Below are 72,089 nucleotides of genomic sequence, written 5' to 3' on the forward strand. Positions count from 1 at the left end.
TCCTGTACTCTGTATAGCTTACAGGACACAGACAGCCCAGATATCTACTGAGATGACAAATATTTGAAAGTGTCAACATCTTCTGGCGCTCTCTCAGAAGGACTGTGTGGTAGGAAAAAAAAACTTAGAACTTCAGGACCTCCAAATATAGAGGCTCTATTGTCACTTGTTCCACTGCATTTATATAACTCTGTTTTTATCTTTCTCACACAGTGCAGACTTGGCTCTGGTAATGGAGAAAAAAAGAAAACTGCTCGAAATGTGGTGACTCCAAGAAAAATTCAACAGAGAAGCAGACAACCCCGACTTCCTCATCCTTGTTTGAACGTTTGCTGAAGTCTGCCAGTGTCCGATGCGCTGAAGCCCTGATTGAGTGTCCAGGTACAGCACTAATGGCCAAATTTATATTTATAGTTTAGTGAGTTGACTTTCGATGCTTGCATTTCATATGTTCAGTGTTTCCCCTGGTATTTTTGTATTTATTTTTTGACAGTAGCAGTGCTGTTACATGTGCGTCCACGAGTCTAGAAGGTATATGTATTTATGCACGTCGGCAGGGTAGTAGCTTAAAACTGAAGTTGCACTGCGACAGTATTTGAGCTAAATGACATCTTGACATGCTCTGACTACATAAGCGTTTGTTTCGGCATTCCTGTCACACAACTTTGTGATTGTGTACTTTGTTATTTCAGTGGAATGACAAGAATTGTTTGTCATGTTTTTGTGTGTGTGTGTGTGTGTGTGTGTGTGTGTGTTTTTTTTTGTTTTTTTCAGAATATTCACTTTCTGGCTGCATTCTTAGTGTCCCCTGTCCAATGACAATAAAGAACTCTTCATTTATTCTCCCCTTGGTGCAAATATTTCTGCTTTCAAGACATTTCACAGGATTCGACGTGCTGCTGCTGCAACATACCACAACCTCAGCCATTTCATTTATTGCTATTTATTGTTATTATATTGTTTTTAAAGCTCCTCTTGTAATAATAAAATTCATCATCACTTCACTTGTGAACTCATTTCTAAAATAAAAAGAGTCTCCGGCTCCATCTAGTGGACATATTGAGAGTTGCAATGTAAAGTTATGTGTAGGAAAATCTTAAACGTTGAATTATTATTGTAATCTGAGTCAGTTATTTAACCATGAAGGGGCTTTATTGGATTTTGCATATTTCAATTCAAAATGCAAAACACCTGACATTTGAAGTATTTCATCTAATTATTATGGCAAGATTAGATGCAGTTTATTTTCTTAAAGTTTTTCAAGTCCTTCTGTTATATTTGTATTCATTTATTTATAATAGCATTTATCCCACCAAAACTTCCTACAAAAATGTAGGAGTGATATTGATATGAAACTGATTTCAGCTGTTCAACTGAAATCACGCTATCTAAACAGTTTTTAAATCGCAAAGGGTTGTTTACAAATTAAACGTTATTATTGTTGCCCAAAGCTAATATGCTGCTAGCCTACGTGCTGCTTGTATGTGCAGAAAAAAAAATCATTCTAGTGAAATGCATTCATTAACACGTGTCCTTACAGTCGTCTTCATGCAAACCTTAACGCCGTGCATGTGATTTTTCTAACACTTAAAAGTAACATGCAAATGACTGTTTTTGTTTTAAGTGCTACATTTGTATTTCTCTCCTTTTCTTTTCATCTCTTCTGATCACATGAAAGAAGACGGTATTCTGAATTCAATAACACCAAACTTGGCAAAATTGGATTGACTGTTCTAAAGATTTATCTGTGAAACAAACCATCCCATCAGATATGATATGCAAATGAGGACGGATATGAGATTGGAATTCATTTTTACCCTTTATAGGCTCTGCCCTTGGCCATTTTGATGAACCCCACTCCTCAGGGTAAAACCCCCTCATCTCTGGACCTTCCATTGGCTATCTCCTCTCATACAAAATGGAGTAAATAACAAAGCTTGAAAAAAACCTACCTGTGTAAGAACAGATGGATTCCCTGAGGCAACCAAGAGCCTAGAGTGAAGAACTGAGCTACTGACTTTTACTTCCTGCCTTGGTCTTTGGGGTCAAGAGAGCAATGAAAAAAGATATGGGAGAGAGAAGTATCTAGGTTTTGGGAATACTCTTCGAATAGATGGTGAGAAGAATTTTTGAGGAAGTGGAATGGAGAATTGTGGGTAATAGGTAGTCACCATTGATGTGTATGTTAGAGCCAAAACATGTTTGAGAAATGGATAATTATTTTTAGTCAGAAGTTTTTGTAGTCTCCAATTGTTCTGGTGGCAGCTGTGGCGGCTGTTTGCTTTTGCAAAGACTTTTAGGGGTTATCTGTGGTAGAAACTTGAAGGTTTGCATCTATCAGTCATAGCCATTGAGATGAGATTCTTCCCAGGCAGTCTGGGAATACCTTGTGGTGCTAATGAACAGGTTTAGTTTGAATTGGGTGAGTAAACTACCACCCTGTGTCCACTAGGACGAAGCATTTTCGGGAGGCAATTTTTTACATGATGTATAGTAAAGGTTTAAGGTGAGATGCATAGCTTGTAAAAAGGACAGGCTTAAAGAAAGATGTGCTAAGGTATCTTTTGTAACTTAGGCAAAAGTCCATTAGTCCCCAGACACATGCATCGGCCAGTGCCTTTCTTCGAGTCCCCTAACTAAAACATGCAGTCTGGGGAGACTGTTATGGGGGGGCTGTTGTTTCCCTAAAAACCTAACCCTTCCTACCCTAACCCTAAACCTAAACCCTAGCCTAAACCTATTATGCAACACCTCGACAGACCTGGGACTTATGCAAGGATACTATTTGTGGACTTCAGTTTAGCCTTCAATACCATCATGCCTGATCTTCTCTCAACCAAACTGACCCAGCTCTCCGTGCCCACCCCAATCTGTCGATGGATCACCAGTTTTCTGACAGATAGGCAGCAGCTAGTGAGACTGGGGAAACTCGCATCCGGGACCCTCACTATTAGCACTGGTGCTCCTCAGGGATGTGTTCCCTCTCCACTGCTCTTCTCCCTGTACACGAATGACTGCACTGCAAAGGACCCCACTGTCAAGCTCCTGAAGTCTGCAGATGACACCACGGTCATTGGCCTCATCCACAATGGTGACAAGTCTGCATACAGATGGGAGGTTGATCAGCTGGCTGTCTGGTGCGGCCACAACAACCTTGAGCTGAACACACTCAAAAAGGTGGAGGTGATTTCAGGAGAAATCCCCTTGCACTCTCCCCTCACCATCCTGAACAGCACTGTGGCAGCAGTGAACTCATTCAGGTTCCTGGGCTCTACCATCTCTTAGGACCTGAAGTGAGACACCCACAGACTCCATTGTGAAGAAGGCTCAGCAGAGGTTGTACTTTGCCAGCTAAGGAAGTTCAACCTGCCACAGGAGCTGCTGACACAGTTCTACTCGGCTGTCATTGAGTCTGTCCTATGCACATCTATAACTGTCTGGTTTGGTTCAGCCACCAAATCAGACAGAAAGAAACTACAATGGATGGTCAGGACTGCTAAGAGGATTATTGGTGCCCCCCTGCCCACCCTCCAAAACCTGTATGTCTCCAGAGTGAGGAAATGTGCAGGTAGAATCACTCTGAACCCCACACACCCTGCCAACTCCGTCTTTGAACTGTTGCCCTCTGGCTGGTGCTACAGAGCACTGAGCTCTGTATCCAGGCACAAGAACAGTTTTTACCCTCAGGCCATTTTTCACATGAACAATTAAACTGCCTCAGGACTCCCCCATAGTGCAATAATGTAAATACATATCTCTTTGTGGCAAACAAGCCTCTTGTTCTTCAGAAAAGGAGGCGGGAACCGGATTAACAATCACAAGACTTTAATTCAACATAAACACTGACGTACACACAGCTTTGTGCATCTCTCTCTTGAACTGGCATCTCTGGCTCCTCTTTATCCCTCTCCCGGCTGATTGGGATAATTCAGCGCAGGGCAACCATCCTTACGGCCCGGCCATGCCTTCCTCCTCGTCACACTCATACATATGTAAATTCACATTTTTAATTCAATAACTGTACACACCCCTACCCTGCACATACATTACCACTTGAACGTACATACGCCATTCTGTTATGTCCTATTTGTATTTCTATTTATACTCTTACCTTGTTTTTTATTCTGTGTCTCACAGTAATGTTCTGTGTGCACTTGTTTCTCCTATCACCAAAAAAGTTCCTTGTGTACGCGAGAACACTTGGCAATAAAGCTCATTCTGATTCTGATCTGTACCAGTCAAAAGCGAAACTGCCCGAGTGAGACCCAGCGTGTGCTCGATTACAAGTATGCTGGGCAGGTCTCAGAGACTGAATGGCAGCCAGAGAAAATAATAGTTTTGAGATTTTAAACTTCTGCAAATTACACTTCTACATTCAGTATGTATTATATCTGTATGTATAGTGTCTAATAATGCATTGACAATATACACTTAAGTTTTGCCAATAAAGTTTAATATGAATTGAATATGCCCATTTTTATCCTATTATTATAAAAAGTTCACTGTAAAATGGCAAGATTTTTTTCAAATTGTTCACTGATTTTATGGCATGTATACATGTATCAAAGATTAATATCTGTTAAATATGTCAAATTAACTATCCACAAAAAAAACCTAAACATTTATGCCACACGTCCTGTACGTGAGCTCCTATTACAGGATAGCATAGAGCAGATCACACACACTATTAAAGGGATAGTTCACCCAAATGAAAATTCTCTATTTACCCACTATCATGATATCCCAGGTGTGTATGACTTTCTTTCTTCACCAGAATACATTTAAAGAAAAATAGAAAAATATTTCAGCCCAGTAGGTCCTCAAAATGCAAGTGGATGGTGATACAACTTTTGAAGCTCAAAGTCACTGTCAGCATAAACATCACTCATACGACTCCAGCAGTTAAATGAATGTCTTCTAAAGTTATACTATCACTTATGGTGCTGAAAAAGAGTACTTTTTAACTATAACGCTTCCGGTAAGCTTCACGAAAAGGTGGAGATCACGTGGTCTCAAGTGACGTATTCGCATCGCCATGTTATGGGCTAGAGGTCAACCAATATATCAGACTTATCGATTAATCGGGCCGATAGTTGCGTTTTTTTAACTATCGGCTATCTGAAAAAATCAACTCATAGTTTCTGATAGTTATTTTTGGTTTCATTTCTCCGTGGCCGGCGCTGGAGGGTTCTACAATCTGAGCTCCTTGATTCAACAATATAATGGCGCCCTCTAGAGGTTAAATAAAAAACAATCACTGAGTCAACGTGGAGTTGACTAGACTATGTATAGAGAAGGACGCTTTAAACTCGGGTTTAAAATATCAACAGAGAAAAACCAAGGCATGCATACATTACATGTTAAGACAACCAAAGTTGGTTTGATAATTTGTTTATAGCTAATCGCTGCACTTGAGAATTGCATTGTCAAGGTGGAGAGGATGCTTACATTAGCTGTTCAAATGGTTAGAACAATGTTACAAAGTCAAGGATAGAAACTGCTTACCTTTCCACTTAATACATTTTGATAAAATCACTTATGAATTCGTGCAGATCCAATGAGATATTTTTTCCGGGGTTGAGGGGTGTCCAATTTATTCCAGTCAGACGATAAACATGAGCACTCCGAAGAGGTTTTGTTTCTAAGTGAATTTATAAGTAATTATCAGTTGTAAATCAATCATTATTGCCAAACTTATATGAATATGAGTTTTAGTTTTTGCTCAGCTGTTCACTTCAGAAGATCAAGCGCATGCACAGTACCTTGCGTGAATGCACGAGCACAGGCACAGGATTTAGTTTTCCATTTTATAGGTTTTTGACTATAAAGTTTCCCAACTTAAGGGCAGGGCTGGCATCACATGAGACCAGGGCAGAGCTGGCAGCACAGGAGACCAGGGCAGAGCTGGGGACCAAGGGGCTCCAGCAGGGTAGACCAAGGGGGTGCAGGTGGTACCAACCAATGGGGGAGTGTGAGGGAAACCATGGGGGTTCGGCGGCCAGAGGGGCGGCTCCAGGAAGGGAGCGGGGTTCGGAGGCCAGAAGGGGGGCTTCAGGAAGAGAACGGGGTCCGGCAGCCAGGCAGAAGGGTCCAGGTAGGGGGCTGGAACAGGACAGAGTCAAACATGAGCTCGCCCGGCTCCTGGCGGTCAGCTGCAGGCTCGGCCACCTCCTGGCAGTCAACAGCCTCCTGGTAGTCAGCTGCGGGCTTGGAAGCCGCCTCCTGGCAGTCAGCAGTGGACGAAGCTGGCGCCTCTTGGCGGTCAGCAGTGGAGGAGGCGGGCGCCTCACAGTCTGCAGCAGAGAAGGCGAGCACCTCCTGGGGTCCGGCAATGGCCAGGGCGGGCACTTCCAGAGGGGCTGCAGCGAAGGCGGACAACTTCCTACACCCTCTCCTCCACCTTGACGTCTTGGTAGGGACAGCAGTGAAGTCGGGCCCAGCCAAATCCGATGCCTGAGGTTAAACTGTGCCTGGCAGAGCCAACAGCGTGGTGGTGCAGTAGTCCTCGAAGGAGGGTAGAGTGAGAGGGTCCTCCTGAGAACCGACGATGAAGTCTATAATTTCATCGGCAAGCACGATCTCATAGGTTCATTGAGACCGGCCCTGAAAATATCCTTCAGGCAGGCATCATTGTAACACATATCTGAGGCTATTTTCACAAACTCCCCCACATACTCATCACCAAGCTCCACAGCCCATTACAGAAGTTGAGCTGTGGAGAACAATCCTCCGAGTTGTAGCTTTTCGCTAACAAAATCCTCATGCCTGCTGGGTCCAAAACTGGCCGTATTGTAATGTCATTCTAAAATTACCTTTAAAAAGACAAGACTTGAGTAAATTTTATGTCTATCCCGTTTTCTCCTTTCTTGTACATCATTTATTGATTAAATATGACAATAAAATAATATAACAAATATTGTCAGTAGTGATGAAGCATACAGTCGCTATCTGGCTTTGTAAGGCAGTGTTTTATGTTACTGCTGAACAACAAACACATTTGACCTGTAATATTTTAATTAATATTTTAATTAATAAAGGCTTTGAAGATGGTACCAGTGTGAGAAATGTATTAAAGTGTCACCATGGAAAGTAATACTTTCTAAAGTTCAGCACTATTTTACATTGAGTGGAAAGTTTTCATTCATATTATAAATTGTAAAAACTATCATCCGATTCATCGGATATTGGTTTGTTTTCCCACCATAGTTATCGGTTTCGGCAAATCTCACTATCGTTCAACCTCTATTACGGATGTAATCTCACATTCTCCTCTCATCCTGGATAAGCACAGAAACACACCATTGTGAGTAAAGAAATGGATAAATACAGATCTAAACCAAAACTAACAAAGCTTCTGTACAGCGTTCCTCCTGCTCAGTTGTAAACAGTGCTGCTCTTCCGTCAATGCAATTATGTCACACACGCACGAGTTTCCGGCAAGTGACTGAGTTCTGCTGTTACTGACCGCAATGTAAATAACTTGAAGGACAATAAGACCAGAATTTAGTGATATGGACTTATAAACTATTACACAACCACAGGATGTACAGCAAAATAATATGCCGATGTCGGATACATTTCTAACATCTGCATTTATAGTAAAAAAAGTACCTGTAACTATTCACTTGTTTCACTTGTGTGTTTTGAAGAGACAATAAAAAAATCTGGTTCTTACTTTACCAAAAGCATGACAATGCAGTTTTTTATGTCTCCTTGTAAACCTCCACTCCATATTTTTCTGCAAAATGTCTGATGTTGCCTTAATTTATTTCAAAAGGCAATCAGCACCTGATTTCTCATTCATACTGCCTGTACAACAGCGTTTGATTAAACAATGGCAAATGCGATAAACGGTAAAACTATTTGCACAACGTGTTTGTGAAAATAATTTTATTTTGTTATTAACAATTTTTATTGATTCCATGCAGCATATCACATAGACATAACAGAAAATGCAAAATCAAACCGCATAAAATCATAACTTTCCCCCCAAACATTAACCCCCCACAAAAAAAAGTCAACTGACAAAGACACAGACAATAAACAGCAGAAAATATTTAGAGACATAAAAAAATAAAACATTAGTCCCTCTCCAATGCCCCTCCCTGAGAGCCCTCCAAAAAGGCCGGATAGCTGCCCCACTTCCTGATGTAAATATCCAGGTTACCCAGCCTTCTATATACCATCTCCTCAAACGCCCTGCCCAATCCGACGCACCACTCACGAAATGAGGGCACACAAGACGACCTCCATCCCCTGAGGATTACCCGCCTGCCAATCATCACGCCGGTCAGGACCCAGCTCTCCATATACACTATATTGCCAAAAGTATTCGCTCATCTGCCTTTAGATGCATATGAACTTAAGTGACATCCCATTCTTAATCCATAGGGTTTAATATGATGTCGGCCCACCCTTTGCAGCTATAACAGCTTCAACTCTTCTGGGAAGGCTTTCCACAAGGTTTAGGAGTGTGTTTATGGGAATTTTTGACCATTCTTCCAGAAGCGCATTTGTGAGGTCAGACACTGATGTTGGACGAGAAGGCCTGGCTCGCAGTCTTCGCTCTAATTCATCCCAAAGGTGCTCTATCGGGTTGAGGTCAGGACTCTGTGCAGGCCAGTCAAGTTCTTCCACACCAAACTTGCTCATCCATGTCTTTATGGACCTTGCTTTGTGCACTGGTGCGCAGTCATGTTGGAACAGGAAGGGGCCATCCCCAAACTGTTCCCACAAAGTTGGGAGCATGGAATTGTCCAAAATCTCTTGGTATGCTGAAGCATTCAGAGTTCCTTTCACTGGAACTAAGGGGCCAAGCCCAGCTCCTGAAAAACAACCCCACACCATAATCCCCCCTCCACCAAACTTCACAGTTGGCACAATGCAGTCAGACAAGTACCGTTCTCCTGGCAACCGCCAAACCCAGACTCGTCCATCAGATTGCCAGATGGAGAAGCGTGATTCGTCACTCCAGAGAACGCGTCTCCACTGCTCTAGAGTCCAGTGGCGGCGTGCTTTACACCACTGCATCCGACGCTTTGCATTGCACTTGGTGATGTATGGCTTGGATGCAGCTGCTCGGCCATGGAAACCCATTCCATGAAGCTCTCTACGCACTGTTCTTGAGCTAATCTGAAGGCCACATGAACTTTGGAGGTCTGTAGCGATTGACTCTGCAGAAAGAGTGCGCAGAGGTCGCCAAATGCGCCTCAGCATCCGCTGACCCCGCTCTGTCATTTTACGTGGCCTACCACTTCGTGGCTGAGTTGCTGTCATTCCCAATCGCTTCCACTTTGTTATAATACCACTGACAGTTGACTGTGGAATATTTAGTAGCGAGGAAATGTCACAACTGGACTTGTTGCACAGGTGGCATCCTATCACAGTACCACGCTGGAATTCACTGAGCTCCTGAGAGCAGCCCATTCTTTCACAAATGTTTGTAGAAGCAGTCTGCATGCCTAGGTGCTTCATTTTATACACCTGTGGCCAGGGAAGTGATTGGAACACCTGAATTCAATTATTTGGATGGGTGAGCGAATACTTTTGGCAATATAGTGTATCTATCACCCACATTCAGGACCGCCCCATCACCCAAAACACACAGTCTGGGGCAAAACAAAAACCGAATGTCCACCACATCACACACGAAGCTCTGAACCTTCAACCAAAACTCTTGGATCTTAACACATCCCTAAAAAACATGTGTTGTGTCCCCGTCTTCTGATTGGCATTGCCAGCAGGTGGGTGTGTCTTTAAGACCAAGCCTATACAATCTAGAGGGGGTCCAATAGAAAAGATGTAAAATCTTAAATTGCATAAGGCACACCCTTGCATCTCTAGATGCAGCCTTGACGTTTTTTAGAATCCTAGCCCACACTCCCTCCTCCAACACCAAGTTTAAATCAAGTTTAAATGAGCACGTAAGTGTCTTTTAATGTCTCCAGAGCCCGAGGATTTTGAATTTTTTGACACTGTCTTCCTAGAACAGTTAAGAATCAGGGTGTATCGAATCTCACGGTTTATGACACAAATATTATTAAAACTAGCAAAGTGTGCAGAGCTCGCCGCTTACACGTCCGCTCCTCGCATGGTGTCACGTGACCTTCCTGTGAAAATAAATATTAATGATAATGATATGATGACCTATATTGCCAGCCTGCAGTATAAAGCAACATGATGTAGTATTTTTGTATCGCTAAAATAGCTGGAGGTGGCTTATTCTGGAAGAGGTCCACATTCAAGGTGAATAATGGTGGCGCCCTACTCACGCTGAAAAATAAGGTGGATACTATCATTTATCACAATAAACTGCAACAGAATTTTTTAATTGTAGAATTTGAACACTCATCAACTCATGCATTTATAACATTAATTCGTGGAAAGATGATGGTATCACGGTGAGAGAGAAAAGAGTTTAGGGCGGCAGAAAAAATTTCTGGAATCTGTTAAAGTTCGAGACTGTCTACCCCGTTTAAACTGAATAATTACGTCAGACGCACGCAAGACTCCCCAAGAATCCCTATGTGAATCCCTAAAAAAATTCACAGAATAATTTGATATTTTTATATTTTAATGAGTAAGGTGTTCGATTTTCGGCTTAATAGACTTTTTAGAATTGTAGAATATAATTGGTAGTCACTGTGGCTGAGATGCATAGTGTATAGTACAGTTTCAAATAAGTAGCTCATAAACAAACAACACATGTCATATCGAATTGATTTCTCTGTGGTTGCTATTATTTATCAGCATGACTTGCCTATTTAAAGATATTGAGGGAGGGCTGCCTGTTATGGGAACAGCATAATAAATAAACAAAGGTATTACTACACATAGCATTCATTTAATAACTTTAAAACTGTTTGATCGTGAGCTATCATGTAGTTTTAGATAAATACCAGCAAAACGATGTGCATATTAACTGCGTGCATATAAATTAGCCTCTAGCAGCAGTTTAGTTGAGATAAAAGACAATTTCATGTTAGTAATTTAGTTAGTAATACCAACAATCATATATCAAAGAATAATTATATTTTACAATTGCAGTGAAAATGAGGATCCACTCTTCCAGTGTCACTCAGTCATGGTCTGTAAGTTCCTTCAGAAAACAGAGCGTGGTGCACGCAGGCATGTTTAGAATTTTTTCGACGTAAAAAATCTGGTTTGGATTATTTATGAAAACTGGGACAGATATCACATTCTGTCACTGCAAACATTTGGAAAAAAATCTATTTTTCTAGTATACTACTTTTGAGAAACGTTTTTTGAAAACGTTTGGTTACACTAGTGCCGTGGAAATTACACACTGCACCTGTAATATAATTATATAAAGATTTCCTCTGAGGAAGCTCTTTTTTTTCTCTGGAGATTAGCAAAAAAAAGGCTTCACGCTGACAGAAAACAGTACAGTTTTATCCTGTTTGGTGCAGAAATTAAAAGCTAGGTTACATAAAAACTGCCTGAATTCAAAAGGAGACACGTGAGATATGTGGAACGGGTTTTCTAAGGAGAAAAATGTGAGATGCAGGCCCCCGTGTATGAGTAGCAGGATTCAGAAATTTCTGAGAGGAAACTACATCTGCGTTTATGATTGTGGAGAACTGAATAGAGGGAGGGCTGTGTGAACTTGCATAACCTGATATGTTGAATGCAAAGTACAAAGTGACAGATATATACTGTGAACTATAGTCAGGATAGCTGTGACAGCATGGAATGTAATTCTAAGCGAGTGAGAGTGTAATTGTTATTGAGTCCAAAAAGGAGCCCTATTTGCATTTTGAGGAACACAAGAAAGCTGCCAGAAACATTTAGAGAGAGCAGAAAAGAGGAGCAAAAATAAAGACATAAAGGCAAGAGAAAGGATTACGAAAACAGTTTTAAAGGAACAACACTTGGAAAATGGAAAACCTTGACTTGTCCTCAGTGAGTAATTAAATCTCTAAAGTATTTCAGTATAGATAAAGAATGACCTTTCGCATATTTCTAAATCAAAAGCTTTCATACTATTTGGGTGTAAAAGGTGGGTATGTGGATTGGTAGATTCATAGACATCAGCATAAATTTTGAAGGACAGTTGCGAGGACTTGATACACAACTGCAATGTTTAATGCATGCTATGGGAAGTAATGCATACTAAAGTATAAAGTATACTCCGGTTTTGATGAACACTACAGTAGCATCTTCGTACAGTCAAATGCTCAGCCTTTAAAAATACTGTCCATTTGACTGTGGACACATTCATAGGTGGTTGACGCATGCACACTATGACTGCTATGAGATACTGGACTATTTCTTTTCAGGTGTTTAGACCCATAAAAATGTCTTTATAGTCTTTCAGACTCGAGTTATGCAAATACAGGTATCTCTTGACTTACAAAAATGTGAACTTTGTCTCTTGTTGTTCACCAGCCCAGTGCGTGTATTGCCACTTTGGGTAACCATTAATTAGTGCAAAATAATCCCTGGAGGGTGCACAGGCTATGCGTACAGAGTTTGATAGGTTAGAAAAATCAGGCTGCACATGTACAGTGCTCAAGCACTCTGATGACAATTTACGTCACTCATCCTGTACTCATACACTAGCCTATGCGTCAAAACTGAAGTAAACTTTGGGCTTTACAGTAATAGAATATACTTCATTTTTGATTAATGGAAAAAAGTGATACTGCAACTTATTAAAGAAATACTCTTCCCATTCAACATTAAATGTATTACATTAAATGTTATATTTTATTCATAACAGTGAAGGATAAAAAAAAATCAATGGTGGTCAATAATGATTCTAAAATGATTATCCATTGAAGTGAAATATTTTGAAGTAATACCTCAACATTAAACTAATTTCCTTTTCTTGTCAACACTGTAGATGAAACTGGTTGATCGTCCTGAGACGTTTGATTTTGAGGGCATTTCTATGACCCACTACTTTACTGACAACTGGGAAAAGGTGAAGAACTTTCAGGCAAGACCAGATGACATTCTTATCGCCACTTACCCAAAAGCAGGTGAGGGTACTGCATAAAGTACCAGCATGTGGCATGATCACTTAACTGTTAACTCATTGACACAGTTACAGTTAACAATCAGTTACACACAGGACTTTGTATTTTTCCCCAATCTGAGCTTTAAAACATTTCTTTCAAAATTTAATACAAGGTCATTGACCTAACACCACTGTTGTCATAGTAATCACAGTTATACATTTACAATTAACTAAAATTACTTTGCTTAGTTTGACATTTCTCACATTCTAGTTCAAATTGTGATAACAGTAACTTATTTTGCTGAACTACCAAAATGGGACACCATACATGTCCATCCATCTGCATAACCGAGCTCTATAGACAAGAGAATCACGATTTCTGTCAAGATGGCATTCAATATCTCTTCAAATGTGTCTTTTAATTGTCACCTATTTCATGTTGTTCAAGTATTGTTTCAGATGGAGAATCTATAAACTCTTCTAATAAATTATAAAAAAATCATGCAGGTACCTCTGAAATGTAAACAATATAATGTTTCAGTAGTTCGCAGTTAATATAATCCTGTATTAAGGATAGTGTAGGCTCGCTGTCTGGGGCGAAGGGCTTGAGGCTCGAGACTTGATCCGAGCTCGAATAACAACCCCCCCCCCCCCCGACACACACATTTAGTCATGAATCAGACTAAACCAGTCACCGTGTTTGTTGTTGAGTACAGCCAGCCAACACAACGCAATAGAAAGGCACCCTGTTTTGGTTTTATTTCACGGTGCAGGCTTTTTTATGTCACCACATTCAATTCAGGCTGCAATCTCATAACTTGGGTAAAATATAATTTCTTTAGTGACGCTGGTAGTTCAGCGGTGGAGCAAAAGAAAATTGAAGCAGGAAAATAGATAGATGCTGTTTTCATAGCTAACACTGAGGTGTCTAAAATCACTCCGAGGCTTTTGACATGCTTTTGTACATTTCAGGAAAGAGAACCCAACTGGGCTTCTAGGAAGGAAGTAGTCAGGGAGGAACCTAAAATCAACACTTCAGTTTTACCCTCATTTATCATAAAATAAAATTGTTCACCATCCAACATTTAATATCTTCTATGCATTTCAAGAGAGTTTCAAAAGGACAGTTAGCATCTAACTTAGCTGGAAGGTAAAATTGTGATTCATCAGCATAACAGTGATAAGATATGTTTTACTTCTTAAAAATAGAACTCAGAGGCAGCATGTAGAGGAAAAACAGAAAGGGACCTAGAATGGACCCTTGAGGGACACCACACAATAGAGGGGCAGACGACGATAAAAACTTCCCTATGTTTAAAGAAAACATCCTATTTTTCAGATAGGAAGCACACCACTGCAGAGCCAATCCCTGGATGCTGACCATAGACTCCAGGCCATTGAGAAGGATGTTATGGTCAATAGTGTTGAACGCAGCACTATGATCTAGTAAGATTAAAACAGTGCATAAGCCTAAATCCAAGAAGAGTAAAATGTCACTGACCTTCAACAGGGCAGATTCGGGACTGTGTAGAGGCCTGAAGCCAGACTGAAACATATTTAAAATATTAAAAGTGTTCAGGTAGGAGTAAAGATGTGTGTAGACAACTTTCTCTAAAAGTTTGGACATAAAGGGCAATTATAACCCCAGAATGAAACCTGCTCTGGAGCAGGTTAGCAGAGTAGCAAAAGTTGCTATGGCGATGAACACCGGTAAAAATTAACCCACCTTCTTGAGACTGTTAAAACAGAGTTTGCTCAAACTTATCTGGGTAGCCACTGAAACCAGCTTCATGCAGCAGGCCTCTGGACTGCACCCGAATATCCTTACTTCCCGACTATAGTTGGTAGTCAACCAAAATGATGAAAACACACAAGCCACATGTGAAACTCATTCACAACATTGCCACCAGGAGATGCAAAAGGACACTTTTTCACCATAGTTTAGTGCCATGGTACTCAACAGGCGGCCAGGCCCACGTGATGTTGTCATCTCATAAAATTATTGAATGTTTATTCATTTTTAAGGTGTCCATTTTCTTGAGCATTTACAGAAATTCTCAGTACTGATAAACTGCTGAACCATTATAAAGGAAATGAAAAGGCAAACGGAAATAAATAACAAATTCAACTACAAATCCACACATATAAATCTTATTATAAGCAACTTTATATAACGTGAGTGCCGTGTCAGTCTGCGCATGCGCACGATGATAGAAAAAGTTTGTGTGCGCTCTCAGTAAATTTAAACATGCACACGCTAAGTCTCTCTTCCACACCTGCTTGTCACTGCCACAGTGTGAGTTAATGAGTGTTGGGTGATAAACTAACTCAACAGACATTGTGGCAGCGGTGGCGTGGTCAAGCATCTGTCCGGAGAGAGAAAAAGCGGTAGGAAGTCCCTCGCTGGCATACACCAGGCCCACCAACAAACCCTGCTTGAGCTCCGGCAAAACCAAGATCGACATTTTTTTTTTAAGATCCTACGGGCTCAAGCAGAGGACCAGCATGCAATCCGGAGCCTCCTCCACCAGGGGACTGCCCCAGCCACGATGCCGGACACCACTTCCCCCTTGCCCCCACCCACGCTGCAGAAGATGGGGGTGGCAGATGATCCAGAAGCATTCCTGGATTTGTTTGAGCGCACAGCTGAGATCTGGGCCTGGCCGCGCGGCCAATGGGCGGTCCAACTCATCCCAATGCTGTCCGGGGAAGCCCAGCTCACAGCTCAACAACTGCTGGCGGCGAGTCTCCTGGCCTATGAGGACATGAAAAAGAGAGCCTGGAAGAGAATTGCCAGCTCTTCCGGGGCATGACACTGAAGAAGACTGACTGCCCGTTTGCCTTCGCCCAATGGCTGAGTGGGTCCAGTGCCACCGCCCGGCGTCGCTGGAGGAAGCGGTCCGGCTCGCGGAGGACCACTTGGCGGCGTTCCAGAGGGTGGAAGAGCCCTCCTACTCTCTCTCCCCTCCCCATGTATTTTCCCCTGTCTCTTCCCCCCCCCCCTTCCTCTCACTCTACTCTTTCCCCAGGGCAAGTTCCTGCCCCGCACAGGCGAGGAGGACTACCAGCACCGAGGCCAATTCCCCGGACAAGGGGCTCCCCCAACTCCTACGATGCCCTGCCGCTCTCCCCCTCAGGTGGGGGTGCACACCGACGCAGGTGCAGGCGTAGCGCCTGGGCCAGCCTGCTGGAGTTGCGGATACCCGGGATGCTTCCAGGATCAGTGCCCTCTGATGGAGCTGGGGATGGTGGTCTGGGTCTCCGATATTCCGCAGGCTGCCCCCGACCGTACCGGAGTGTACCGGATACCGGTAAGTGTCAAGGGGTGTACTCACCAAGCATTGTTGGAAATAGGTTGTAATCAAACTACTATCCACCAACGCTTGGTTCAGCACAAGGCTTTGGGCACGGATAGAACGGTGAGGGTGAAGTGTGTGCACGGGGATATTCACAAGTATCCTGTGGTGACCCTTGTTATTAAATTACGGGGAAAAAAGCATAGAGTGGAGGCCGCGGTTAGTTCCCGCCTCACCCATCCACTGATTTTAGGGACTGATTGGCCTGATTTTAGAAATGTATTGAAGGGAATTTGCACGGATGGTTCCTGCACTAAAGTAAAGAGATGTGAAATGTGCGATGCTCTGGCAGCGGAGGCGGAACCGGGGCCATCCTCATCAGCTCCACATCAGAATGACGAGGGGGGGAGGCCACAGCCCCTCCTATCCTCAGGGTATTCCCTGAGGGGGATTTCCCTTTGGAGCAGTCACGGGACGAATCCCTCAAGCACACCTTTGACCAAGTGAGAGTAATCGATGGTCAACAACTCCAGCCAAACGTCACACTTTCATATCCCTATTTTGCAATTATAAATGAATGGTTGTATAGAGTGACTCAGGACACTCAAACAAAAGAAGAAACATTCCAACTCTTGATATCACGGAGCCGTCGGGAAATGGTGTTCCAGACAGCTCATTATAATCCCATGGTGGGTCACTTAGGAGAAAGAAAAACACTGAACCGTCTAATAGCCCGTGTTTATTGGCCGGGCATTGGCGGTTATGTCCACAGGTGGTGTGCGGCATGCCGCGAATGTCAGCTGGTTAACCCACCGGCCACCCCGAAAGTGTCATTGCGCCCCCTTCTGTTCATCGAGGTCCCCTTCTAGAGAATTGGAATGGACCTCATCGGGCCACTAGAGCGGTCAGCATATGGATATCTTTTTGTATTGGTCCTATTGGACTATGCAACGCGATATCCGGAAGCAGTGCCTCTTCGCAACATCTCAGCATGCAGTGTTGCGGAAGCACTCTTCAAAATAATCTCCCACGTGGGTATTCTGAAAGAAATCCTCACCGATCAAGGCACAACATTTATGTCAAGGACACTACGTGAGCTGTACGAATTATTGGGCATTAAATCGGTTCGCACCAGCTTGTACCATCCACAAACAGATGGCCTGGTGGAACGATTTAATAAAACCCTTAAAAACATGATTCGTAAGTTTGTGCACGAGGATGCTAGAAATTGGGATAAATGGCTCGACCCCCTGTTATTCGCAATACGAGAGGTCCCGCAAGCCTCCACTGGCTTTTCCCCATTTGAGCTGCTGTATGGGCAGCGCCCGCGCGGTGTGCTTGATGTCTTACGTGAAGCCTGGGAGGAGGAACCTCCAAATAGTAAGAACGAAATTCAATACCTTCTTGATCTTAGAGCGAAACTCCACACTTTGGGGCAACTAACACAGAAGAATTTGCTCCAAGCTCAAGAATGACAATGCTGACTGTATGACAGGGGAACTCAGCTAAGAGAATTTGCACCAGGAGATAAAGTGCTTGTACTGCTTCCCACATCGAGCTCTAAATTACTCGCCAAGTGTCAAGGACCCTTTGAGGTCACACGATGAGCGGGGGATCTCGATTATGAGGTTAAACGAACTGATAGAGGGGGCGCATGTCAAACATACCACCTCAACCTCCTGAAATTGTGGAGGGAGGCAGTCCCTGTGACGTTGGCTACGGTAGTTCTGGAGAGGGTGGAACTCGGGCCAGAGGTGAATTCAAAACATAATCATTTCACCCCAGTCACTTGTGGAGACCACCTCTCACCGAGTCAACTCGCAGAGGTTGCCAGGTTGCAACATTAGTTTGTGGATGTGTTCTCCCCTCTACCGGGTCGTACGAACCTCATTCAGCACCACATCAAGACCGAGCTGGGGGTACGTAGCCACCCCTACCGATTACCCGAGCACAAAAAGAAAATTGTTCAGGAAGAATTGGATGCAATGCTCGATATGGGAGTAATAGAAGAGTCCCACAGTGATTGGTCCAGCCCGGTTGTTCTAGTGCCAAAGAGCGATGGATCTGTACGGTTCTGTGTGGATTATAGAAAAGTCAATGCGGTGTCTAAATTTGATGTGTACCCAATGCCTCGCATTGATGAGCTGCTCGATCGGTTAGGCACTGCTCGATTTTTTTCGACACTGGATTTGACGAAGGGTTATTGGCAGATCCCCTTGACACCAATTTCCTGTGAAAAAACAGCTTTCTCCACACCGTTTGGATTACACCAATTTGTGACACTTACGTTCGGTTTGTTTGGGGCCCCGGCTACATTTCAGCGTCTCAAGGACCGAATCCTCAGACCGCATTCAGCTTACGCCACTGCCTATTTAGATGACATCATCATTTACAGCAATGATTGGCAGCGGCACATGCAGCAACTGAGGGCGGTTCTGAGGGCGCTGCGATGAGCAGGACTCATGGCAAACCCAAAGAAGTGCGTGATTGGACTGGTGCAGGTACGGTATCTGGGGTTCCACTTGGGCCACGGGCAGGTGTGTCCCCAAATTGATAAGACGGTGGAGATTGCGACCTGCCTGAGGCCCAAGACCAAAAAGGGGGTGAGACAGTTTCTGGGGCTGGCTGGCTATTATAGGAGATTCATACCTAATTATTCGGACGTCACCAGCCCGCTGACTGATCTCACTAAAAAGGGAGCTCTAGACCCGTTCCAGTAGATGAAGCAGTGTCAGCAGGTGTTCACACAAGTTAAAGCCACACTTTGCGGGGGGCCACTTTTACATTCACCCGACTTCCCTCTCCCTTTTCTTTTGCAGACGGACGCTTCCGACAGAGGGCTGGGCGCCATACTCTCGCAGGTGGTGGAGGGGGAGGAGCGCCCGGTGCTGTACATTAGCTGTAAGCTCTCACTGAGGGAAACTAAGTACAGCACCGTAGAAAAAGAATGTACTCTCCGATACTACTTGTTGGGGCAGGCCTTCACCCTCTGTTCGGATCACAGCCCACTCCAACGGCTCCACCGCATGAAAGATCATCCCATTGGTATCTGGCTCTTCAGCCGTTTAAGTTCAAGGTGGTCCACAGACCGGGGGCGCAGATGGCTGCCGCCGATTTCCTTTCCAGAAATGGGGGGGAGTGATAGGCGGGCTGCATGCCTCCCTGGCCTGAGTCGGGGGGTGGGGATAGGGGGTGTGGTCAAGTGTCCATCCGGAGAGAGAGAAAGCGGTAAGGGCACTTGCACCAGAGCTAAATTATGTCTTACACCTGTCTCTAATTACAGTGAGCATGGGGAGAGCGGTATAACAGAGCCACACTGCCAGCAGACCATGGAGAGAGAGTCTGGGTCTAGAAGCCTCTTCGTGAAACTAGAGTGCTGCTAAAGTGTTATTGTGAAGCTAGTGTGTTACTGTGAAGCTAAAGAGTTTTGTTAAAGCTTATGAAGCTGACGTTGTGGCAACCCTGTAAGATCTACATTACTGCATTAAAATTCCTTACCTGAGTGGAAGAAACCTGATTCCCTGTGTCCTCCTTGTGAAACCCTTCACAGACATATATGCTCATTGCGAACAGTAATAACAGGAAAAAAGGTTTATGCTGCAATAATGGAGTTGAGTCATCTTTTCCAATTTTCTTTTTTTTTTTTTTTTTGTGATTTACATTACTTACCTACAATAACTCTGAAAAGAGGGTAGTAGATAATGATGTATAGCAGCATAGCATATACTGTATATGTCTTGTTTTGAGGGTTGTTTTGAGGGGAGTTATTATGATTAACATTGTAAGTCTTACTATTATCAGGGTTGGGTGGATTACTTTTAGAAAGTATTCTGGGCTGAATGCTAAATACTCTTTCTAAAATGTATTCAGGAAAGTATTCTGAATACATCACATCAAAAGTAATTTATTCAGAATACATTTAGAATACATATTTAAAAAGGAAAGTCACAATTGACAAAATTATGTGTGATGTGTCATATCACAACCACTACACCTCCACTATTAACATTTAAGTAAATCTGAATAGTTTGATTTAAATTAGATGTGGAGTTTGACAGTGGAAGATACATTTTTCTTTATGGAAGGCAGAAGGCAAACAGAAGGCTGTTTGTGGTCAGCTACAATATTGTAATATTTGTAAATTTTAATCTTCTTAACCCATTTTTTTCTGTTTTTTCTCATTAATAATTTTTATTGATTCCATACACAAATTTAAACAGCACATGAATACACAGAATCACAGAATGAATCACGCCCCCCCCGCCCGCCCCCCCCCCCTTGAGTGGTATTATATTTTCAAAGGATCTCAACAATCCATTTTCATACAGGTCACCCAGCATAGTAACATCCTTCTCAATCCATTCTGTCCAGCAGAAAGGGGACTTGTTAATGCACAATTTAGGGTTCAACCAAATACTTAAGGCAACGTTCAGGTAAATGTCCGAACTGAACATGCGGGAAACTTTTGTCCACACTAAATGCATGTGCGAGATAACGGGATGTGTCTTTACATCTCCAGGCAGCCTAGTAGAAAGACTTTGCAATGGCAAGATAGGGGTAAGGAACTCCTATTCAATAAAGTGCAAGGGAGAGGCTCTCTCAGGTGGAAGCGACCAATGTTCCAAATGTCTGAGACCAAAAGCATAATAGTAAAACAAAATCTTGGGAAGACCTAACACGCCTTTGTCAGTTGGCCTATGTAATTACTGGAATGCAACTGAGAGTGTTTACCATTCCAAATAAGGGATTTAGCTATACTATCAAATTGTTTAAAATAAAACAGGGGAACTTCAATGGGGTGAGACTATAGTAGGTAGTTGAATTTTGGAATACAATTCATTTTTATAACATTAACCTTCCCAGTCATAGATAAATGTAGTGAAGCCCACCTGTCCACATCACTCAAACCTTTTTATTAAAGGGTCAAAATGAATTAACTAAATCACTAAAATTTGCTGGAAATAAAATGCCCAAATACTTAATGCCCTGCTTGGGCCACGGGAAGGCGCCCGGTTGAAAAGCTGTTACATGGGCAATACGCTGTCAAAGCCAAAGCTTCGGATTTAGACCAATTCACTCTATATCCTGAGAATTTAGAAAAGGAATTAATAATTCTGTGGAGGCAAGGCATAGATCTAGTAGGGTCAGAGACAAATAATAAAATATAATCTGCGGAAAGCAAAAGATTATGCGCCAAACCTCCTGCCATCACCCCTGGAAAATCATCATCCTTTCTTATCGCGGCTGCTAATGGTTCCAGGGCAAGACAGAACAATAAGGGGGAAAGAGGGCAACCCTGCTGGGTGCCCCTATTCAGAATAAAATAATCTGAAATTAATCCATTCGTTTGAACCGCCGCTACCGGGTGTCTATAAAGTAACTTAATCCATCCAATAAAAGTATTCCCGAACCCATATATTTCCAAAATCTAAAAAAGATAATCCCATTCTACCATATCAAATGCCTTTTCGGCATCAAGTGAGATGACAGCGATCAGAGTCTGATCGTTCACCACTGCCCACATGACATTAATGAAACGCCTAATGTTATCAGAAGAGTTAAGGCCCTGAATAAACCCCACCTGATCTATATGTATAAGAGATGTCATAACCTTACTTAATCGGTTAGCCAAAAGTTTTGACTATTTTAACGTCTAGCTGGATCAGGGAAATTGGACAGTAACTCTTACACTCGCTTGTATCTTTGTCCTTTTTAAGAATCAGACTGATCCGGGTTTGCATCATGGTTGGTGGAAGCTTATCATTCTTTAATGATTCTGTATAAACTTCTAGCAAAAGTGGAGCCAGTTCTGCAGCATAAGATCTAAAAAATTCAGCGGCAAAGCCGTCTGGCCCCGGAATCTTGCCTGTAGACAAGGCCTTAATTATCTCGCCAAGCTGCTCCAAGGTTATCTCAGAATCAAGAGAATATTTTTGCTCAGTCATCAGTTTAGGGAGTTCTAATGGTTCCACAAAGTTTCTAATATCCCCATCAGTAGACGAAGATGTGGAACTATAGAGATCAAGATAGAACTTAAAAGCATTATTAATATCAGTGGCTGAGGTAAATATTTCACCACCAGCAGATTTCATTGAGGGAATGGTAGAAAAAACTCTCTCTGTTTTATATATCTAGCCAGTGTTTTCCTGCCTTGTCCCCTGACTCAAAGTATGACTGGCTTGCCCTGAATAGCCAAAACTCCACCTTCCGTGACAAAATAGTATTATATCTGTAATTTAATCGGGTCAATGTATTTCATTGTATTTCAGTATTTCAGCTCTGCCTCGGCACTTTTAATATTCCCTTCCAATTCCACGAGTTCTTGTGTTTTTGATTTTTTGGTGAATTGAGGCATACTGTGTGATCCGGCCCCTAAGAACCGCCTTAAGTGCCTTCCAAGCCACGCCCACAGAGGATACTGAGGACCAGTTGGTCTCCATGTAGAGACTGATTTCAGCCTTTAGCATTTGTTGGAATTCAGGATTTTGCAAAAGGGATACATTAAAGCGCCAACCATATAATTTCCTTTTCTCCATATGTGGCAACACCTCTAAACTCACCAGGGCGTGACTAAAATACTTCCAATTGAGCAATCAGCTACAGATGAAATGAGGGATTTAGGTATAAGAAAAAAATCTATTCTAGATTAAATCTTATGGACTGATGACAAAAAATTTATAGTCCCTCCCAGATGGGTTCAGCAGTCTCCAAATATCTGTAAGACCAAAATTTTTACACATCCTCTGTCTCCCTCCACGGATCGGCGAGTAGGAACTCTGTGAGCTCGCTCAATTTTCAGCATATGGCCTGCTATGTGAAGCAGATTCAGAAAGAGCCCATCCAGGAACTTCACCATATCCTGTCCCTCTTCTCCTCCGGGAACTCTGACATTAACTGTCGTTCTCCATGTCCTCCAACTTCACCCAGACACGCTCCAAATCCACCTTGGTCACTAGCGGATTAGCAGACAATTCCCTCTCCGATGACTCCAGGTAATTGATCCATTTATCGACATCCCCCACTCTTGTAACCACATCAGAGAACTTAGCCTACATGGCAGTGATCGATCGACATATCACAGCAAGATCCTCCAAGTCAGCAACAACCTTCGTCAGCATTGCTGACATGTTCAGCATCTCTCGCCGCCTTTGCCGCACCTCTCCAACTAAGTCGACTCCCAGGTTTGCGGCCTATTCAGGGGCATCAGCTTGAGCATATAATTGTCTTTTAATGTCTCCAGAGCCTGAGGATTGTGAATTATTTGACATATTGTCCTCCTAGAACAGTTATGGAACAGAGTGTATAGAATCTCGCTGGTTTATGTCATTAAAAGTATTAAAACAAGTAAAGTGTGACATAAGGGAAAAAGGCACAATATATAGGCAGCAAGACACATGAGGAGCAGGTCAAACTAATTAACATAACAAGGACTAAATGAGGGAGAGTGATGAGGGAACGAGGAGGCAGAGTCTGGAAGCACATGGCAAGACAAACAAAATGACAAGACAATAGAGCACATGGCAATGAAGCCATCATTGGCCATGTGCTTAAACAAAAGACAAGATCAGACACGAGTGCATGGCAAGAGAGCCAAAACCGAACATGAAGCCATGCGTTCACAAAGGCAAAACATAGAGCATGAGCATCCGGATCCTGACTCAGAAACTAGACCGAACCAGACTGAAGAGTCAGGACCCAGACACCATACTCTGAACATGGAACACAGACTAGACAGAAGAGCAAACAGCATGGAAAACAACCAAAGCTGTGTGCTCACACAGAGACATAGAACATAAATGTCAGGATCCTGCCACCACAATAAACATGACTGACAAATCCTGACATTTTCAATCTGCAACTGGTCATAGACTATACCGGTAATAAATAATAAATTCTCATCGTTATTCTCCGTGTCTGATTGGGTCAGCTCTGCATTATTGCAAGTAAAACAGCACGTGTGCGGAGAAAATCATCGGCAGCCAGCTCCGCTCTCACACACACCTGTGCAGCTCCAGAATGACAAGCAGGGCAGGGAAAATCACGTCTGATTGCTCGCACCATGGACACTTTTCTAAACAGAGACACTTCTGTCATCATCTGATATTTCAACTCATTCACATGCTCCTGACATAATCATAAAACTGAGTGTGGTAAAGTTAACGTTTGACATTCGGGTTAATATTAAACTCTGTGTATTCACACAATGAAGCCAAACCAACTCAGATATACATCTGTCTTTTACATAGCACACGGGTAACAATTTTAAAATACGATTTTTTTTCATAGTAATTTTATTATCCATATAAATAAAAAATTAGAACCATGGCTGTGAAATGTTCAGAAAAATATCCCTTTCATGAGACAAGGCTGTTTTTAGTGAGACTGTTTTTTATAATTTTGAGAAATGTATGTAGCTAATATTCTTATTATGTAAATCCGCGTTGTAATATCCGATGTAGTTCTTACTCCACTTTGCACATGTTAATATTGTTATAATCAGTATACAATGCAATGTTTATTGCACAGTTCCTTATTACTCTCTGCTGCTCTGTTACTGGGACGGTGGGTTTAATGTACATTGTGTATATAATGTATACATTTTATGAAAATAGGTAAATAAATTTGACAGGATGACTTGGTTTCATTAGTTTGATTATTTTTTAAATTTATATAGCATTTAAAATTTTGGGAGTTTAGTACTAGGCTCAATAAGATATAGTGAATTTTATTTCTATTTTTTCATCTGTGCTGGGAGTATATGAAGCTTTTTCAAATAAATTTCTCATGATACGGTGATGCGAGGATTCTCATTTATGCTAATGAGACTGGAACTGGTGAAGAAACCACACCAGCGCTGCATTTGAGCATATAAACTCAAGAGACTGCAGCCTGAGTAGCCGAATCAGTTGGGAAAAGATGATAAATAATTTCTGCGTACATTAAATTGTGACTCCTTGGAAAACAGACCATACAGAAGAGGTAAATTGTTAATGTATACTAAAGTAATAGCTGCAAAGCCATAGTAGAATTAGCTTTACCCTGCGGTGACGTAGTTTCCGATTCATGTGAAAAGGCTAATCATGCCATGGTCGAAATCACTGAGATCAAATTTTGTTCCCCATTCTGATGGTTGATGTGTACATTAACTGAAGCTCCTGAGCCGTATCTGCATTTGCACTGCTGCCACACTTTACTTTTTTACCTTACTTTATTCAATTTAGATTTACTGGGACAGTGCACATCAATAAACATTTCTGTATATGTGATAGTTTAGCTATTAAAGCTAATCTTCAACTGTCGATTGGCTGATTAGATAATCGCATGAATAAGTAGGTGCACTGGTCTTCCGAATAAAGTGCTTAGTGAGTGCGGAAGAAAACGCTGGAATGTCAGGTTTTTCAAGAAATGGAAACCATTGCTTTATAGATATTGGTAAATCGTAAAATCTTCCTTTAAAAAAAAAAAAAATACATTGTTAACATTATTTGATTTGTTAGCCCTACTGAAAAAAAAACACAATTAATTTAATTAAAGGCATTAACCTGTTATTATTGACCCAGCTGTCCGGTAAGAGTAGACTAACATAGCGTGGTTCAACTGAATAAGTGAACTCATAAGTGTAATGAAATGCAAATGTGCTTGTTTTGTTTTTGCTGTATGTTAAGACTAACAGCCTAAGGGCAGTGCGCTCGGTTCTGGTGCAACAGATGGCAGGTTTAAAACTAGGGATGTGCACAGATAGTCGATATTTGATCAATATATCGATATTTGACACACCACTATTCGAATACTAATGTCTCTATCTGGCTATTCTACACATGCAATAGTGTTCTTCAACGCAACCCAAACCATCTGGTTTTCTGCACGTTTGGGTCAGTTTTTCAAGTATATTGTAGTTAGGGGCTATTCAAATTTTTTTAATGTTTTTCTGTATACTGTTTACATGCGCTGGACAGACAGCTTTTTTCAACTGTAAGTTATATATATATATACCAAGAAAGATGTTCCTTGTGTTTAAATTGTGCTTGTTTACCAAAACCAGAGAAGATTATTTTTGTGATTTTTTTACATTATATTGTCGGATCATGGGTCAATGCCCACGTCCCTGGATGAAGTATGTCCACAATCTTTTCATACCACTTGCATGCATACCTAAAGAACATACTGTTACCTACAGAGAAGTGCTTCCATCATCAAATAAGTACATACTCTGACAGTACGTGATTGCTGATCCAGGGCTGAACTGGGTGTGTTAGATTTAGGGAGATATCCAAAATATTCAGTGTTGGGATACTCCAGGACCAAGACTGAGAACCAGTTCACTTCCTAACTCAACCCTAAGCTGAATTCATTTGTTCTCTGCAGCATTCTAAAAGATAAGTGGTCTTTCAATTTAAACAATGAGGAATGTTGTATGCTAGCAGTATTGTTGCTGCCTTTGTTAATACTAGTATTCTGTTAGGCAGTAGCAGAATACTGCAGAAGCTCGTCCATGGCACAGGAGTGTTCCCAGCTTGCTGGTTACTTTTGAAGGGATTCAGTGCAAATACCTAGCACCAGTAGCTACATGAAGAGTAGGACTGAGTTCGGAATAGCATTTAACCATATATGGGGATGGGGGCGTGGTTGTGTGTATGTCTGTGGGAGAGAGAGAGTGGTGAGGGATCGTCACCTGGCTGGCATAATGACTAACAGCTGTTTCTTGTTACAGTGATGGCGGAGGGAGACTTTAAAACACCCCAAAAAATGCCAGAGAAGAGAGTGAACTGAGAAGCGGCATCTCGGCTTTGTTTTGATTTTTGTTTTGTTTTTTTGCTTTTCAATTAACATTTTTTATTGATTCATAGACAAAAAACAAAGAAAAAACATAACATATATACATTGTATCAACATTTAACATTTAATCCCCACTATTACCCCTCCCCAATCACTAACCCCACCTTGACCCCCAACGAACACCCCTGTGGTCACAAATAAGAATACAAAAAAAAAAAAGAAAACAAAAAAGAAAATAGAATATATAATCATATATAATTAAAACTAAAATACTCTCTCCACAGCCCCCTCCCCAAGAGTCCCCCAAAAATACTAAGCACTTGTCCCATTTCCTATAAAACAAATTCCGAACCCCCAGCCTTCTGCTTAACCCATCCTTGAAAGCAGCCACCCTCCCCATCTTCACGCATCACTCCGGAAATGAGAGCGCTCCATCCGACTTCCATCCCCTTAAAATAATTTGCCTGCCAATCATAATGCTGGTCAGAACCCAATTTTTTATGTTTATCCCCCAAATTTATGACCGCCCAATTGGCCAAAATACAGAGTCTGGGGCAAAATGAAATTTGAATGTCCAAAACGTCAAACATTAAACTCAGAATCTTCAACCAAAACTATTGGATCTTGACATGCCACCAAAAAACATGGGTTGTGTCTCCATCTTCTGGTTGGCATTGCCAGCAGGTGGGTGTGTCTTTAAGACCAATCCTATACAATCTAGAGGTGGTCCAATAGAATCGATGTAAAATCTTGAATTACATAAGGCGCACCCTTGCATCTCCTAGCCTACACTCCCTCCTCCAATACCAAGTTTAAATCTTTCTCCCATAATCTGTTGATAGAAGTTAAAGCTCCGACCCCCAAACTCTGAATTAGTGTGCTACCCCCAAAAACAAAACAGAGCAGGTGGCGCAGCTGTAAATACCTATAGAACTGAGATCTGGGAATCCCAAAATGTTGAACCAAATTTTCAAAAGATCTCAACACTCCACTCTCATGTAGGTCAGGCATCTTGTGTGTTTATGGTAGTGGCCCAGAAGAGGCAATTTTCTGTTATTTTTGTTAGAAATAGGGAAAATAAAACCTGCCTAAAAACTGCCTCCCGCCTCCTCCATTCTTTGAAGGAATCACTTACCGTATCACACCATACTACTCTTATTATTTCTGCTGTATAAAGGTATAGCAGAAATAGTAAGAGTATTATGCCATTTCAGCTTAGGGTAGAACTGAAGACAGGGCCAATGCCGTCCTCCAAAGTAACATGAACAAACAAATTGGGGGGAAAAAATTCCGATCAAACTCTTTGCAAAGAAATTTCAACTGAACAATCCAGATATTCTTACCAAACAAATCCAACATGCATCTCCCTCAAACACTGCTGTGTACAAAGTATACAAACAATAGTGCTACAAACATTCAAATGCTTCTGGGATTGCAGTCGATTGGCAACCAAACAGCCAATAAATGAAAAGACTGCAAAGCACTCTCAAACAACTTCAACCATAATCGGGTAAAGTGCAAACCAAAATTACTTGTGGAAAACAAAGTTCATCAAAGATACCGGACGAGCCCCTATATTTTATGACCTCTCAAAAATTGTGAAAAGGAGGGAGACCACCAACCTACTGGCAATAACAGTCATCGTCTCCAGCCACTGATGATCTGTAATACAGAGAAAACACACATAACTACAACCCAACAAAGGGGTTGTAACAAGTCAGTTTGAAATTGTCTTAAGTTACGATTGACAGGCAATGACCATCAGGTTCTCAAGCTCTTTTCTCTCAATTGTTCTGCAAGGTACCACGTGGGTTTCTTATATACTGGACCTTCTGTATTTTGGTAATGATGCTCTGGAGTGTGAGACTTCCCTGCCTATCTATATGAGAGTGCCATTCCTGGAGTCATGTTTTCAAGGATCTCCAACAGGTCAGACACTTACAGTACAACCCAGTTAATGTTCATTTCCTTCTACTGGTTCAACTGTCCAATAACTCTTTCAAAATGAACTGGCAAATGTATTAAGAAATGCAATTGACTTGTTAATTTGAAAAGCAATGAGCAAAAGCACTTTTAACAAGTAATTTAAAAGTTACACTTTGACTTTAGTACAAGAAATCCAACTTAACTCCACATAGATCGTACTCGTATCATTAAACTTTCTAAGCCTACAGAACATGTTTTACCATCTAATTCCTATGTTGCTTACATGATATGAGGGCCAAGTTGACCCTCCAGTGGTTACAGCAGAAAAAGGTGAAGGTTCTGGAGTGGCCATCACAGTCTCCTGACCTTAATATCATCGATCCACTCTGGGGAGATCTCAAACGTGCGGTTCATGCAAGACGACCAAAGTCTTTGCATGACCTGGAGGCATTTTGCCAAGATGAATGGGCAGCTATACCACCTGCAAGAATTTGGGGCCTCATAGACAACTATTACAAAAGACTGCACGCTGTCATTGATGCTAAAGGGGGCAATACACAGTATTAAGAACTAAGGGTATGCAGACTTTTGAACAGGGCTCATTTCATTTTTTTTCTTTGTTGCCATGTTTTGTTTTATGACCTACAGTTGAATATGAATCCCATAAGAAATAAAAGAAATGTGTTTTGCCTGCTCACTCATGTTTTCTTTAAAAATGGTACATACAGTATATTACCAATTCTCCAAGGGTATGCAAACTTTTGAGCACAACTGTGTATATATATATAAAACAGCTGGTATATCGTACATGAATTCTTGAATATCATTCAAAACTATTACAGCTAAATATAGGCTACTATTGATTACAAAATATTTACTAAAAGAGACTAAACTAAAGTTTATTTTCCATTTTCAAAATCTACCAGTTAGTATATCAAAAAGTGTTTTTTAGACAATGGAATAAACTACTTTGTAAAAATATGTGGGATAATAGGAAACCTAGATTTAGTCTTAAAATTCTTAAGTTGTCAAAAAGGCTCGGAGGACTAGAATTCCCAAATGTAATTAATTATTATAAAGCTGCCCAAATTCAGCTTATATTGATTTGGATGAACGAAGAATCTAAAGTGAAATGGAGGAAGATGGAAATGTATCAAATGGGGGAACCTATTAGTATATCCCTGTTAAAGCAACAGAATTAAATTAATAGATCATATTTGTATCAATAGTACTTTTAGAATTTGGTTAGAAAAAAGAAAAATAGTACAATTAAGAAAGTTATAGTTAATTTACAAGAAATTGCTAAAGATCCTGATTTCATGCCAAATTGATTAGATAATACATTTAAGTTTTGGGCAGACAGAGGTCTGAAAAGATATCAAAAACTGTTCACTGATAAAAGAATGGATACCTTTTCAAACCAAGCAAAAAAGGATGAGTTTCCAAATTCATTTTTTTTTTAATTATTTACAGGAAAGATATTTATTAACAGAATTTAAAGTAAAATAAATAAAAAAGGAAATTTATCCATTAATAAATTATATAATTGATACATACAATACAACTAATCCAATAAAAATGTTAGGAACTTTAAAGAGTGCACTTGAAAGAGATATACAGGACACTCTGAATAAAATTATATGTAGGTGGGAGGATGAATTAAAAATAAAAATTAGTCAGCAAGACTGGGAAGAAATATCATATAATACATTCCATACTACTCAATCCAGTGTTTGGAGGGAATATGCTTGGAAGATATAAATAAGATCTATAACATCTGTTATTCAAAGTAAATACAATAGCATGGTAAAACAGGATTGTTGGAGAAATTGTGGAGAAAAAAAGGCTAATTACAGTCGAATTCAATACGAGTGCTCTAAATTGACGAATTATTGGAAGTGATTAGACTAATATTTAATAGTTAATTTAATATTTAACTGCACAATAGAAATACATAAAAAAAAAAAAAATTTAAAAAACGTATTTTGGGTAAAATGCCATTGTCCTTAAGAAATAAAACTGAACAAAATATATTTAAGGTAATCAGAATAGCAACTTTGAAACAGATTACAAAAAACTGGCTTAAACCAGAACCCCCACAATTTCAAAGATGGAGCGAAACGATTTAGGAAATATATCAAATGGAGAAAGTAACATTTAAAATTAATAATAAAAGTCAGGAATGTGAACATAAATGGGATTTGCTTAAAAATACTATAAATTAATTTAGATAGATTGTTTCCTTCAGATTCTTGAATTTTAAACAAAATTAGTTAAAATACGAGGTATGATGTCCTATCTCATTTAATATTTAAAAAAAAGGAGGTGATGCCTTAACTTTCTTTCCACTTCATTTGAAATAAATTATAACATGTAAATGAATGAATTACACATGTTATTTATAGAATATGTTGTGAATAGTTATTTGATATGGTTATTCAAAATAGCATCGTGTTTTTTATTATTATTATTATTATTATTTCTCTTTCTTGATGTACAATTTGTACATTGTCTTTAGTAAAAAAAAAATTAAAAAAAAGTATAAAATAGGCTACTATTGATTAATTAAAAAGTGAGCACTTGGAATACTGTATGCAAAAAATTGGCATGCAATAATAAGACGTATTGTTCTTTTTATGAAAGACGTATTTTGTGTACTGCTTATATTGCTTATATTATTATAACTTCAAGTAAAATACTGTATGTTCATCTCGAGTCCACGAAAGAAAGAAGGGTCTGGGTGGCGTTCACCCCTTTCCATAGCAATCTTGAGCTTTTAATATTTTAAAAACGAATATTTTTTGCAGGTATCATATTAATCCATCTTACTGGCTGTTTTATAGATTGCCTAATATATTATGTTTATATTTTCAAAAATATTTTTGCTATGGCTAAACAGGGTAAATGAAAAGCAATTACATTTTAAATAAAATACAACACTCTATCCGCTTAAAATCTACATTTAGATTCTCAAATAAATAATTTATCATGAAGAGTCGATTTTGTGGATTTCTAAGATTTTATTTATATAGTATGCTTTAAGAGACACGGGGGAGTGACTTGATTGCGTCAGAGATGTCATTTTATTCACAGCTGATTGGTTCATCATCTGTTAGCGATCTGTAATCCAGAACGAAACCTGCTACGGAGCAGGATAGCCGTTTAAGTTGCTATGGTGATGAACACTGCTAAAAGCCGACCAACTTTCATGGTACCTAAAACCTGGGGTTGAGGCAAACTAATCTAAAACTTACCTGGCTAACCACCAAAACCAGCTTCATTGTACAAGGTCATGACAAAGTTGATATAAAATGTTTGAAGGCTTGAACTATTGCTTACTTGTGTCTTGGTGTAACCATAATGACCACATTGAATTTCAGAACCACGTTTTAATTCTGATTTGTAGGGACTGAAATGGCTGATAATTTGCCTACCTCTCCTCGCCTCATCAAAACTCATCTGCCTGTTCAGCTTGTGCCCAAATCTTTCTGGGAGCAAAACTCAAGGGTATGGTATTTAAGATTTCTTTTCACTATATGTGGTAGTATGTGATCTTTGATGTGGAAAACATTATTTTAGCATTATTTTGCTATTTGATTTGGTCCCTATTGTGGCAAAGAAATTACACATTGCAAATGCCCTGTCCTGCATTTTTTTAATGAAAATCTGATAAAAGGCTGGATTACTCTACACATATTTTAAAATCTGAACAGATACTAGGTTTCATATGCTTACTGAATTTGTAAATGCACACAGACAAAAACTGGGCATCACACACCATATAACTGGGGATCCCACACTACGCGTAGAAATATATGCCCACCCATTCTAGAAGACGCATTATAGATGTAAACAAACATGTATGGGAGCGTTGCTGTAATTGTTGTTGCTACTCTGTGTTCTGAGTTGCAAAAGACACTGGCTGAACGCCTTCGGTTGTGATCTTGGATGGGAAGACGCAGCCAGTATAGCCTCTAGAGACTTCAACTATCGGTGGTGAGTGGCATTAAAAGTTAAAGTAATAGTTCACCCAAAAAATTTAATTCATCATATACTCACCCTTTTGTTGTCTCAAACTTGTATGACTTTCTTTCTTCAGTGAAACACAAAGATATTTTGATTGAGATAAGAGATGAATATATATATATATCCTTACAACGCGAGCGTGTGCAGCGCTCTATGCATGCATCAAGCGCGAGGAAGTGTAATCGAGCTTGAAATCAAGATTGCGCCTAGAAGATTGCAGATGGCAAGGTTTATAGAGAAAAGGGGGTTACATTTTGGTCTGTTCTCACCAAAAACTGATCATATTTCTTCAGAAGACACCTTTATGGTCATACCATATCTCCATAAAAATATATTTGTCTGATTTCCGCGAAAGCAAGAAAGTGATATGGAATGAGGGTGAGTAAATGAGAGAATTATAATTTTGGGTAAACTATTCCTTTAAGATCCATTTTGAGTGCTTGCTCACATCTTTCTTGCTTCATGGCCCTTGTTCTTGATTTCTAATGGCTACTCCCCATATGACTTCAGATTTGATTCATGGAGCATCAAACACTATGAGATTGCCTCTGTATTCATAGAGAGTCTGCTCAAAAAATATCAAACAGGTAAGAAATTGCAGTCGTTTCCCATCATATACAATGCGATTTTCTTTTAAATTTGTCAGGTCCGAATGGCCCAAAATCTGCAGACTTCAGCCAACTAGCGCAGATAAGCACCCCCTCAGCCCTACTGAAAATCGGGGCTAAAATCAATGTTAAAATTGTGTAGTGTAATCCAAGCCTTAAGATACAGCATTAGCTGTGTTCTGATTGGATTTTATGAAAGTACTGTATCATATCATTAATTATGATGTACTGTATTTTTGTCATGCATTCTAGGTTGTTTATGTAGCTCGCAATGCAAAAGACAATGCTGTTTCCTATTTTCATTTTGATCGAATGAATATGGTACAACCCGAACCAGGAGATTGGAACAAATTCTTACAGAAATTTTTGAAAGGAAAGAGTAAGTAAAACTGTTACTGAAATTAACCTCCTGAGACCCGAGCGTGACTTCTGTGTGCATTTTCCATTTCTCTTTTTCATTTGTAACTAATAGCACCTAATGAACAAGCAAAAAATAAAAATCTAGAGCCAATAGTTCTCCTAAAAATGTATGTCCACATATGTGAACAGTGGGAGTAAGTTGTGCAATTTTACGTAATATCAAGTTATAGAAAATCTGATTTTTTTCATCATAGTTTATGATGTCTCCAGGAGTGTTGGTTATTCATGTTTTTGAGACGTTATAGACATTAAAGCTTATTTTCTATAAAGCTGAATAAATAATTGTGATTAAAAATAATTAAAAGTAATGGTTAGCATCATCCAATCACTGCCAATCATGTTCAAATAAAATTATACATTATACAATTTTGAATCTATGTACTGATTATCATTGTTCCATGTCTGCCAAACATGTTGAGTGATCCAAACATCATCTGCAGCCTGAAACTGTTCTTTTGGTCAGATTTTAGGAGTGAATGCACTTAGCTGCATAGAAAGCTACAGGATGCACCGTTGCTCCCTATTTAGTGAATGACTTAACCTCCAGTGTGCTGTCTGTCTGCACTGGTCTCAGAACAGTTCGAAATGCACCTTATTTTCATCCAGCTCCATAAAAGCCTCTGAAAGCAATATTTTTCAGCTTTTGCATGAATACATTTATTCTCAATGTGAAAATGCACAGTAAATATATAGGAATGCATTTACTAATGTTAATGAATAGAACCATATTGTACAGTGCTAACAAAATAAAATATAACATAAATTATATTAAAATGAAGTGAAATTACCCACAGATCTGTTAGTGTTGAAAATTATTTAAAATAACAAGTTTTTTCAACTTTTGAGGGAATAAGGTCTCATTTTCCTCATAAGTGGATTTCATGTTTATCAGCAAGCTGATGCGTGAAAAATGAATAGATTTTTTAAAGCAGCATATCAAACTAAACTAGAGATGCTACTCTTTACAACCAAACAGGTTTCAATAAAAAAAATGAGATTTCTTACCAGAGGAACTTTTGTTGGCACTGTGCCCGTAGGAACGCTTCCCTGTGTGCTCACAGCCACGGAGGTCCTTTCCCTGTCTGATTTCGCTCCCATCCTGGAGCCATCTGTCCTCGCTCCCATCCTAGAGCCGTCTGTCCTCGCTCCCATCCTAGAGCCGTCTGTCCTCGCTCCCATCCTGGAGCCATCTATCCTCACTCCCGTCCTAGAGACACCTGATCCCATTCATTCTCTTAAGTTATCTCCTGGATCGATCACGCCTAATCAAAAAGATGCACCTTTTGGCAGAGATGAAACATCTGCTGCGGGGGTGGAACACCAAATCCCAAAATCCCTCTCTGCCGGTGTCTCTAGAAAGGCCCGCTGAGCCCGCTGTTGACCATCGGGAGGTGGACAAATCCATTGCAGCTTCTTTGGGCGCCTCTCTGGCTTCTCGTCGTCAGAGGAAGCATGCCACCAAATGCCAGGAGGCGGTGGCCGTTCCTGCTGCCGACTGCCAGGGGCCACGGAGGCCGTTTCCCTGCCACTGCCAGCACCCACGGAGGCCATTCCCCTGTTGCTGTCAGTGCTCACAGCCACGGAGGTCCTTTCCCTGTCTGATTTCGCTCCCGTCTTTGAGCTGTCTGTCCTCGCTCCCATCGTGGAGCCGTCTGTCCTCGCTCCCATCCTGGAGCCGTCTGTCCTCGCTCCCATCCTGGAGCCGTCTGTCCTCACTCCCATCCTGGAGCCATCTATCCTCACTCCCGTCCTAGAGACACCTGATCCCATTCATTCTCTTAAGCTATCTCCTGGATCGATCACGCCTAGTCAAACTGATACACCTAGTCAAGTTACTATATCAAGTCTAGTCAACATATCAAGTCAAGCCAAGTCAAGCCGCCCAGCCTAGTCAAGCAGCCAAGTCTAATCAAGCTACCACATCAAGTCAAGCCATCAGTCAGGTCAAGCCGTCAAGCCAAGTCAAGCAGCCAAGTCAAATCAAACCGCCACACCAAGTCAAGCTGTCTAACCAAGCCAAACCACCACGACAAATCAAGCCACCACGCCAAGTCAAACCAAAACATCAAGTCGTGCCAACAAGTCAATTCGTCACTGCCGCACCAAGTCAAATCATCTCACCTAGTCAAGCTGTCCCACTAAGTTAAGCTGTCACGCCAAGTCAAACTTTCAAGTCAAGCCAAGCCATCACATCCAGTCAAGTCACCATGTCAAGCCAAGCCACTACATCTAGTCAAGCCACCTGGTCAAGTCAAGTTATCTCGACTAGTCCAACAGCCAAGCCTAGTCCAGCTGCTATACACTGGTCCATCCTGCTGGCGTCGCTTGAGTTGCTCTTGTTTGTTTCAAGTTTTCCCCTGTTGGTTTGTTTTTAGTTCTATTTTTGTCTTATTGATTAGTTTCTCCCTCATGAGAGTTTTTGTTTGTATTTGCTTTGTGTTTATTCAATTAAAAACCCCTTCATTGCCATCCTGCATCTTGGGCCCTTCTTCAAAAAAGCCAGCCATTCCAATATGCATTTCCATCAAAGCGCATCCTTCCAATTTCTGAAAGATAATTGGAGATTAGGACTTCTTTAAATTCCCATCAGGATCAGGATAGACTTAGGGTTTGACATAATTTATGATATTACACAGATCACCATTATTATCATCGTGTCTGCACTATTTAGACCCATTTATCCTGCCGCTGATTTGCAGTAGATTTGAACTTTTCACGAAGGAATCGCACAAACTTTGATAGCAAACAGCTGTTTTTAATTTCCAAAAGTGCAATCGCTGTGAAGGATATGAGGTCAAAAATGATCTTTTGATGATGATCAAGACAGCCATATAAGATTTAACGGGATAAACGGGACCCGTTTTTACCACCGCATCGCATAGGCTACTGTTTGTGAAAGGATATGTCTACAAAAATAATATACTTCTAAAATTATGCCTTTGCATTTAGGGTACAATGAAGCTAAAGGTTCCACAGGGTAAAAAGCTCCATTTGATTTGAATTTCTCCCAGAATACTAAATAGCATCAAAAACTACCACAGTACTTTCCTAAACACCTGTTTGTCACTATACACTGCAATATTTTCCTGATCCAAGAGATCATTGTGTGTGGTGTCTAAAGGTTGATTTTGAGGCAATTTGATCTAATTTTTTTTTTTTTTTTTAAACATTGCAAATTTCTGTAGCTAATGAAAATCCCTGAAATTAATACATTACTTTTGAGACATCATACTTATTTATCATTTTCAGTTTTGTTTAAGGTCATTAAATCAAACATTTTTCAATAACTGTCCAATAAGTGAAAGGATAGTATTTGGGGTAAAAAAAATTTTTTTTAAATAAACCCTGTTGCAGGGGCTAAAGGCCCCATTTAAACACATTGTTTTTCTTAAGTGGGGCAAATAGATTTGTTATAAAAATGTCCAAAGTGGGCTCACATTGTCTCATCCAATCACAATGGAGATTAATTTGTTTATAGATTACTTGAGATGTAATAAAATGATAAATGTGTTTGAAATTAACAGAAAATGGTAAACCCTTTTCTGAAGTGGATATTTACAGTAAGTATTATCTTAATATGTTTCTCAAAAAAACATCTTGCCCCTATAACTATTGTCCCAGTATCTACATGATATCACTATAAATCCCCCAGGGGCATTTTACTCCAGGTGAGAGGCTCCCTCACCACCTTTTTTAAAAACATAATTTTAATCAAAACATCTTTCTGTTATTATTTATTTTCACACAAATGGTGTTGCTCCATCAATATTCAATAACAGTAAATACATTTTTTCAACCTTAATATGTTTTGTGACCAGAAAAAATAAAAAATTCCTTAAGGGGTGCCTTTAGCCCCGTTGTACCCTATATTGACTGCAGTGAGTAACTTGTTCAATCGAGACCGGCTGTTAATAGGTTTGAGTATTAAATATAATGATTGTGATGTCAGATATTATTATTTACTGTATGTGAGTGTAACAGATCAAGGATGGTTAAAGGTTTAATGATAAAAATGAACTTAAAACGACATAAAACACAAACGAACACAGACACACATGCAGCGCGGCCAAGTGCATCTCTGGAGTTAGTCAGACCGTGCTGCCCCGGCGCTGCATGTGTGTTTATGTTTTATGTTGTTTTAAGTTTTATCATTAAACTTTATATTGACTGTTCAGCTGGTTCCCGCCTCCTCCTTGCCCATCCTTATACTATTACAGTGGTGCCAAAACCCGGGAGGGAGGAGGGATGCACTGTCGCCCGGTCCTCAACCTCTCCTCCGTCCTCTGGTGGACGCCAGCTTGCTCCTCCCCAGCAGACAGCAGCGAGTCCTCCGGGCCCTGGTGGACGGAACCGCTCCTCCCCTTCTTTGGCGGATAGCAGCGGTTCCTCCGGCTCTCAGCAGCTGACAGCGACCCCTCCGTCCCCAGGCAGACGGCCACGGCTGCTCCCCTGGCAGATAGCAGTGGTGAGGACTCCGTGACAGTGCATCCCTCCTCCCTCCAGGGTTTCGGTACCACTAACAGGATAAGGATGGGCAAGGAGGAGGCGGGAACCGGCTGAACAGTCAACATAAAGTTTAATGGTAAACAAACTTAAATCAACATAAAACATAAGGACACACACACAACGCGGCTGCGTGCATCTCTCTCTCTCTCGAACTGGCACCTCCGGCTCCCCTTTATCTCACGCTCCCGCTGATCAGCTGATTCTGCGCCGGCCATGCACAATCACGGCCCGGCCACGTCCTCCTCCTCGCATATTTCATGTTTCATGGTAGTTTTCATTTTTATTTGCCACATTCCTCTTGCTTTAGAAGTGTTAAGCATGTGAGGATGTGTATTCATCGACCTGTTATATGTCTGACATAATCATACAGGCATACTGAATCAAGTTAAAAACTTGTTTTGACAGTAGTTCAGAAAAAACCTACATATATTTCATCCATACTTTCCTGTCGAAAAATAAGTCGTGGGTATGTAAGTATTTTATATTAAAAGACTTAACTGACTGTTGTAGAAATGACAAATTGTCAATGTAGTGTTTACCTCATTCTACAAGGCAATTAGCTGTCATCAAACGATTGATCACGTGTGTGTACATTTATATTTTATATTCTTTATTTTTCTGTAAACAAAAAATTTAACAACTGAAATACCTTTTGTGTTGTGAATGTTCCAAAGTGGATACTGGATTTGCACTTTTCAGAGAGCTGAATAAAATGTTCAATTAGTGAGATAATAAATGTATCTGATTGTGTAGAACAGGCACATAATATTGTTTCATATCGATCGCAGGCCCCTGAATCAAATTGAAATTGCATCACAGCAGACTTTGTGGTATTGGCAAACATTGGATTGCTGGCTAAAAGAATCGATATAATATTGTATCGTGATCACACTTGCGATTTAGACCCGTTCTATTAAAATAGTAAAGACTAAATATATTTAATTACACAAAGCTATGCATCCCATACATGACCAATCAAGGAAGGTGTCACTGAGGAATTAATTTAAAATCTGCACTTTCCCCTACAGATGTGTTTGGTCCTTGGTATGACCATGTCAGTGGATGGTGGGAGAAAAAACAGACATATTCTAACTTGCTGTACATGTTCTATGAGGATATGGTTGAAGTAAGTTCAGTTTAAAAAAGAAACATGTTTTGTTCAAGCTCAGTTATATGTTTAAAGTGTGTATTTTTGTATGTCTTCAGGACACTGGACGTGAGGTGGAACGTTTGTGCTCCTCCTTGGGTTTGTCCACCTCGGTTGAGGAGAGAGAGAAAATAACAAAAGGAGTTCAGTTTGACACTATGAAACAAAACCAGATTACCAATCATTCTACAATACCATTTATGGACTTCAAGATCTCACCCTTCATGCGGAAAGGTTAATTGGCCACTGATCTAATTTAGTCCTACTGCAACATGCAGTTTTGTCCTTTCACAGTCTGTGTACCTTCAGATAGCCTAATTTGTTTCCTCGTTTTCGTCCCCAAAATGGAACAACCAGTAAACCAAGCATTTACTTGATTTTCCACATCAATGAAATGGGCAAAATTGAGAAACCACTTTGTTTTTCCATTTTTTGGTTTCATATAAGAAATAGAAAAACAAGAATTCAGCTCGATTTCTCATGTTTTCATTCAAGCGCATGAAATAAGTGTATAACTTGGTTATTTCATTTGCAGAGGTGAATGGGTGTGACATGCGACCATTTCTATGATTGGTCAACCAGCAATGTCATTTGCACTTTCTCAGGGGTGCCGTAATGTGGGGGAAGATTAGGCCAAGCAGAACCCCCGAGACTTTTCCTGCATAATTTTTTTATAAATGGCCACTTTGAATTGGTTGGCTAAAATGAAGACTGTTTTTTTCTCAATAATAAGAAAAAATGATCTAGTGTGTGGGATGACTAGGATCCCCCTTAAGACGTTCAGTGGTTTATCCCAAAAGCACTGGTTTATCTTTTTAAGCACTAAGGAACTACTCATTTGTACAGTGTGGCGCATCCTCGTGCTGGATGCGTCATAAACTAGGTTTAACTGGATTGTCCAGAGTGCTAAAAAATGTGCCGTAGACTCCAAAACCTGAATAAAATTTATATTTTCTACTTTGAAGCACTATGGAGAATGTTAACATCTCATAAGGTATATATATATATATATATATATATATATATATATATATATATATATATATATATATATATATAAAATAATAATCATATATAATTAAACCTAAACATCTCTCTCCCCAGCCCTTCCCCAAGAGTCCCCAGTCCCCCAAGTAATTGCCCCACTTCCTGTCAAACAAATTCTGAACCCACAGCCTTCTTCTTGAAATCTCTTCAAAAGCAGCCACCCTCCCCATCTCCGCACACCACTCCGGAAATGAGGGCGCCCTATCCAACTTCCATCCCCTTAAAATAATTAGCCTGCTAACCATAATGCTGGTCAGAACCCAATTTTTTATGCGTTTATCCCCAAAATGTATGACCGCCCCATCAACCAAAATACAGAGTCTGGGGCAGAGTGAAATTCGAGTGCCTAAAACGTCACACAAAAAACTCTGAACCTTCAACCAAAATTCCTGGATCTTAACACACCCCCAAAAAGCATGGGTTGTGTTTCCATCTTCTGATTGGCATTGCCAGTAGGTGGGTGTGTCTTTAAGACCAAGCCTATACAATCTAGAGGGGGTCCAATAGAAGCCATGTAAAATCTTACATTTTATAAGGCGCACCCTTGCATCTCTAGATGCAGACTTGACATTTTTTAGAATCCTAGCCCACACTCCCTCTTCCAATACCAAATATAAATCTTTCTCCCATAATCTCTTGAGAGAAGTTGAAGCTCCTTCCCTCAGACTCTGAATTAGCAGGGAGTAATACACTGATGCCTCATGACCTTTTCCAAATGCCGTAATCACCTCTCCCAGAGTATCTGCCGCTTTAGGGGGGTGTGTGCCACTCCCAAAAACAATACAGAGCAGGTGGCGCAGCTGTAAATACTGTAAATAGAACTGAGATTTGGGAATCCAAAAATGTTGAACCAAATTTTCAAAAGATCTAACACTCCACTCTCATATAGGTCACAGAGTGTATGATGCACTCTGACCAGCAGAAAGGGGACTTATTAATATATAATTTAGGGTTCAACCATATGCTTGAGGCAACATTTAAATAAATGTCCGAATTAAACACTCTGAACACTTTTGTCCATACTGAGTGCAAATGCGAGATAATGGGGTGTAACTTAACTTCTCCGATTAGTTTGATAGAAAGGCTTTGCAATGGCAAAATAGGGGCAAGAACTTCCTGTTCAATACAAAACCAGGGAGGGGCTATCTCAGGTGGAAGCAACCAGTGAGCCAAACGTCTGAGACCAAATGCATAATAATAAAACAATATCTTGGGTAGGCCTAGCCCACCATTGTCAATCGACCTATGTAACTTACTGAAATGTAATCTGGGACGCTTACCATTCCAAGTGAAGGACTTCGCTATGCTGTCAAATTGATTGAAATTAACCTTCCCAATCATAGATAAATATAATGAAGCACACCTGCCCACATTGCTCCAAAACCTTTTTATTAAGGGGTCAAAATTAACTTACTAAATCAGACAAATTTGTTGGGAATAAAATGCCCAAATACTTAATGCCCTGTTTGGGCCACTGAAAGGCACCCGGCTGAAAAGCCGTTACTGGGCAGTGCGCTGTCAGAGCCATGGCTTCAGATTTAGACCAATTGACTCTGTATCCTGAGAATTTTGAAAAGGAATTAATGTTTCTGTGGAGGCAAGGCATAGATCTAGTGGGGTCAGAGAAGAATAACAAAATATCATCAGAGTAAAGCAAAAGCTTATGTGCCATACCTCCCGCCACCACCCCTGAAAAATCATCTTCCCTTTTTATCGCGGCTGCTAATGGTTCCAGGGCAAGACAGAACAATAAGGGGGAAAGAGTCCAGACTAAGATAATCTGAAATTAATACATTTTTAGATTAGATTCAACTTTATTATCATTGTGCAGAGTGCTGAGTACAGGTACAGAGCCAATGAAATGCAGTTAGCATCTAACTGGAAGTATATGTATATATATATTCACACATTTATATATAAATATATATGAGTATATACAATTAAGATTTTTATGGAGTGCAAAGTTATGAGGTAGAGAAGCAGAGACCAGCTCAATGCAAATGTCTATGAATACAGTACAAGGTGCAAATGAAGAAGTATAAACACTGAAGGTGCATTGTACAGAAACTATAAATCTATAAATATATATATATGGCCAGTGACCATGTCAGTGCAAGCGGCATCAAGAGGTAGAAATTATTTACAATGAAATGTGCAAGGGAATGTGCAAAAAAATATGTAGTCCGAGTGGGATATAGTGTTCAGCGCCTGAGTTTAGAGTTCAGTAGGCTGACAGCTGAGGGAAAGAAACTGTTCCTGAGTCTGCTGGTGCGATAGCGAAGGCTCCTATAGCATCTCCCAGATGGGACAAGAGTAAACAGACCATGGTTGGGGTGAGAGGTGTCTTTGATAATGCTTCTCACCCTCCTTAGGCATCGTTTGTGGTGGATGTCTTTGATGGAGGATAGCTGAACACCAGTGATGTATTGTGCAGTTTTCACCACCCACTGGAGGGCCTTCTGGTCTGAGACAGAGCAGTTGCCATACCACACTGTGATGCAGTTTGTTAGGATACTTTCAATAGTGCAGCGGTAAAAGTTCAGCAGGATGTGTGGGGACAGGTGAGCTTTCCTTAGTTTCCTAAGGAAGTAAAGGCACCGTTGTGCCTTTTTGATCAGAGTGGAGGTGCTGTAGGTCCAGGAAAGATCTTCAGAGATATGGACACCCAGGAACTTGAAGCTAGTCACACGCTCCACCTCGTCCCCATCAACGTAGAAGGGAGTGTATGTATGACCCTTCCTAGTCTGCCAGTAGTCCACAATCAGCTCCTTGGTCCTCTGGATGTTGAGTGTGAGATTGTTGTTGGCACACCACACTGCCAGGGGCTGTACCTCTTCCCTGTAGGCCGCCTCATCATCGCCGCTGATCAGGCCTACCACCGTGGTGTCATCTGCAAACTTGATTATGGAGTTGGAGCCATGCTCAGGTATGCAGTCATGGGTGAAGAGGGAGTAGAGGATTGGACTCAGCACACAGCCCTGTGGTGCACCAGTGTTCAAAGTGAGGGTGGAGGAGTTGTGGTTGCTGATCCTAACAGACTGTGGTCTGTTAGTGAGAAAGTCCAAGGTCCAGTTGCAGAGGGAGGGGCTAATGCCAAGATCAGTGAGCTTGGAGATCAGCTTGGATGGGATCACAGTATTGAAAGGCAGAACTGAAATCAATGAACAGCATCTTGACGTATGTGTTGTTTTTGTCCAAGTGAGTCAGGGCGGAGTGAAGAGCTGAGGCGATAGCATCCTCAGTTGACCTGTTGGGTTTGTAGGCGAACTGATATGGGTCCAGTGTTGGGGGCAGGCATGTTTTCAGGTGGAAGAGGACCAGCCTCTCAAAACACTTAGTGATGATGGGAGTAAGAGCAACGGGGCGGAAGTCGTTGAGGGTCACTGCAGCAGCATGTTTTGGTACTGGTACAATGGTGGCTGTTTTGAAGCAGGTTGGGACAATGGCCTGGGTCAAGGAGAGGTTGAAAATGTTGGTGAAGATGTCTGCCAGCTGTTCTGCGCAGGCCCTGAGCACTCAGCCAGGGATACCATCAGGGCCAGCAGCTTTATGTGCATTCACTCTGCTCAGGTTGGAGCACACGTCACTGGTGGAAAATGTTAGCGGCAGATCATCAGGTGGGAGCTCAGCTTTTATGGGTGGTTCTGTGTTTCCACGATCAAAGCGAGCATAAAAGGTGTTCAGTTCGTCTGGGAGGGTGACATTACTGGTTGGGGGGGTGCTGTTCACTGGTTTGTAATCTGTGAGGGCATGGATGCCTGTCCACATATGTCGGGGGTCGTTGTTCTTAAATTTGTCCTCAATCCACAGTTTGTAATTGTGTTTGTTTGCTTTAATTCTCCTCTTCAGATTGGCCCTGGATAAATTGTAGGCTTCCCGGTAGCCAGATCTGAAAACAGCACCACGTGCTTTTACCAGGAGTCGGAATTCCTTGTTCATACAGGGTTTCTGATTGGGGTATGTTTTAATTGTTGTATGGGTGGTTACCTTGTCGACACACCTGTTGATGTGTTGCAGAACAGAATTTGTGTAGGAATTAATGTCCGTGTGTGAGTCCAAGTTGGCCTGAGAAGCAAACACATCCCAGTCTGTGTTCTGGAACTCATGCTGTAGTGAAGAATCTGCTCCTTCCAGCCACACTTTTACAGTCCTCACTGTGGGTTTCACACATTTGATGATGGGGCGTATTTGGGGAGTAGGAACAGGGATAAGTGATCAGATTGTCCAACATGGGGGAGGGGGGTGGCTTTGTAGGCATCAGAAATGTTTCTATAAACATGATCTAGAGCGTTGTCTCCTCTTGTAGGGCAAGAAACGTTTTGATAAAATGTGGGGAGTGCTGTCCTCAAATTGGCATGATTGAAATCCCGAGGCAATGATAAAAGCTCCGTCTGGATGCATTGTTTGCAGTTTACTAACAACAGAAGAGAGTTCCTTCATGGCTAGCTTAGCATTAGCATCCGGTGGTACATATACTGCAGTGATTATGGTAGATGTCAATTCACGGGGCAGGTAAAAGGGTCTGCACTTGATAAAGAGGTACTCAATATCAGCAGAACAGTGGGATTTGGTAATAACAGCATCGGTGCACCAAGTTCTGTTTACATAGATGCAAACACCCCCACCTTTGCTTTTACTAGAGTCCACAGCCGTTCTGTTAGCTCTATAGATATTGCGCCCCTCTAGTTCAATTGCGCTGGTTGGAATGGTGCTATTGAGCCAAGTTTCCCTGAAAACCATAACGTTGCAGTCCAAAAACATTCGCTGAGTAATCCAGAGCCGTAGTTCATCGATCTTATTTGCCAGAGACCGTACATTAGCGAGGAAGATGCTTGGTAGCACTGGGCGATGTGGGTTGAGCTTTAACTTAGCCCGCAGGCTGCCCCACATACCACGTCTTTGTTTACGCTTGCGGCGACGGGCACTTCCTGTCGGACTGGCTGACTCACTCGAGTCCAGGGACCGGAGTAACTCTGGAGGTAGCAGATGGAGGTCTAATGTTGTATCCACTGCGGTGTTTGTGCAGCGAAGTTTGATGTTCAGTAGTGTGTGACGGCTATATGAAGTTAATGCAAAGATGTGATGAACAACTGAGCTGAAAATAACTAGGTAAATAATAACTAATGTGCAAAAACTGGAGAGACGCTGAGCCTCGTGTTATGCACGCACCGCCATCTTGCCGAAATATTCATTTGTTTGTACCGCTGCTACCGGGTGTCTATAAAGTAACTTAATCCATCCAATAAAAGTATTCCCGAACCTGTATATTTCCAAAATTGTAAAAAGATAATCCCATTCTACCATATCAAATGCATTTTCGGCGTCAAGTCAGATGGCAGTGACTGGAGTCTGATCATTTGCCACTGACCACATGATATTAATGAAATGCCTAATGTTATCAGAAGAGCTGCAGCCCCGAATAAACCCCACCTGATCTATATGTATAAGAGATGTCATAACTTTACTCAATCGGTTAGCCAGAATTTTTGACAATATTTTAACGTCTAGCTGGATCAGGGAAATTGGACGGTAACTCTTACACTTGCTTGGATCTTTGTTCTTTTTAAGTATCAGACTGATCCGGGCTTGTGTCATGGTTGGCGGAAGCTTTCCATTCTTTAATGATTCCTTATAAACCTCTTGCAAAAGTGGAGCCAATTCTGTAGTATAAGATCTAAAAAAAAAGCCGCCTTAATTACCTCACCAAGCACCTCCAAGGTTATCTCAGAATCAAGAGAAATTCTTTGCTCAGTCAACAGTTTAGGGAGTTCTAATATTTCCACAAAGTTTCTAATATCTTCATCAGTAGACAAAGTCATGGAACTCTAAAGATCAAGATAGAGTTCTTTAAAAGCATTATTACAGTTTTCTCGATTGCTTAAACACATTTCTTGAAATTATGCCTCCTTTTCTCGAAACTCTAAACACAAATCCATAACTTCCAATTCCCCAAACTTCCTATTTTCAGGTCAAAATGAAGTTCTCCACTCAAAACCATTCAATCTTGCTGAAAAACCAAACTTTGCCCTCAGACATGACACACAAGCCCTCAAAAACACACACTACAACATAATCTTACACACTGGTGAGATAAATTCAAAACAATACTACAAAAACCGGTAATAAGTTTGGTTGCTTGTGGTTCTCCCCCTCAGAAACCTTTTCAGATGATGAACACAACAAAAGACACAAATGTATATATTTGCAAATGTTTTATTCCTTAAATGTACTGTACAGTACAATACACCAAACAACAACAAAACAATTATTCTGCCCTAGCATCCCGTCTTTGGTCTGGGACAGGCCAGAGAATCTCGTCAACATCACAGGCTATATTGGCCCTAGCCAGGCAGCAGGGGTAAAATCCTCTTGCATGCCTGATCCACCTCTGGCACGCATCAACTGAAATGTCTAGGCAGGCTTCTTCCATGGCCTGGAGGAGGTGAACACAGATGTGAGGTTCTCGGTCATACACTTTCCACCGCCATGCCGAAAAAACTCCTCTATCGGGTTTAGAAAGGGAGAGTATGCAGGCAGAAAGATGTTGGAAAACATTGGGTTATTGGTAAACCAATCACGAACCAGACGTTATCCAAACAACAACGTAGTGAGGCTGCTCTGGTTGTGCTGACTCCCTCTGTTCAAGCTGGAACACACACTCTCTTAGACTATCAAGGAAATCAAGGAGGAGCATAGTGTTATAGGGTCCAAGAATGGCATGGCGCTGGAGAACCCCTCATTGGCTGATGGCCATGCACATAGTGACGTTCCCTCCTCGCTGGCCAAGGACATTCACAATAGCCCGATGGCCAATTATGTTCCTCCCCCTTCTCCTTTTGGTCAAGTTAAATCCAGCCTCATCAACAAAGATAATCTCATGAGGAACAGGCCGGCCTTCAATCTCAAAGATTCTCTGCAAAACACATGAATCACAGTAGAGTAAATGACTACCCTGAAACACAGTTCAAGAGGGCACAAATGGCAGACCACCATATGTACTTTGTGCTACAGTATAAACTGCTGTACTGCCATACTGTGATGGTTCACAATACTTCATACAATATAAAAACTCATACTTGAACAAATTCCAGACGCTGGTCTTTCACTCTGTCAGAGTTTCATTCGAAAGGGACGTGGTAGTCCTGTTTCATCCGGAACCTGTGCTTTCGAAGGATGCGATCAATTGTCGAGAGGCTGATGGCATTTATCCCTCGAAATTGGTGAATGTCTTCAATCACTCTCCTTTGAATCTCTCGCAGGCGGATTACATTTTTGGCAATTACCATATTTACCAGCTCCCTCTCTTGCTCCTCCGACAAAAGCCTTAGCCTGCCTCCACCAGTGGTCATCACTGTGTCCTACAAAAATAGAAGTACTGATTACTGTAACTGTAACACATCTTTTTTACAGAATGGAAGCATACAGAAACTCTATCTGTATGTGAGGCAATTTGATGCGTTTCTTTGTATTAGTATAGTGCAACAGCTACAGTACACATATGTGTTGTAACAGCACAGAGTACATTACTCAAAAGTTACAGTAGAGAGCAGTCTGAAGTACACCTACCTGTTTTCCTCCCTGAAGTTTCTTTTGATCGAGGCGACAGTGAAGCGACTCAAGTTTGGCTGTACTCGTTGCCCATCCTCCCTCATAGTCATCCCATGGACAAGGACATGGTCAAATAGAGTGGCACGAATTACATCTGAGACTACTTGTCCCCTTGCCCTTCCTCTTCCTTGTCATAGTCCTCCTCCTCCTCCACCTCCTACTCTCCCTCTTCCTTCACCTCTTCCTCCACTCCCTACTGGTCTTCCTCCTCCTCCTCCTCCTTCTCCGGTGTCCTCGACCTCTTCCTTCACGTCTCTCTGGATCCATTGTTCCAAAACTGAATGAACTGACTCGGGCCCTTTTATCTATCTACTGAAGGTTCTGATTGGTGTGTGATCAATTGTGACTCTTAGTGTTTCCACCTGGATAATTGTGTGCTAATTGAGCTCAAGCTGTGCTGACTTGAGTGAACAATATTGAATGCTAGTGCTTTCTAAATGACCACATGGTGTAGGCAATGAGAAATGAAGTGAAATGAAATTTTAGTTCAAAAGCCTGGTTATACTGTTTAAGCAATCAAGAAAAACTGTAATATCAATGGCCGAGGTAAAAATTTCACCACCAGCAGATTTCACTGGGGGAATGGTAGAAAAAGACTCTCTCTGCTTTATATATCTAGCCAAAACCTTCCCTTTTTGTCCCCGGACTCAAAGTAGGACAAAATAGTATTATATCTCTATTTCAATTGGGTCAATTCTCTGAGGCCATCAGACGACATTCAGCGCTTCAGCTCTGCCTCTGCACTTTTAATATTCCCTTCCAACTTCACGAGTTCTCGTGCTTTGTACTTTTTGATGAATGAGGCATACTGTATGATCCGACCCCCAAGAACTGCCTTAAGTGCCTCCCAAGCCACGCCTACAGAGGACACTGAGGACCAGTTGGTCTCCATATACACATTGATTTCAGACTTTAACATTTGTTGGAATTCAGGATTTTGCAAAAGGGATACATTAAAGGCCAACTATATGATTTATTTTTCTCCATATGTGGCAACACCTCTAAATTCACCAAGGTGTGATCTGAGACTAAGATGTTTCCAATTGAGCAATTCACAACAGATGAAATGAGGGACTTAGATATAAAAAAATATATTCTAGAATAAATCTTATGGAGTGATGAAAAATGTATAGCAGGGCTCAACAATAAGGACTGCCCGATGGCCTGGGGCCAGTGTGAGAGAGATTCGGGCCAGTTGCTAGAACTGTCACTTGCCCGATCAGGCCAGTGCTGCATTTATAACATTAGTGCAAGCAAACAACAAGCGAGAGAGCACAAAAATTACACGGCACAAACAAAGTCTTCTAACCGACGAGCGAGCGCGAGTATATTTATCTCGCAAAGATGTGCAAATGCATAATATACTGGACATAATATAAGATCGTGCAGACACCGAGTGCACTCTCCTAGCACTGTCCTCGCTCTTTTCCAAGTGTCTTAGCAGCAGCTATTACCAATATGTAGAAAAAGTATCCCCACACATTCCGTGTTCACAGTGCACGAAATCCCCACATTTTTTCGTTTTTACATGTTGGTGAAAATTAGTAATCCACACATTGGAACACAAGAAATCAACAGTTTCTTTCTATAGGACTGAAAATCCATGTCTCTCCGTGCATATGTCTCATCATCATCTCTCTCCCTGCAGCGTAGACTGTTTAACATGCATGTGCTCTCGTAAAGGGACAGAGCGCTAGTTTTATTCCCACTGTAAAAAAACAAACACATTTTCTCTCATTAATTCACCTTTAGAGATGAAGCGCCGAATGAGATGTAATAAACTTTGTTAATCCCCAGTTATACACATGTCTGGAAATCACGAGCTGCTCAATATCCAAAATGTAAGTATACATTTAATTAGGTAATGTTTCAAAACGTAAACATTAATTCGACAAGATAATGCTGTTTGATATGAAAAGAAGCAAGATCACTATGGCTATTAGGCTATTATTATCAGAGCTGTTCAGCTGCAGGTTGAAGATGAATATCTGAAACAGTCTACTTCATATCATCCTCATAAAACACCTGTTACATGTCTAATTTCTGGACCATACAGGTATTTTTGTTTTTGTTCTTTGTATATCAGTCAGTTTTGGTCTAGTTTGGGTTGTCTGATTTCATGTTATATACACATTGTTAATTCACAGATTAGGCCTAATATCTACCTACTGTATATTACACATCACAACTGATTTAGTAGCAAGTCTGTTCTCTCAGCCAATAATCAAATCTTTAACTCAGTGACTAAATCTTTGATCCTTCTTGTGAAAACACTACAAATGGGCAAAAGTTGCATGACAGCATGACTAAACGGGTGACCGAAAGCCCATCATCTCCTCCACAGAACTCTTGGCTTAAAAGCACATGTGTAAATGGCAGGACGGCTGAGGTTAATATGATGTATTTATGAATTTATATCTGTAAAGCGTATATATGGGATTACATAAGGCATAAATCATATCTTGCAAATTATAAATGTGATTCAATTTTGGGGGACATTCATTTTTCTCCCCTTTTTCGCCCCAATTTGGAATGCCCAATTCCCAATGCGCTCTAAGTCCTCGTGGTGGTGTAGTGACTTGCCTCAATCTGGGTGGCAGAGGACGAATCAATGTTATTGATCACTGTAATGACTCCCCTGCTCTTACTTGAGCCAGCACTAAAGAAAACATATCCACCCCATATCTTCCCAAATTTTTTCAGCTTCATGCAGGGAAAGATGCGTTTCTTGAAGAAACACAATATCATATTTCTTATGTTTATGAAAAGAAATAACCTTCCTTCTTTTTATGGGGTGCCCAAACCCATTCACATTCCACGTGGAGAGAGACAATCTACTCATATTAACATTTGAAATTTTGACATATTAGAAAAAGTAGATTGTGTGTCAAAAACAAGATTATAAAGACCACATTCCAATATTAGTGCAACAATCAAACCCCGAACTTACCCCCGAACCAAACAAACAGAAAAAAGAAAAACATGCGCATTAACCCCGTGCACGACAGCGCCAACCGGCATCCATCCATCTAAACTCAAACAGTCCATGTACGCCTACGAGAGCCCCCGTGACACTTTTGCCATCAGATTGCTCAAGTCTGGTGCTTCTATACAAATTTTGTGAGACAGAATTACAAAACAGAAGAAAATCTTAAAACAAACTCCAGCCAGTAGGCAGAATAAACACAAAGAATGTGTAGATTCATCCACATACTGTCCCAAAGGTGCGTTCCTCCCCAAAACAAGCTCCAGCCTCTAGCGGAACCAGCACACACACATAAAAATAAAAAAATAAATAAATTAAAAAATGTTCAGTTTCCTCGTACAGTCAAACGAATGTTCAGTAAGCTGGCTGTTTCATAAGTGCAGCAGATGACCTAATCATTCCAATGTCCTGCAAAAAAATATTCCACAAAACAGACTCCATCTAATAGGAGGCATAAGCACAAAGAACATGCAGATATATCCACATCTGTCCCAAAGGAGTGTTATTCCACAAAACGAACTCAATCCGCTAGGCGGAACCAGCACAAAAAGAAACAAAGAAGGCGCCCATTTTCCTCAGACAGTCAAGTGAATGTTCAGTGAGTCAGGTACATTTGGCTGCAAAGTGAGCGCCACACAATCACTTACTCATTCCTTTGACTTTATAAAGGACAATGCTTTTTGGGGACAAGTAAATACTTTGCGGCCATCCTTAGCATCTATTTTCAATCTGGCCGGGAACTTCAGTGTAAAAGCGACCCTCCGTCGGTGCAAAAGTTTCTTGAAGGAGTGTTATTCCACAAAACAAACTCCAGCTGCTAGGCAGAACCAACACTAAAAGAAACAAAAAAGGTGCCCAGCTTCCTCAGACAGTTCAAGTGAATGTTCTGTGAGTCAGGCTCACTTGGCAGCAATGTGAGAATCACACCATGGCTTACTTATTCCAATGACTTTATGAAGGATAATGCTTGCTGGGGACATGTAAATACTTTGCGGCTATCCTTAGTATCTATTCTCAATTTGGCCAAAAACATCAGTGCAAAAGTGATCTTCCGTTGATGTAAGAGTTTCTTGCATTCCTTGAATTGATCACGTTTATCTCTTGTCAAATTCGCAAAGTCTGGGAACAAGAAAATGTTGTGGTTTTTCCAAGAAAGACTTCCTTTCCTCCTCGCCTTGCGTAACATGAGATCTTTATCAGATGATCTCAGAAATTTGGCCAGAGTTGATCAGGGCCTGTCTCCCTTCGCGGATCTCCAAGCCAGGACCCTGTGAGCTCGCTCAATTTCCAGCTTATGGCCTGTTATGTCGAGCAGACTCGGGAAGAGCTTGTCTAGGAATTTCACCATATCTTGGTCTTCTTCATTCTCAGGAATTCCAACAATTTTGATGTTGTTTCGCCGATTACGATTCTCAAGGTCTTCCAACTTTTCCCAAATGTGTTGCAAATCTGCCTTGGTCGCTAGTGGGTTAGCAGCTAATTCCCTCTCCGATGACTCCAGAAAATCGATCCGTTTCTCAACGTCCGACACTCTTGTAACCACCTCAGAGAATTTCGCCTCCATGGTCGTAATCGATCGACATATTACAGCAAGATCCTCCAAGTCCACTACGACCTTCACCAGCATTGCTGACATTCTCAACAGTTGATGCTGAATCTCTCCTGCCACACCGTCCAAACTGAGTTCCCGGTCTGCAGCCCTGCCTGGGGTATCAGCTTGAGCACATTAGTGTCTTTTAATGTCTCCAGAGTCTGACGATTTTGAATTCTTTGAAATTAAATATAATTAAATACTTAAACTTTTATATAGTTTATAAATGTTTTATTTAATGCTGACGACTGAGGATTTTCAGACGAAGTAGGAATTTTGGATAAGAGTGTAATATGAAATATGGGCAATTCCCATGTTTGGTGGTAATATGTGAAATGTCTCAACTCTACCCACACAAACTACTAACTACAATGGAGTAGGATAAAATGTTGTTATAAGCAATTGATATAAACTTGTGAAACTACAACCTTATGTACTCTACATTGCCATATGACACTTTATTTCTATAGTAATCTACAATCAAATCAAATCACTTTTATTGTCACACAGCCATATACACAAGTGCAATGGTGTGTGAAATTCTTGGGTGCAGTTCCGATCAACATAGCAGTCGTGACAGTGATGAGACATATACCAATTTACAATAACATCAAATTAACCCAACACAATTTAAAGTCTAATATACACATAATTACAACAAAATATACAAATAATAACATACACTGTACAGTATACAATACACACAATATAGATACACATTATTCAATAATAAAAAAAAAAAGTATATATAGTAGTATATATAGAATATACAGTAGGTTGTATTGTACTATATTGACATTCAGGCTGTCGGTTGATAGTAAGTTGTTAAGAGAGAATATAATATAATAATAATATAATTTATGACAGTCCGGTGTGAGATATAAGAGTAAGAGTAATAAAGTGCAGTGCTGATGTATTTTGATCGTGGGAGATCAAGAGTTCAAAAGTCTGATTGCTTGGGGGAAGAAGCTATCATGGAGTCGGCTGGTGCGGGTCCTGATGCTGCGATACCGCCTGCCTGATGGTAGCAGTGAGAACAGCCCATGGTTCGGGTGGCTGGAGTCTCTGATGATCCTCCGAGCTTTTTTCACACACCGCCTGGTATATATGTCCTGGAGGGATGGAAGCTCACCTCCGATGATATGTCTGGCAGTTTGCACCACACTTTGCAGTGCTTTGCGGTTGTGGGTGGTGCTATTGCTGTACCAGGCGGAGATGCAGCCGGTCAGGATGCTCTCTACAGTGCAGGTGTAGAACCGTGTGAGGATGTGGCAGTTCATTCCAAACTTCCTCAGCCGTCTTAGGAAGAAGAGGCGCTGATGAGCCTTCTTCACAACGACTTCAGTGTGGAAGGACCATTTGAGTTCCTCAGTGATGTGGACACCAAGGAACTTGAAGCTGCTGACTCTCTCCACTGGTGCTCCATTGATGGCGATGGGACTGTGTTCTCTGTCTTTTCTTCTGAAGTCCACCACAAGCTCCTTTGTTTTACTGACGTTGAGGGAGAGGTTGTGCTCCTGACACCAGTGTGTCAGAGTGTGCACCTCCTCTCTGTAGGCTGTTTCATCATTGTCAGTGATCAGACCTACCACCATCGTGTCATCAGCAAACTTGATGATGGCACTGGAGCTATGTGTTGCCACACATTCATGTGTGTACAAGGAATACAAGAGTGGGCTGAGAACACAGCCCTGTGGGGCTCCAGTGTTGAGGGTCAGTGATGAGGAGATGTTGCTGCCTATTCTAACCACCTGGCGTCTGCTTGACAGGAAGTCAAGGATCCAGCTGCACAGTGAGCTGTTTAAGCCCAGAGCCCAGAGTTTTTCATCTAGCTTGGAGGGCACTATGGTGTTGAATGCTGAGCTGTAGTCTACAAACAACATTCTCACATAAGTGTTCTTTTTTCCAGGTGGGAGAGAGCAGTGTGTATTGTAGATGCAATGGCATCATCAGTGGAGCGGTTGTTGCGGTAAGCAAACTGCAATGGGTCTAGAGAGAGAGGCAGCACAGAGTAGATGTAATCTCTGATTAGTCTCTCAAAGCATTTGCTGATGATGGGGGTCAGCGCAACAGGATGCCAGTCATTTAAGCAAGTGATTTTTGATTGCTTTGGAACAGGCACAATGGTGGATGTTTTAAAGCATGTGGGGACTACAGACAAAGAGAGGGAAAGGTTGAAAATGTCCGTTAAAAACACCAGCCAGCTGGTTCACGCACGCTCTGATGATGCAGCCTGGAATGCCATCTGGGCCCGCAGTTTTGCGGATATTCACCCGTCGGAAGGATCGGGTTACATCCGCTACAGAGACGGAGAGTGAACTAACCTCTGTAGCTTCGGCCGCGAGAGCTCTCTCCGCGAGGGCGGTGTTATTTCCCTCAAAACGAGCATAAAAAGTATTTAGCTCATCCGGGAGAGAGGCAGCGGTGTTCATGGCGGAGTTTTTATTCCCTTTAAAGTCTTTGATGATGTTAATTCCCTGCCACATGCTTCTAGAGTTGGTGGTGTTAAACTGTCCTTCAATCTTGTTCCTGTACTGGTGTTTTGCTGTTCTGATAGTTTTTGGAGGGCATAACTGGCTTGTTTATGCTCCTCTGCATTCTCGGAATTAAAAGCGGAGGTCCGCACATTAAGTGCCGCGCGAACATCGCTATTAATCCATGGCTTCTGGTTCGGATAGATCCGTGTTGTTCTGGTCGGAACAATGTCCTCTACGCACTTTCTGATGAAACATATTACACTATCAGCGTAAAGCTCGATGTCATCATCAGAGGCGGACCGGAAAATCTCCCAGTCCGTGTGATCAAAACAGTCTTTTAGCGTAGAATCTGATTGGTCCGACCAGCACTGGATCGTTCTGAGGGTGGGTGCTTCCTGTTTCAGTTTCTGCCTGTAAGCAGGCAGAAGCAGAATGGAAGAGTGGTCCGATTTGCCAAATGGTGGGCGGGGGAGGGATTTGTAGCCATCCCGGAAGGGAGAGTAGCAATGGTCCAAAACCCGGTCCCCTCGTGTGTTGAAACTAATGTGCTGGTGGTATTTTGGTGCGAATGATTTGAAACTGGCTTTATTAAAGTCCCCGGTCACAATGAACGCGGCCTCAGGGTGCGCGGTTTCCTGCTTGCTTACCCTCAATCAATGTTTACAAAAATAATACCAGTGTTAAATGCATTGAATATCATAGGAAATACATGGGTTACCATATATAGGACTGACATATGAATTCTAGTTGTTGTCATGGAAATTCTCTTATAATTTAAAAAAATATTCAAATACATTTTTTTAAAAAGTTAGTTCATATGATAGAAGACACCTTAATTGAGGAATACGTGTAGTGGCAGATCAAAAGACCACTTCATGTAAAAATTGTAAAAAAAGCCATGATGACACACGCCCAGCCCCTAATCAGGCTAATCAAGCCGATGAGAGGGAAAAAGGTACAGGCAGCTGCCCTGTATGTGTTTATGTTTGTGTGTTTTTGTTTAATTAAATATTACTTTGATGCTTCGTCTGGTTCTCACCTCCTCCTTTCCATTTTACCGTTACAGAGTGAAATGTAACTGCATGTCAGCAAATGTAAATCAGGACAAAGCAGGCCTCGGATAAGCAGTAAGTGAAGAGCTGTGTGCTGCTTGGTGCCCCTACAATGAACTTGACACATGCGACAGACGAGCCCATATACAGTGGCCTTCATCATAGAATGTGTAAATTTGCACCCCAACAGACCAGCAAGATGAAAATTAATCAAGACTAAAAAGCAAAAGGTGTAACTATGAATGTATGGAGAGAGAAAAAAAAAGAGAGAGAATGAAAGGAACAGAAATCCATGAACACAGTAGGCCTACTCCTATCCTAATGAGGGTTGAGCCCCTACCCTCAGACAAATTCCTTAGATCCTTAGCTTTTGTACAATAACCAGATAACAAAGTCTATTAAAATACAGTTGGGTCTATGCACAGCATTCCAATTCATAATTGTGCTAATTTTCCTTTTTAAAATAAAGAAGCTCTGCCACCCCTTCCCTCGGCGACAAAACAAGTTTGTTAGTGCGTACAGTGGTTGCCGTATCCAGATGTCCAATTGCTTGATGAGAGATAGCATTGCAATAAACATGCAGCAGTCATATGTTTTTTTTTTTTTAAGAAATATTAATGTAAGGGGCCTGGGTAGCTCAATGAGTATTGATACTAACTACCACCCCTGGTGTTGCGAGTTCAAATCCAGGGTGTGCTGAGTGACTCCAGCCAGGTCTCCTAAGCAACCAAATTGGCCTGGTTGCTAGGGAGGGTAGTCACATGGGGTAACCTCCTCGTGGTCATGATTAGTGGTTCTCGCTCTCAGTGGGGCATGTGGTAAGTTGTGCGTGGATCGCGTAGAGTAGCATGAGCCTCAAACATGCTGGGAGTCTCCGGTGTCATGCACAATGTGCAACGTCATAAGATGCATGGATTGACTGTCTCAGAAGCGGAGGCAACTTAGACTTGTCCTCCACTGACCGGATTGAAGTGAGTAACCGTGCCACCACGAGGACCTACTAAGTAGTGGGAACTGGGCATTCAAAATTGGGGAGAAGAGGGGATCAAAAATAAAAAAATAAATATTAATGTACCTCATTTAAAAGATTAGAATCTGTCTGCAAAAAAGAAAATTATCGGTGAACTGGTAAACTCTTATTTCAATAGATGAGGTGAGGAAGAACAGATGACAGTGTGTGTTGACCAATCAGTGGAAATAGGTGTCACGGAGAGACTCACGGATGCAGATATATGAACTCAGTAGCAGGGTTTATTTAACAGATGATTGAAACAGTGATGTAATCATCATGTGAGTAAATCCAATTGAACAGAGTGACAAACAGCAGGTGAGTAATATCCAGACAGGGTATAGACATGATGAATAAATGAAATAGAAAACTCCCAACAGTCTTATGTTATTGCAGGAAATTATGAAGACACAGGTATGTTTGACATAGCAGATAGGTCTGAAGTCTCTGAGATACTATCGATGAGAACAGACAAAGAGTGAGTGAAAGCGGGGTATATATGCAGTCCTTGATTAGCCACTAATGATGTGCAGGTGCGTGTAATCAGAACTCAGGGGAGAGTGAGGGCTGTGTCGGCAGTAAGGGAGAAAGAGAGAGAGAGACCGGTGGATCCGTGACAATAGGAGTGTCAGGCACGCCCACATGTGCAAATCTAAATATTCAAGTTAAAAACTCAGTTTATATGCATGAATGACTAATTCTTTTCCTGTTTTTGGCTATTTAATTTTAAATACAAAAACAAACAGATAAAATGTTAATTGTTGTATTGTGTTCATGATAGGTAATGGAAATGTGATAAATGAACGGTTTATTAGTTATTCCGTTTTTAAGACAAAAATTAGAAAATGAATTACCCGAAGGTACACCTTTCACCTAACTTCCTTTATCTTTTATTTGTTTGTGTTTCTAAAGGTAAAGTTGGAGACTGGAAAAATCACTTCACCATGGCACAAAATGAACAGTTTGATGAGGTCTACAAACAAAAGATGAAGAACACAACTGTCATGTTTCGGACAGAAATTTAAGGCACTAAATAAATAATCTGCCACAATCTTAACTGGCTGACAGGGGGCTAATTACTGCTCTGTTTTATTATTATTATTTTCAAATTCACATATGATATTATACTAATGTCCATGTACATACAGTTTGGTAACATTATGTGACCAGTCTGTTATTGAGACAAGCACATGGGAAAATGACTATGAATTGTTTCATAATTAAAACTGCTTTGATGTTACCTGACATGTTCTGTAGAAGATCACATAGTCATCACACAGATTTCATTGTCTGAGTGTAGGGGGTCTTCACACGTAATTCAAGATTAAATAACGTAATGAGAGTTAATGGACTAACATTTTAGAAACATTTGGTGGAGGTTATTGCTGCCAAAGGAGTCAACTAGTTTTTCCACACTGCAATGTGAATATTTACATGGTGTGTTTAATAAAGATATGAAAACCTATAATTGTTTGTATTTGTTTAAGCGGACTATGTTTGTCTATTGTTGTGACTTCATTTATGCAGTTATCCATGAAATCCAGAAAAAGTGAATGCTGCTTAATTTTTTCAAGTATACTTCACATTTAATTGAAAAATATTTTGTACATATTTTGTGTTTTTTGTTGTTTTTTTTTTTTTTACATATGCCATGGCTTGTTAGTTATATACCATGGTGAAGGCATTATATTATTTGATGTACCTAGACTATACATACCATTTTACATGAAAATGAAATGAGTATATATATCAAAGTACCATGACATTATACCACATTGCATTTCTGTAAAAGTGATTCTATTTTAACACTCAAATCCAACTCACTTTTCTCTCAAACACACACACACACACTTGGAGTCATGTGACGCCATGCGAGGATCGGACGTGTGAATAGCAAGCTCTGCGCACTTTCCTTGTTTTAACACTTTTAATGACATAAACCAGTGAGATTCGATACACTCCATAACTGTTTTAGGAGGACAATATGTCAAAGAATTCAAAATCCTCGGGTTCTGGAGACATTAAAAGACACTCACGTGCTCAAGCTAATGTCCCCGAGCAGGCTGCGAGCCTGGAAGTCGATTTAGTCGGGGAAATGCGGCAAGAGATCCTGAACATGTCAGAGATTACATCTGCTCTGTGCTGCCTCCCTCACTGGACCCACTGCAGTTTGCTTACCGCAACAACCGCTCCACTGATGATGCCATTGCATCTACACTACACACTGCTCTCTCCCACCTGGAAAAAAGGGACACATATGTGAGAATGCTGTTTGTAGACTACAGCTCAGTATTCAACACTTAGTGCCCTCGAAGCTTGATGTGAAACTCCGGGCTCTGGGCTTAAACAGCTCGCTGTGCAGCTGGATCCTGGACTTCCTGTCAAGCAGACGCCAGGTGGTTAGAATGGGCAGTAACATCTCCTCATCACTGACCCTCAACACTGGAGCCCCACAGGGCTGTGTTCTCAGCCCACTCCTGTATTCCCTGTACACACATGACTGTGTGGCAACATATAGCTCCAATGCCATCATTAAGTTTGCTGATGATACGACGGTGGTAGGTCTGATCACTGACATTGATGAAATCTAAAAAAGCCTACAGAGAGGAGGAGCACAACCTCTCCCTCAACGTCAGCAAGACAAAGGAACTTGTGGTGGACTTCAGGAGAAGAGAAAGGGAACACAGCCCCATCACTATCAATGGAGCACCAGTGGAGAGAGTCAGCAGCTTCAAGTTCCTGGGTGTCCACATCACTGAGGAACTCACATGGTCTGTCCACACTAAGGCCATTGTGAAGAAGGCTCATCAGTGCCTCTTCTTCCTGAGGTGGCTGAGGAAGTTTGGAATGAACCGCCACATACTCACACGGTTCTACAACAGCACTGTAGAGAGCATCCTGACTGGCTGCATCTCCGCCTGGTACGGCAATAGCACCGCCCACAACCGCAAAGCCCTGCAAAGGGTGGTGCGAACTGCCAGACACATCATCGGAGGTGAGCTTCCCTCCCTCCAGGACATATATACCAGGCAGTGTGTGAAAAAAGCTCAGAGGATCATCAGAGACTCCAGCCACCCGAGCCATGGGCTGCTCTCACTGCTACCATCAGGAAGGCGTTATCGCAGCATCAGGACCCGCACCAGCCGACTTCATGACAGCTTCTTCCCCCAAGCAATCAGACTTTTGAACTCTTGATCTCTCATGATCAATATACATCAGCACTGCACTTTAAAATCTTATATCTCACACTGGACTGTCATAAATTATATTCTCTCTTAACAATACACTGGCAACTGACTGTCAATCGACAGCCTGAATGTCAATACAGTACAATACAACCTACTGTAAATTATATATATACTATATATACTATTTTATATACTATTGTATTCCATATTGTGTGTATTGTATACTGTAAATTTTATGTTATTATTTGTATATTGTGTGTAATTATGTGTATATTATGATTGCTATGTTGCTCGGAAATACACCCAAGAATTTCACACCTATTGCACTTGTGTATATGGTTGTGTGACAATAAAAGTGATTTGATTTGATTTGACATGTCGGCAATGCTGATGAAGGTCATTGCTGACATGGAGGATCTTACTTTTATATGTCGACAGATCACTGCCATAGAGGCGAGTTTCACTGATGTGGTTACAAGAGTGGGGGATGTCGAGAAACAGATCGATTACCTGGAGTCAGCAGAGAGGGAATTATTTGCTAATCCGCTAGTGACCAAGGTGGCTTTGGAGCATGTCTGGGAGAAGTTGGAGGACATGGAGAACCGTAGCCGGCGGAATAATGTCCGAATCGACAGAATTCCTGAGGGAGAAGAGGGACAGGATATGGTGAAATTCCTGGATGGGCTCTTTCCGAATCTGCTCGACATAGCAGGCCATAAACTGGAAATCGAGCGAGTTCACAGGGTTCCTGCTCAGCGATCCGCGGAGGGAGACAGGCCCTGATCAATTCTGGCCAAATTTCTGAGATCATCCGATCTTGTGTTATGTGAGGCGAGGAGTAAAGGAAGTCTTTCTTGGAAGAATCACAGCATTTTCTTGTTCCCAGATTTTGCAAATTCAACAAGAGTGAAAGATGATCGATTAAAGGAATGCAAGAAACTTTTACATCAATGGAAGGTCGCTTTTGCACTGATATTCCTGGCCAAATTGAGAATAGATGCTAAGGATGGCCGTAAAACATTCACGTGCCCACAGCACGCGATGTCCTTCATAAAGTCTATGGAGTCAGTAAGTCATCTTGCTGTACTCACGTTGCAGCTGAGTGGACTCACTGAACATTCGCTTGACTGTTTGAAGAATCTGTGTGCTCTTTTTGTGCTGGTTCCGCCTATCGGCTGGAGTTTATTTTGTAGAGCAACACACATTCAGGACAGTTTTATGGATGAATCTACATGCTCTTTGTGCTTATTCTGCCCAAATAGACGTTCAAATATTGTCAAACATTTTGGCTAACTGATTAAGTTATGACATTTCTTATACATATTGATCAGGTGGGGTTTATTCGGGGTCGTAGCTCTTCTGATAACATTAGGGGTTTCATCAATATCATGTGGTCAGTGGTGACTGCCATCACACTTGATGCCGAAAAGGCATTTGATATGGTAGATTGGGATTATCTTTTTAAGATTTTGGAAATGTACGGGTTCGGGAATACTTTTATTGGTTGGATTAAGTTACTTTATAGACAACCGGTAGTGGCAGTACTTTTTTTAAATGTATTTTTTTAAAGGTTACTTTTGAAATGTATTCCACTACAGATTACAGAATACATGCTGTTAAATGTAATTTGTAACATATTCCTTTAGATTACTCAAGGTCAGTAATGTATTCTAAATACTTTGGATTACTTCTTAGCACTGGTAGATTTTTTCACTTGTTTTGACTATAAAAACTCTGCCAGTACAGTAAGACAAAATACACATGTTAAAAATACATTCTCTGAAAAACCTAAATATCTTATGCAGTGTTGTTTTTAAAACAAGATTAATCTAATCTAATGGATTTTTAGATATTTTTACAGGAAAACAATACAAAAATGATTTTCAAGAATAAAATTTTTGCCCTAATATCAAAGGGCTTACTAGAAAAAAAAAGAAATTATGATCCAACATAAATGTCCTTTTTTTTTTTTTTACTTTTTTTTATTAACATTTTTATTGATTCCATACACAAAAAACAATAAACACAACATAAAATACGGAATCAGTTATATAAACTAAAAATCAAAAATCAAAAATCCCTCTCCACTGCCCCTCCCCGAGAACCCTCCAAAAAATCAAAATATCCACCCCACTTCCTATTAAACAAATCCAACTTTCCCAACCTTCTGTAGATTGCCTCCTCAAATGCCGCAACCTCACTCATCTCCCCGCACCACTCCCGAAACGAGGGTGCCCCAGCTGTCTTCCACCCCTGAGTATTATTCTCCTGGCATCCATAACTCTGGCCAGGACTCTCAAGTGGCTATCCCCAAAATTAATGACCTCCCCATTACCCAAAATGCAGAGTCTGGGGCAAAATGAAAACCGTGTCCAACACATCACACATAAATCCCTGAATCTTCAACCAAAATTCCTGTATTTTAACACATCCCCAAAAAACATGGGTTGTGTCCCCGTCTTCTGATTGGCATCGCCAGCAGGTGGGTGTGTCTTTAAGACCAAGTCTATACAATCTAGAGGGGGTACAATATAATCGATTAAAAATCTTAAATTGCATCAGACGCACCCTTGAATCTCTAGATGTAGACTTGACATTTTTTAGAATCTTAGCCCACATTCCCTCCTCCAATACCAAATTTAAATCACTCCCATAATCTAGAGAAGTTGAAGCGCCATACCCCAGACTCTGAATTAACAGGAAGTAATACACTGATGCCTCATGACCTTTTCCAAAAGAAGTTATCACCACTTCTAGAGTATCTACCCTTTTAGGGGGGTGTATGCTACTCCCAAAAATAGTACAGAGCAGGTGGCGCAGCTGTAAGTACCTGAAGAACTGAGATCTAGGAATCCTGAAATGTTGGACCAAATTTTCAAACGATCTCAACCCACCACTCTCATATAGGTCACCGAGTGTATTAACACCCCTCTCAATCCTCTCTGACCAGCAGAAAGGGGACTCACCAATATGCAACTTTGGGTTTAGCCATATGCTTGAGGCAACATTTAAATAAATGTCTGAATTAAACACTCTGGACACTTTTGTCCACAGCGCATGCAGATGCGAGATAAAGGGGTGTGACATAACTTCTCCAATTAGTTTAATAGAAAGGCTTTGTAATAGTAAAATAGGGGCAATAACTTTCTGTTCAATTCCAAACTAGGGAGGGGCTCTCTCAGGTGGAAGTGACCAATGAGCTAAATGTCTGAGAACGAATGCATAATAATAAAACAAAATCTTGGGTAGGCCTAGCCCACCTTTGTCAATCGGCCTATGTAACTTGTTGAAATGTAACCTGGGATGCTTTCCATTCCAAATGAAGGACTTCGCTATGCTATCAAATTGCTTGAAATAAGAGAGGGGGACATCTACAGGGAGAGATTGTAGTAGGTAGTTGAATTTTGGAATACAATTCATTTTAATAACATTAACCTTCCCAATCATCGATAAATGTAATGAAGCCCACCTACTCAAATCACTCGAAAACCTTTTTATTAAAGGGTCAAAATTAACTCTGACTAAATCACATAATTTTGCTGGGAATAAAATGCCCAAATACTTAATGCCCTGTTTGGGCCATTGAAAGGTGCCTGGTTAAAAAGCCGTTACTGGGCAGTATGCAGTCAGAGCTAAAGCTTCAGATTTAGACTATTTAACTCTGTATCCCGAAAATGTAGAAAAGGAATTAATAATTCTGTGGAGGCAAAGCATAGTTCTAGTGGGGTTGGAGACGAATAATAAAATATCATCTTTTTATGGGGTGCCCCAACCCATTTACATTCCATGTGGAGAGAGATAACCTACTCATATTAACATTTGACATATTGATATAATAAAAAAAACTTGTGTGTCAAAAACAAGATTATACAGACCACTTTCCATCATTATTGCAACAATCAAACCCCGAACAACCCCCCTCCCCAAACCAAACAAACAGAAAAAAGAAAAACGTGCGCATTAACCCCGCGCACGACAGCGCCAACTGGCGTCAATCCCTATAAATTCAAAGAGTCCATGTACGCCTACGAGAGCCCGCGCGACAACTTTGCCATCGGATTATTCAAGTCCGATGCTTCTGCACAAATTTTGTGAGACAAAATTACATAACAGAAAATACTTTGTAAAACAAACCCCAGCCAGTAGGCACAATAAACACAAAGAACATGTAGATTCATTCACAGAACTGTCTCGAAGTTGTGTTCCTCCACAAAACAAATTCTAGCCGATATAAAGCCATTAAGTTTCCTCGGACAGAAAAACAATTATTCAGTGAGCTGGCTGCTTCCTCGGACATCCAGAGTAAGTACAGCGAGTTAATCCACTCTGGAGCTACATGAAAAACCCCAAATGGCTTACTCACCCATTGTTTTATAAAAGACAGTTGCTTGGGACACGTAAATACCCTGCGACCATCCTTCGTTTCTATTCTCAGTTTGGCTGGAAAAATCAGTGCAAAAGAGATCTTCCGTTGATGTGAGAGTTTCTTACATTCTTTGAATTGATTGCATTTCTCTCTTGTTGAATTCGCAAAGTCCGGAAACAAGAAAATGTCATGGTTACTGGTGTAACCTCCATTCCCTGATGGAGGGAACGAGATGTTAGTGTCGATGTAGTGACACTAGGGGTCACTCTTGGGAGCCCGAGACACCTCTGGTCTTTGATAAAAGGCCAATGAAAATTGGCGAGTGGTATTTGCATGCCACTCCCCCAGACATACGGGTATAAAAGGAGCCGGTATCCAACCACTCATTCAGGTTTTACGCTGAGGAGCCGATATATGGTCCGGCCATTTCAGCGGGTAGTTCAGCGTTGTGGCAGGAGGGACCAACATCTCATTCCCTCCATCAGGGAACGGAGGTTACACCAGTAACCATGACATTCCCTATCTGTCACTCACTTGACATTGGTGTCGATGTAGTGACACTAGGGGTCCCTATACAAAATGTCACAAGGCTGAACTGTGTTACGTGAACTGGCGGTGTGTGGTGGGCAGACTTGCTGTGTGCCTCATAGCCAGCACACCAGGTCGGCACGTAACCTCCCCCAACACAGTTATGAGTGTCGAACGGCCCTTTTTGGGGACAAGTCGACTACCCAAAGATAGAGACAGGCTTAACCCAGTCGTGGCCTCTTTTCCCCTTCTCTTTTTCCACTCCCTAAAAAAGAAGGGGGATTATCCGACTGGGCCATCAGGTCTAGTCGGGGGGTGTCCCTCCCAAGGGGAGGACACCGCGGAGACCACACCTCGCCCCAAGAGGGGGGGATATTTAAGTGGAAGAATACGTCACATGGTCTTTCCAACCATGTGGAGAGCCTTCAAGGTAGATCCTGCCCAATGGGGGAGGAGTTACTACAAACATGGAGACTAGGGCAGAGGGGCTCTGCCCAAGGAAGACGCAGTTTGCCAGCAGGGAAACGAATTAGCGGAAGATATAGATCGCATGGGGTTAGCCTTACAGGGAACCGCCACATGCGGAGCAACTACCCCAGAACCGGGCTCTTAGTTAGCGTGTATACTGGGCCGGCAGCGAGTCTCTCCGAAAACTCGACTGCCACAGGGCTCAGAGGAAGTCAACCAGGGAACAAATTTTGTGAACACTACTGGGAATTAACAGCGCACGTCTTCAGCTCAAAAGGAGGTGGAAGGAGCTATGTGCAAGCGATACACCCGGCTGGCTATCCCGGGCTTATCCGCTTGTGTTGCGTGCCACTACCTGGGACGAAACCGGTTCCACCCGGAGGTTGTAGAACCTTGCAAAGGTGTTGGGTGTTGCCCAGCCCGCTGCTCTGCAAATGTCTGTTAGAGAGGCACCTCTGGCCAAGGCCCAAGAAGCCGCTACACCACGGGTAGAATGGGCTCGTAGCCCTACCGGGGGCGGCATGTTTTGGGCGAGATATGCCATAGTTATGGCGTCAAAGAGCCAGTGGGCGATCCTCTGCTTGGAGACAGCGCTTCCTTTCCGCTGTGCACCAAAAGCAGACAAAGAGCTGCTCAGAGACTCTAAAGCTCTGCGTGCAATCCAAATAGATGCGTAAAGTGCGCACCGGACACAGCGATGACAGGGCTGGGTCTGCCTCCTCCTGGGGCAGCACTTGCAGGTTCACCACCTAGTCCCTAAAGGGGTGGTGGGAACCTTGGGCACATAGCCTGGTCAGGGTCTCAGGATCACGTGAGAGTAACCTGGACCGAACTCCAGGCACGTTTCGCTGACAGAGAACACTTGCAGGTCACCTACCCTCTTGATGGAAGTGAGCACAGTCAGGAGGGCAGTCTTCAAGGAGAGTGCCTTAAGCTCGGCTGACTGCAAAGGCTCAGAGGGGGCTCTCTGTAGACCCTGAAGAACTACAGAGGTCCGATGAGGGAACGAGGCGCGGCCTGGAGGGATTCAGCCTCCTGGCGCCTCTTAGGAACCTGATGATCAGGTCGTGCTTCCCTAAGGACTTACTGTCGACTGCGTCGTGGTGTGCTGCTATGGCAGCAACGTACACCTTCAAGGTGGAAGGGGACAGCCTCCCTTCCAACCTCTCTTGCAGGAAGGAAAGCACTGATCTGACTGCACATCTCTGGGGGTCTTCCCGACGGGAAGAACACCACTTAGCGAACAGACGCCACTTAAAGGCATACAGGCACCCAGGAACCAATCACCGAGCCACGAGGGTTCAGGGAAGAGCGGTGAAATCCACTTTAACCGACGCTTTAAATGACACTCGAAAGCATGTCGTCATCTCCGCGTCAGCCTGTGACTGGGCAATCGACCCCGAAAGGAAGGAGCCCAGCTGAGGCTTCCAACTGGACGAGCCCGCTCTCCGATGCTGCGCTTGAGAGCTCATCACTTTCGCGGGCTCCGAATAAGAGGTCGAACTCGCCGTGAGACGAGCCAGCGGACTCACCCAGAAGCCTGATCGGGGCAGACGAGCGTGCTGGGGAATGGGAGGTCCGCGGGGGATACCCGGCAGAGGCGGTCCCAGTGGGGTCCCCAAATCGCCCCCAGTGCTAGCCACACTGGCCTCTTACCCGTGGGTAAAAGGACCGAGGCGGGAGCCTCTGGGGTGGCTCGCTTTCTTACGAAGGCGAGCCACGACCGCAATGTTGCCATGGACATATTCTCGCAATGAGAACATGACCATCCATGAACGCTGTCTCCGCGTAAGCAGTGCCCAGACACGAAAGACAGTGATCGTGACCGTTAGAAGGCAAGAGATAATGAGCACAACCAGGAATAACACACAATTGGAAAAGCATCTATAAAAAGACGTTCCGTGTATGCGCTCTTTTAGAGAAATATACTCGTTTAGAGGGGAAAAATGCTCTTTCAGAAAATATACTCTCTAGTTTTTCTGCCGAAGAGCCCAGGGGCATTCTCTGCAGTGCACCAGTGCAGAGGGGGGAGAAGCCGCTGAAATGCGCCGTCAGATCCAGCAGAGGTGAATGAACAGTAGTATTCAGCTCAGTGAGCATGACCATTCGGCTCCAAAGAGAAAATCCTGAATGAGTGGTTGCATACCAGCTCCTTTTATACCCGTATGTCCGGGGGAGTGGCATGCAAATACCACTCGCCAATTTTCATTGGACTTTTATCAAAGACCAGAGGTGTCTTGGGCTCCCAAGAGTGACCCCTAGTGTCACTACATCGACACCAACGTCGATTGAGTGACAGATAGGGAACATTGTGATTCTTCCAAGAAAGCTTTCCTTTGCTCCTCGCCTCGTGCAACACAAGATCTCTATCGAATGATCTCAGAAATTTGGCCAGAATTAACGGGCCTGTCTCCCTCAGCAGATTTTTGAGCCGGGACTCTGTGAGCTCGCTCGATTTCCAGTTTATGGCCTGTTATGTCGAGCAGACTTGGGAAGAGCTCATCTAGGAATTTCACCATATCTGTCTTTTTCATGCTCAGGAATTCCAACAATCTGTATGTTATTCCTTCGGCTCCTATTTTACAAATCTTTCAGTTTTTCCAAAAACATTTCACAACTATTTTGGTCGTGGGCAGATTAACAGATAATTCCCTTTCCGATGACTCCAGATAATCGATCTGTTTCTCAACATCTGCCACTCTTGTAACCAACTCAGATCATTTTGTTTCCATCGCCGTACTCGATCGACATATTACAGTGAGATCCTCCAAGTCAGCAACAACCTTCATCAGCATCACTGAGATGTTGGACAGTTGACGCTAAATTCCTTCTCCCGTCGCACTTTCCAAATTGAGTCCCCAGTCTGCAGGCCCAGAGGTTTCATCTTGAGCACGTAAGTATCTTTTATTGTCACCAGAGCCCTAGGATTTTGACTTCTTTGCCATGTTTACCTCAAAGAATAAATATGTAACTGGGTGTATCGAATCTCACCAGACTATAACATGAAAATAATAAAAAATAAACAGCAAAGTGCGCAGAGCTCGTGATTCACACGTCTGCTTCTCGCATGCCGTCACGTGATCCTCCCCATCATAAATTTTCTTGATAAAAACATATGATCGTGCCTGGCAACATGTGCATGTAAAATGGCTAGAAATAGCATTTTAGCTTAGTGTAAAGCTGACAATTTACACAAGGTTTATTTCTATTTCTTCTACTCCAGACTTACTTCAAACTTACTACTCTGTCTGCTCATATGAATGTACATCATACATCATAAAAAAGAGTTTCACGCTGTTTAAATGCACTTTGGATCACATCATTTATATGTATAAATGTTATCTGAATATTAGGACTAAATATTAAATTAAACAAAAGACAATAAAATGCAAAGTAATCTCTTCAGTAATCAAAATACTTTTTGAATGTAACTGTATTCTAATTACCAATGATTTAAACTGTAACTGTAGTGGAATACAGTTACTTATATTTTGTATTTTAAATACGTAATCCCGTTACATGCATTCCGTTACTCCCCAACCCTGGGTATTTTATTCCCAGCCAATTTGTGTGATTTAGTTCAAGTAAATTTTGACCCTTTAATAAAAAGATATTCGAGCGATGTGGGCAGGTGGGCTTCATTACATTTATCTATGATTGGGAAGGTTAATGTTGTAAAAATGAATTGTATTCCAAAATTCAACTACCTGCTACAGTCTCTTCCTATAGATGTACCCCTCTCTTATTTCAAGCAATTTGATAGCATAGCAAAGTCCTTCATTTGGAATGGCAAGCATCCCAGATTACACTTAAATAAGTAGCATAGGCCGACTGACAAAGGTGGGCTAGGCCTTCCCAAGATTTTGTTTTATTATGGGTTTAATTAATTAACATTAATTGTCCCATCTGGGGTGCCATTTTTTATGTGACAATGTGTACCAAAAGGGGTGCCAGTCTGGTATATTATCCAGAAAAATTTCAAGTATTCATAAATTAAGCCGTCCCAAAGGAATCTAATAAATGTCCTTATCAATTTATATAATCCCTATCATATCCTGTTTCCTTTTCTTTTTTTTCTTTTCTTTTTTTTTTTTTTTAGCAATTCAAATGACCCTTCACAAACCAGAGCAGGTAAAACAACATATATTCACATATTCATGAAGTACAATACAAGTTCATTATACCCATACACAGATTCCACCAGTACAACAATTCCAAACATATCAAATAAGCACAAAAAATACAAATCGTACAAATTCACAACTCCTCAGTCCGTTCAAAACACTTTTAGAAATGCCTATTGAACTTGTGTATTGTTCATAGCTTGAATCACCAAATACTTTTAGGAATGCCCATTGACATTGCCAGTATATCGAACCGCTTCTATGTATAATCATAAAACCCTGCAGATACAGTGCAGACATTTGAAAATATTCTGTCTAGACAAGTTTTTCCCACGTTTAGATCGGGAAATGAACTTGGGTTACAGATGTAATAAAAATGGACATTACTTTAATGTTGTCTAATGAGTGTTTTGTTTTATTCTTTTTCTATGTCTCCTTATTCTTGTTTTTAGATTGTTGAATTATGTGTTTATAGATTTTGTGATTTTGTAAAGCACATTGGTCAACGACTGTTGTATAAACTGTGCTATATAAAAACTTTGACTTGACTTGACATTCCTGGATCAACATCCTGTGTTGTTTTGGCTAGTCCTAACCCAAACCTAGCCCTGAACTCAGAGAGCTGTGATTGGTGGACAGGAATGTTGTTCCAGGACATAAATCACATAAAGCATTTAGACATATACCACAGTACTAGAGTGACATTCTATTGGATAATCAACCATTTACTGTCTGTAGGTTTATCAGAATGTTTGGGGATGCAGTCCTGTATCCAAACCCTACATGGCTCACCGTCTGCAGGTTTGGGGTGTGGTGTACTGCCCCTTCGAGGATGAGCTGGGGATTGGTCATGGAGAGGGATTCACCAGTGTGATTGTTCCAGGTCAGACACATGAACATGTTCACACACAGGACAGGTCTTTATAACTGAGGGCAAGAATACTGACTTGTTTCTAAACTCTGGGTGTTTTGGGAGGAATAAAAGCCAACAGGTAGTATTTTTGTTTTATCAGCTTTGAGTTTGAGAAAGGTTGAATCCAGCCAGTGCCTGAGATCGGAAATACAAGCGGATAGTGAGAGAGCAGGAAAATCTGAGTATCATCCTCATTTCAGTGAATACTAAGGCCCAGTAGGGGATATGCTCTTTAAACCATGTTCCACTATCATATTGTAGCTTTGCAAAAGACTTAACCAATTCTCCGTTTGCTTTCTTAGAAATATAAGATGCGTAATAAAACCATCAGTCTCTTGTCGAGAGTCCACGTTTAGGTGAGAGTTAATGTTGACTGTGTATTACACATGTTTTGTCAGGTGCTGGAGAAGCCAACTTTGACGCTCTGGACACAAACCCATACCGCAGTGCTAAACAGAGACAGGAGTGGGAGGTCAAGGCTCTGCTGGAGAAAGTGCAGCCTGAGCTGATCGGTCTGGATCCGGGACAGCTGAGTAAAGTGGATCAGGCCAGTTTTGAACAGAGACACAAGGAACGAGTCGCGGCATTGGTTAGTTAAGCACTGAAAATACATATTCATACATGTGGCTCATTGAAATATTTTTGGGAAGTTGACATGTGTTGTGACATGTTAAACTCTATCTAAAACTATTTTGAACAGCATTTAGTTCAATCTTTTATATTTGTGATGCATTTCATGAGCTCATATTTTTTGAGAAACGACATGACGTTTGTCATTTTAAAATGGATTTGTCACACTGCAGGACTGTTCATAATGAACTAGTGAAGATACTAGTGATGATGGGAGGAATCATTGTATGTCCTCAAATCATGGGTCATATGTTTAAAAAAAAACCTGACTTATATATTAATATACATTTTAGCCTATAATCTTGGTGTTGCTCAAACAAAACCAAAAAAAGCTCACGGATGTGCGTCAGCTAATACTGATTGCATTGTTTGAGAATGAGAGATCTGATGTTGTGTGTTGTTGTTTTGTGTCAGG

The 72,089-nt window shown here is 41.5% G+C and overlaps 1 protein-coding gene across 4 annotated transcripts; it reads left to right on the forward strand.

Annotated features, from left to right (window-relative positions):
• The first annotated feature begins 11,683 nt into the window (after positions 1-11,683).
• LOC127424439 (cytosolic sulfotransferase 3-like) lies at positions 11,684-58,919 on the forward strand. Of its 4 annotated transcripts, XR_007894471.1 has the most exons (9): positions 11,684-11,922; positions 12,866-13,004; positions 28,855-28,983; positions 32,387-32,487; positions 33,867-33,993; positions 39,569-39,666; positions 39,747-39,921; positions 56,463-56,523; positions 58,370-58,507. XR_007894471.1 is itself a non-coding variant. In XM_051669662.1 (8 exons), the coding sequence occupies exons 1-8, from the start codon at positions 11,899-11,901 to the stop codon at positions 58,480-58,482; spliced, it is 906 nt and encodes a 301-aa protein (XP_051525622.1). In that variant the 5' UTR covers positions 11,684-11,898; the 3' UTR covers positions 58,483-58,919. The 4 variants fall into 4 exon arrangements, 3 of the variants coding, with proteins under 3 accessions (XP_051525622.1, XP_051525624.1, XP_051525623.1); XM_051669662.1 differs by lacking the exon at positions 56,463-56,523 and having other exon boundaries at positions 58,370-58,919; XM_051669664.1 differs by lacking the exons at positions 56,463-56,523; positions 58,370-58,507 and adding an exon at positions 40,223-40,620.
• The last annotated feature ends 13,170 nt before the right edge of the window (positions 58,920-72,089 follow it).

The sequence above is a fragment of the Myxocyprinus asiaticus genome, chromosome 33, assembly GCF_019703515.2.
Source record: "Myxocyprinus asiaticus isolate MX2 ecotype Aquarium Trade chromosome 33, UBuf_Myxa_2, whole genome shotgun sequence".
In the NCBI taxonomy this organism is placed as follows: domain Eukaryota; kingdom Metazoa; phylum Chordata; class Actinopteri; order Cypriniformes; family Catostomidae; genus Myxocyprinus; species Myxocyprinus asiaticus.

Coding starts and splice junctions, on each gene's coding strand:
- LOC127424439 (XM_051669662.1), top strand. CDS start 11,899: ATGGAAAACCTTGACTTGTCCTCA. Junction 28,984..32,386: donor TTTTCAAGGATCTCCAACAG/GTCAGACACTTA, acceptor TCTGATTTGTAG/GGACTGAAATGGCTGATAAT. Junction 32,488..33,866: donor TCTGGGAGCAAAACTCAAGG/GTATGGTATTTA, acceptor CATGCATTCTAG/GTTGTTTATGTAGCTCGCAA.